General features: G+C 40.1%; 1 protein-coding gene across 1 annotated transcript; it reads right to left on the bottom strand.

Moving 5' to 3' along the window:
- Positions 1-30,437: 30,437 nt before the first annotated feature.
- On the bottom strand, positions 30,438-63,286 carry LOC127571857 (retinol-binding protein 2-like). The gene is given in 6 exon segments (XM_052018603.1): positions 30,438-30,510; positions 32,198-32,259; positions 33,918-33,986; positions 33,988-34,035; positions 38,656-38,834; positions 63,214-63,286. Coding segments are annotated over 6 exon segments (504 nt in total).
- Positions 63,287-69,327: the final 6,041 nt, after the last annotated feature.

The following is a 69,327-nucleotide window of genomic DNA, read 5'->3' as shown; positions in this document are numbered from 1 at the left end:
TTTTCCCCAGTGCAACAATGGCTAACATGAGGGGACATAATTTTAAGGTGATTGGAGGGAGGTATGGGGGGTGATGTCAGTGATAGGATTTTTTTTACACAGAGAGTGGTGGGTGCGTGGAACACTCTGCCTGCAGAGGTTGTGGGGGCAGATACATTAGGGACATTTAAGAGACTCTTAGGTAGACACATGAATGACAGAAAAATAGGGGGCTACATGGGAGGGAAGAGTTAGATAGATCTTACAGCAGGATAAAATGTCAGTACAACATTGTGGGCCGAAGGGCCTATACTATGCCATAGTGTTTTATGTTCTGTGTTCTATGTTTTCATCATCGATCGTCTTCCCTGACCCTCAATGTGGTCACCAACTACCATGATCTCCACTGTCTGGAATGGCAGGAGATGGCTGAGGAAAGGCACATCTCCTCACCTGTAGATTCAACCCACTGCACACAACACTTTGGACCTCTTGCACAACTGAGTCCAGAGTTTCAAAGAAAACTGGCACAGATCCTGAGTGCAGCACCATTTTTACACATGTTTTCAGGCACATTACAATTTCTATTCTGGTGTCTTTGCATAAGGTAAATTGAGGTTCTTCTCCACCTTTTCACTTGGATGAACTGGGCACTTCACTTGGGCAGGCACAGTAGTGTAGCGGTTAGCGTAACGCTATTACAGCGCCAGCGACCCGGGTTCAATTCCCGTCGCTGTAAGGAGTTTGTACGTTCTCCCCGCGACTGCGTGGGTTTCCTCCGAATGCTCCAGTTTCCTCCCACATTCCAAAGATGTATGGGTTTGGAAGTTGTGGCCATGCTATGTTGGCACCAGAAGCGTGGCGACACTTGTGGGCTGCCCCCAGAACATTCTATGCAGAAGATGTATTTCACTGTGTGCTTTGATGTACATGTGACTAATAAAGATATCTATGTTTGAGGTTCTAAGTTACTCTATAAAAAAGAGACTATTTATCCCTCAACCCTCAAGCAGATTTTCTGGCCATTATTACCTTGCTACTTGTGGGAATTTTCTGTGCACAGTTTTGATGTTACTTCTTCCTCTCTCCGACAGTGACAGCATATCAAAAAGCAAGTAATTAGCTGTAAGTCACTTCGGGACAAGGTGTTTTGGTGCTATGTAAATGCAAACCTATCCTTAAAAAAAACTAAACTGTATAAAAAATACACGTATACCTCCATGATATTTCTCCTAGGCTGCTTATTAAAATTAACACTGGGCAATATTTAATTCAGAGAGATCTGATGACAATCCTTTAACAATGGAAACCCTCATTTTACAGTTCCTGGAAATATTAGATTTAATCTACCTTGCAAACATCTTTGGGGCTTTGTTACACCTACCCCAAAGAAGATCACCCTTAGCAGATGAAGCATGGTGGCTGAAATTTCCTTCTCTGCAGCCCTTAGACTGGGTGTCCTACCAGTTGCCTGGAAGATTTTCAAATCTTGTCAAGATTTGGTGTGGACTTCAGAACATTTGTCAACATGAAGGCTTTGGTCCCTTCTTAAAGGTGACTGAGTCCTCCCCATTTTGTTTCCTTGACCCTAGTTAGTGACAATGGTACCTCTTCAAGAAGGATTCCAGTGGTCACTTCCTCCTCAAATGTGCTAAATTGTGAAGTGCCCACTGTGGTAAAGACATCTACAAGAAATATTTAAATCAGGAAACTTCCCCAAGATCTGATATATCCTGGTGATGTTAGTAATTGAGATTCCTGCCAAGAGTAACTGGAACTTATGGATGAATCATAAAACTGTCCAAAATCTGATATCATATTACTTTGAAGAATAGGATTTAACACTCTCTCTGAATTTAACAAATGCTTTTGCTCAAATAAATGCCCTTGACATACCTTCTCACTTGAGAAAATTAGTTTCTGTAAAACAGGCTGTGACATCTCCTTCATAATTGAAATATATGCGATTACTTTTGTGGACTCACAGTGTCCAGAAAACACTGCAGGTTTACCAATAAGAGTTGCTCCATATCTGCTAAGTAATGTACTACTGCTGTAAACCAGGAGGGGGATCTGTCTTCCAACACATTCTGAATTATGTGCCTGCAGTCCACTAAAGCACTGCAGATAAACAAAAACAGAAAGTTACTGCAGCTTATCAAATAGAAGTGACAGTTCTTTCTATGTTGCATTTTATTCTCACGTAATTTTATCTTTGCAGAATTATCATGATATCTGATTGTTTGCTTTAAAATATACACAACTGGTAAACAAATTCTCCTGTTATATTTGAATCAGTTAACAGTTCAAATTTACTTAAGGTCTTTTTTGTTTGCTCATTTTAAATTCAAATTAACCAATGCCTGTGATCAAGTCTTTGAGCTCTTCTTATAATTGTATTCTGCCTTCAAAATTATGTCCATGGACGTCTACAGATCTCAATTTTGGAAACATGCATGCATATTTAATGCATACAACTAAGGATTAAATTCTATACTGTCTTAAATTTGTCTTCAACATTTAATGAAAGATCTAACTGACCTCCTTAACATGTGAACAGGCAGAACTGACTGGAGATTCAAACATCCATTGTCTCACCAGAGATGTAAATTGCACAGTGATTCTAACAGTATTGTAGTTAAAAAACAAAAATGTTCAATTTATAATCTGGGGGTAACCTGAATATGTATCCCCAGAGAAACATGATTTAGATTTAAGTTGCACTCTATACATTTTCTGTTTCCTGATATTATAGAGAATCATTTCTATTAATTGGTTGTACCTATACTCTCCATCCACTACAGTCTAAAATGTTTCATCTCTACTCCAGGGTTTCCAGGAATTGACTCTAACGAATCTATGACTTGAACTGAAATTTGAGATCCCTTTTATCTGGTTTCCAGATTATGGCCTCTTCAGTCCCTTTGGTTGAATGCTGATTATTCCAGCAATCGTTTACTTCTGTTAGCACACTTCCACATGCGATTTATCCAACTGTTTCTTTCCATTTAATTAGCAAAGAGCCCAAGTGAGACAACAATTTAAACTTATGTCCTTGAGTTATTTTTATGGTGGCATGTGTATATGTAGCTATATGTGCTAAGAAAGAACATTTTAAGTCTGTCTTGAACAGTCAGATGAAAATAGAATAGATGGATTAGGATTCAGACAAGCAGCTTCTGAATGCCAAAGGATTCCAGAAAACCTGTGGGAGAGCAGAGCTAAGGAGGAGAAAGTCAAAAGGGAAGTTGTAGAACAATAAATTGATTGAAACAAAAACTGCGTTTCTTTCTCCATAAGTTGCTGCATGCCCTGCTGAGTATTTCCAGCACCTTCTGTTTTTATTTCAGACTTCCAGGATCTGCAATTTCTTTAATATTCAATGAAGACACCAGTACTGGATTTAATGAAAAGTTCCTTGTTGCTATCCCTTGATGAAACATTTATTATGCACAAGAGTAAAGCTGAATTTCTTACAGAAGAAAATTGTGAATAATCCGCATAAAACAGATATGTTTAAGTACATTTAGCTAGGAATTTAACACAGAACAAAGTCTTAAGTTCAAGAAAACAATTTTACCTATTCAGTTTGTGCTGATGTTCATAATCCAAACAGGCCTCCTCCCACACTAATTTTCAACATATTTTTCTATTCTTTCTTTTCTTATGCGCTGAAGTAGCTTCCTTTTGAATCCATCTATTTCCCCGTGGCATTGAGTTTTACATTCTAACCACTCTGGTTAAAAAAAAATAGGTTTATAAATATTTAATATCAGTTTCCTTATCTATGGATTCTCTCACATGAAAATGTTCTCCCCACACCTTCCCAATCCAACCAATACTTAATTTTAAAGAAGTCTATCAGGTCACCTCTCTTTTCTAAAAATAAAAAGCTCAAACCATTTAAATTTCCTCAGTAGCTGCAACCTCTCAGTTCTGACCCAATACTGTGTATCAGCCTTGTACTCTCTCCAGTTCTTCGACACCCCTTTTTACTGTATGGGTGATCACAGATATGCACAGTAATCTATGTACAGCCTAACCTTGATCCTTTGTAAATTTAGCATAACAAGTTTAATAGCTGCTAACTTCAGTTTAACACAGCCAAGATTAATGTATTCTTTAGTAGTCCTCACAGCTACTGAGTGCTTTCCTATTGAGATCTTAATAGATCTCAACAGCAATGTCAAGCATTCACTTGTTGATGAGTATGCTGCTTTGTTTTATGGTCCATGTTGAGATACCGTTCATGACCCATGTGCATTGTTTTAGTCAAAGTCTAACGCTCATTCATTGCCAACAAAGTAATCTTAATGAGACAAGAGCAGTTTTGCTGTAGACAAAATATTTTAGTCATCACATTAACTGAAATTTTATCAATCACTCATTATGATCTTTGTCATCAAGATACTTGAGATAAAATGCTTTGATGATCATGGTTCAGTTGATACCAGCCTCATCACCAAGACAGATGGTTATTGGTTCTATTTCAGAGTCTTATTCAAGATTGACTCTCCATTAGGTGATGCTGAAGATGGGGGTGTTGCCTTCTGGATGGTATCATAAACCATACCCAAAGACAACATTTTGAAGAAGAGCAAGCTGCTTATCCCTGGTGACCTGGCCAACACTGACCCTCAATCAGCTTCAATGAAAAAAAATGATGGCCTGAACTCTTGGCTGAAAAGCTGTCAGTTCAGTACATAAACTGGTAGCATTTTCCTCTGTGTGGAGATTCAGGATTAGCCAAGCAGAATGGCATGTGAAAAAGGAGACACAAGAGAAACTGCAGGTGCTGGAAATCTGGAGCAACACACATGAAATGCTGAAGGAACTTAGCAGGTCAGGCAGCATGTATAGAGGGAAATGAACATTCAATCTTTCAGGCCAAGACCCTTCATCAGGACTGGTGAAAGGTCTCGGCCCGAAACGTCAGCTGTTCATTTCCCTCCAATAGATGCTGCTTGACCTACTGAGTTCCTCCAGCATTTCATGTGTGTTGTGGCACGTGAAAATATCAGAACTTGAATCTATTGCTAGCTTGTATATACTGATTCCTACACACCTGCATTAGTGGTGGAGGAAGGAAGATAGTCCTGAAAATTTCTCTGTGATTACGATGCACATTTTTCCCATGCCCATTCTTTTAATGCAAACAGCACTCCCAACTTGTGCTGTCTGCATAAGCCATGAATTACACTGTTCGTTGTTCATTCAGCAGTGTCACAACATCAGAAGTGACCAGTACAAGTTAAAACTAGACTTCGACACATAAAGGCAACCTGCACCTCTTTATGGGAAGGTGCGGAGTGAGACATTCGAGAATGGTACAACATTACGGAACATAGGTTCCAACATTGCACTCAAAGTACAGTATGGAGAGAGAAGAAGAAGTGTAGTGTTTCTTCCTGGAACCAGCAAGCCTCCAGACGCACACTCAGAAGTAGTGAGAGAAGATATGTGTAGAGCTCATTACAAGGAGTCAAGGCTCATACACAAAATGAGTAAGAAATACAATGACCTTACCTGCATGCTCAATGTCAGTGAATGCATTTTCAGATGCCATAACCTCACCCCAAATACCACTCTTCAGAGTACCTGCAAAAGTTGCACTGTGATGTCCCAATAACAGCAAGTGACAAGAGTAACACCAAGAAGTCAGGAGAACATTTTAGCCTTTCATCAATCTGAGAGCACGAGAAAGGTTTTTTTTAACAGCTCTGCTGAAAGACAAACTCCAGCAATGCAATATTCTGTATTGACATTGACCTCAGGTCTCTGGAGATGGTTTTCAATCCAGTTTTCTTATTCAAAGGCCAAGCTGCTTCTACTGAACAAATGCCATATGGGTCATAGACCATGGTCCATCATTTGTCTCATTGCCCAATATTCTGAAATATTCATGCAGTAACCCACATAGTGAGTTTGTGTCACACACACACACACACACACACACACACACACACACACACACACACACACACAGAGGTAAAAGTAATGACTGGCAAATAAGAAACAGAAGAAGAAACTTATGTCAGTGCCTTGGCTAAGTCAAGTTCATACAATGCAGACTGAGAAATTTGGAGGCAACTTTTATATTCTAGTTCAAGTTCAAGTTACTTAATTGTCATTCATCCATGCTATAAAAACACATGGCGGAACGAATTGTCGTTTCCCCCAGACTCACACAACAGAGGACATACATAGAACAGAAGACATACAATAAACACAAACAAAAATCAAAAAATCAAAAGCAAAATAGTGCAAGTACAAGTAGTGGAAAAAAATGGTATATACAAAATACAAAATTAGGGCAGAGTTAGTGCAAAACCAAGTTGGACAAGAGAAATACAAGCTCAGTGTGTTGTACTCATTGTATAAACATGTTCAGCAGCAGCCAAAGTTCTCATACACCGTTGTGCAAACCAGAGCTTTTGATGCGGTATTTGTCTACCAGGGTATTCAGGAGCCTGACAGCCTGGGGGAGAAAACTGTTGAGCAATCTAGCAGTTCTGGCCCGGATGCTCTGGTACCGTTTGCCAGACGGCAGTGGGACAAATAGGTCATGGGAAGGATGAGAAGGGTCGTCTATAATTCTGTAAACCTTACGTGTGCTTTGTGTATTGTAAATATCCGAGATGGAGGGAAGAGGTACTCCAATGATCTTTCTCGCTGTACTCGCAATTCTCTGCAAAGACTTTTGGTCAGAGATGTTACCGTTACTGTACCAGGCAGAGATGCAGTTAGTCAGGACACTCTCAATGGTACCCCTGTAGAATATAGTGAGGGTGGGAGAGGGCATGTTTGCCTTTTACAGCCGCCGTAAAAAGTGGAGACGCTGCTCTGTCTTCTTGGCGCAGGAAGAGATGTTAGTTGACCAGGACAGGTCGTCTACTATATGTATTCCCAAGAACTTATAACAGCTGAGTCTCTGTACAATGATGCCATTGACACACAGGGGTAAGTGGTCAGCCTGAGCCTTTCTAAAATCCACAATCATCTCTCTTGTTTTGTCCACGTTCAAGGGGAGGTTGTTGACTGAACACCAATCCGCCCATTCTATGTCTCCGATGTGAAGATTTTGGAGAAAATGTGTAAAGATGTGGAGATTTTGAATAGGAAATCCTTTCCACCCATGACCCACACTCTTAAACCACCCTGCCTCAGCTCTTCTGTATGGTAGTGAAAGAAGGAAAATTGTACTGGGAAAGTTACCAAAGGATCCCCTCAATTTGTTCATACAAACATACAAATTAGGAGAAGGAGTGGGTCATTCAGCCCCTCAGGCCTGTTCTGCCATTTCATAAAATCATGGGCGATCTAATTATAACCTCATTTGCACACCCCATCGACCTGCAGTACCTTTCACCCCTACCCCTTGCTTATCAGACATCCATCTACCTCTGCCTTAAAAATATTCAAAGGTTTTGCTTTCTCTGTTCTCTGAGGCAGAGAGTTCCAAAGTTTCACAACCCTCAGAGAGAGAGAAAAAAATCACTTCACTTAAATGGGCAACCTTGCATTTTTAAACAGTGGCCTCGAGTTCTAAACTCTTCCACAAGAAGAAACTCTCTCCACGTTCACCGTGTCAAGGCCCCCAGGATCTCATACGTTTCAATGGGCCTCTGTCATTCTTCTAAACTCCACAGACACAAATCTAACTTGTCCAACCTTTCAGCATAAGTCAACCTGCCCTTACTAGTTATTAATTTAGTAAACCTTCTCTGAACTGCTTCCAAACTGTTAACATCCTTCCTTAAATGAGATGCTGTATACAGTATTCCAGACATGGTCTCACCAATACTTTCTATAACTGAAGCATAACCTCCTTATTTGTACATTCAATTCTCCTAACAGTAAACAACAACATCTGTTATAATTCCCAATCATTTGCTGTACGTGCACACCAGATTTTTGTGTATCATGAACCAAGAAACCAAGATCCCTCTGCATCTCAGAGCTCCATAATCTCTCACCATTTGAGTAATATGTTTCATGATTTTATTTTTCTTGCCAAAAAGGAAAAATTTACACCTTACCATATTACATTCCATTTTCCAGCTCTTTGTCCATTCTACATTCCTCCTTATCTCCTCCTCACAACTGATTTTCCTTCCTATCTCTATGTCATCAGTAAATATTGCATCCATACATTTAATTCTTCCATCCAAGTCACTTATATGAGTTGTAACAAGTTGATGTCCAGTGCTGATCCCTGTCGCACACCACTTGTTATCTTGCCAATCAGTAAAAGACCCATTCTGCCTGCTCTCTGTTTTCTATTGACCAACCAATCTTCTAACCAAATCATGGCCATTTATTTTATGCAATAATCTTTGATATGGCACCTTTTCAAATACCTCCTGTTTCTAAATATCCACAAATATACAAATTCACTGATGCTAATGCTACACCATGGAAGAATAAATCATGACTTTTTATAATAATGACCTTTTTGCATTCAGATGAATCACAACCACCAATTCCGCTTCATCTACAACATATATTCTTTCTTCAAGGAACTCAGATAAATTGGTCAAACATAATTTCCCATTCACAAAACCATGTTGAATTTGCATGATTACCATGACTTCTTCCAGGTGCTCTGCTATATTGTCTTTAACAATAGTTTTTAACATTTAGAAACAGATGTAAAGCTAACTCTCCTGCAGTTTCTTGCTGTCTGTCTCCATACCTTTATGGGTAAAGCAATTACATATGCTTCTTTCCAACGTAATGGAAACTTCCCTGAACTTAAGGAATCTTGGAAAATACAATAACTATCTCACTGGCCACTTCTTTTAAGGCTCGAAGGTGTAATCCATAAGGATCTGTAGATTTGTTAGTCCATGGCTTCAAACTTTCACTCTGTGCAACTTTTCTGGGGATTATAATTTTCCTGTACTCTTCCTTTTCCTTCAATTCCTGATGTTACTTGTATCCTTTATAGTGAAGACTTATGCAAAATACCTGCTTAATTCGTCTGCTATATCCTTGTTTTCCAGTATTAATTCCCCAGTGTCACTTTCTATAAAACCAATTCCCACTTTGTTAACTCTTTGTTTAAATATATGTAAAAACTCTTATTATGCATTTTAACATTCCTGATTAGCTTTACTTCTAATTCATACTTCCTAAGCAGGAACCTAAGTGTTTTCCATTAGAAGAACATTTATGGGCATGGAAAAAGAATCAGGCACAGGACAGATGGCATCCTGAGCTATTATAAGATTTTTCCTGATATTTGAAGGCCAGATGGACATAGTGATTGCTTGAAGTCAACCCATTAATAGTCCAGAGGATGGAAAGAGCAGAAAATGTTGGAAATACTGAAAGATTCAGGCATCAGGTGTAGAAAGAGGAACAGAGTTAATACTTCAGGATGATGAATTTTCATCAGAATAGCACAGCATTAGAAATAAACAATTATAAATAAGTACAGAGCAGGAGAGAAAGAACAGAAGGAATAAGTTGCAACAAGGTGGCAAGGAGGCAAATTACAAAAATAATGATGGTGTGAAGGTAAAATAGGTGTATTGGGATAAGTAAAGTGACAAATCCTTTCCAGTCTCATCCAAGTTTTTAGAGGAAGATGTTTAACCAGGTTCTTCCTCAAAAGGACAAACCGCCCGGCAGTAATTCAGTGTATATCCAGGCAATCTTTCCCAAAATGGAACTGATGCAGCCCTGGAACAAGTTTCCTGATGATTTTTAATTATCATGGAGAAACAAGGGGAAAAAACTTAATGCAATAAAGGTACCCAATCATCAGAAACCTCTTCAGGAATTTAAATATGACGGCTTTTAGAGAGATACTTTAAACATATGCCCATGTGCCAATAAACACATTCTAAGTGTGGTTAATTATTACTGAGGAGGGGGCAGGCCCCTGCTACTTTCCTCACCCCCTCCACATACCCCTAAAGCCACCAACATTACCCTGAGATTGATGGAGCAAAAAGAAGAAAAAAATATTAATGCATTCGTAGTTAATGTTTTTACTGCAAACAAATCAAATTTACTGAATGAAAGAAAAAAGTTGCAGACATCTGCTGTTAATGGTTTAGTAATTTAAGTGATGTTAGGTTGAAAAAAGCATTTCAAAAATTAGAAGCTCCCTCTATTTGCTGTATTATGGTTTCTCTGCAGCAATGCTTCTATGGTGCAATGAATAAAATGTCTGCTTCATATGCTATACTTCAACAGTGGGATTTTACCTGAAAGCCGTTTCTCTTATTCTGAGGCTTCTAACAAGAAAAATCTGAGATGTTTCTTAGATTGTGAAATTTAGGATCAATTTCCTCCACAGCCAAGAGCTTCTTGCCATTCTTTTCATTCCATTAACTGTCGAAATATGTTTCACTGTCAAAGAGCTTGAAAAGAAAAACAATGTAGGATTTAAAAGTGAGCCTGGTGATTGTTGAAATGAAAAGTAATATCTTTTATGCACCTCATGCTTCTAGTTTCCAATATATATGAATGGACTAATGGTTTAGGTTTTGAATTACTCCCCTTGCTTTGTACCTGTTTTCAAGGATCCATGAATGAATGCATTAGTTCAATGCTACATCATGGAAGAATAAATTGTGACTTTTTATAATAATGACCTTTATTGAATTCAGGTGAGCCACAGGCATTTTTGAGATGTATCAGTAGTGGTACTTAATTATTTGATCCTTATATTCATTACCTTTCATAATGAACAATTGACATCATTATTGAAAGAATAAAAATTCATAGTAAAAGAAGAAATGTATGGTTTCTGTAATAATAACCTGAAATTTTGAGATACTTATATTGTTAATAAGTCTTTAAAGACATCAGGAGGTCCAACAATCCATCACAAAATGTACAATTTCCTAAAATTGTTCAGATGTTAATACAGAGCAAGTTAACTAGAGAAAGGCTTAAGTAAAGGCATTATTGTTCAGAGGATTATATATGGCCATCAAATATGCATTTTTAATCTCAAAACATTCAATCATTTCATATCCTGCTCCTCCAATCCCCTCCAAGCCTACACACTAATGCATACCTCAAATTTTAGATCTTCCCTCATTGTCCAGCACATCAGCCTCAACACACTCTCTGTCCACCCGGTCTATTACTTGATATTAATTCTTCTGCTGCTGCAACTTAAACTCTAAATTCTTCTCTTAACCATTCAAATTTAAACAAACTGCCACATTTTTGGAAGTTTTCACAAAACTTTGAAACACAATTTTACCTGCCATTTATAACCACCCTGTATTGCAAGGGCATTCATGGAAATTACAAAACAGAACAGGCTGCTTGGCACGAGCAGTCTGCAGTGGGGTTGAAGCTCTACAGGAGTTCAGTTTCAATATGTCTGCTCTGATTCTTCATTGCTTTGGCTTCCTTTTCTTCATTCATCACATTCTCAATTGCTGACCATCATTTTGGAGCTATTTTGTAAATGTGTGGTTCAAATCAGCATTGATCATTAACTCCACTCCTGTAGTCCTACGACCTTTTGCTCTGCTTCTTGTCTTAAATAGCACAAATTTAAACTTCCCTCTATACTCTTGTCCAAGACCTTTAAGCAATGGCAATAATGGAGAGAATTTTAACCTGTTCTTAGTTCCACATATCATTATATAATAATATACTGGTCAGTATGCCATTTCAGTTAATTAAAGTGTTTCCTTCAGTGGATCCACAAATATGGTACAATGCTCCTCCTATTGACCTGAGCCGTCCAGCTGCTATTTCTTTTGGCATCAATTGGTTTATTTAGACCATTACCCAAGGCTTTAAAGTTTGTTTTTAAATTTCTTAACAGACCACTGTCATACTTTACTTTCCTTTTCCTTATCAATGTCTTGGTCCTCCATTCCTGAATTCTGAAATTCTTCCAGTCCTCAAGTTAACTGCATTTTTCAGCTATATTATGAGCCTTTTCCTTTAATTCAATACTACTTCTAATTTTGTTTTGTAGCTACAGATGGATCCCTTTTTCTGTTCGGTTTGCATGAATATATATTTGTTGCACATTGTGTATTACTTCTTTAAATATTAGCCGTTGCTTGTCCGCTATCATACCTTTCAATATAGTTTACAAATCTACCATCGCTAATTTATACCTCATACCTTTGTAGTTTGCTTTGATTAAATATAAGAGCCTAGTTTCAGACTGACATAAATTACTTTTAATCCTAATATAATATTCTATCACATTATCATGTTATTTAAAGTTATCTCAAAGCTGGAGGAGTGAGATTTATACTGAGGCATGGACACCATTCACAGATCTTATGAATACCTGTACTAAAGGGGAGGCTAAAGTAATCGGCCACGCAATAACTCAAGGCTGTTCAAATTTCATTGTCTGCTTCTCTATTGAACTTCTGTAGACTATGCATTAATAAGATTTATGTATTAACACAATGGTTACCACTGTCTGAAATTGCCCTCACAGCATGAGAAAATATAAACATCAGAGTCATGACACAGATAAAGCTCATTCACCAACCTTATACAATACTAATAAATTCACACATTTTCCCAACTGAAGCTCCTTTATTCTGTTAATGGTCAAGCATCAAACATGGGATATTTCCTTGAGGTGACAATGGACCAATTCAGCTAATTAATGGATTTATTACAAAACAGAGAGGTTTAAGGTGGGTCAATCAATGGTGCAAGGTTGCCTAGCTTTAAATGCCTTGTGAACAAGTCTACATCACTTTCCTTCTCTTTTCATTCCCCTCTCTGCCTCCATTTTTCTACATGTGCTCTTTTATTTTTGATTCAATTCCCTCTGTCTCCCCAGAGATCAATAGATATTGGGTAACCAAGAAGAATAAAGAGATATAGGATCAATGGGGGAAGATATCATTGAGATATACAGTAGAGGAATAGGCCTTTCAGCCCACTATCTCTATTCTGACCATCTAGCACCTATCTATATCATTTACCAGCACTTGGTCTGTAGCGTGCTATACCTTGGCGATTCAAGTGCTCACCCAGGTACTCCCTAACTTTTTTGAAAATATCTGCCTTCGTAATCTTCTTAGGCAGTGTGTTCCAGAGTTCAACCACTCTCAGGGTGAAAACATTCCTCCTTAGATCCCCTCTAACTCTTCACTTAAGCCTATGCCCTCTTGTCTTGACTGTCATGGGAAAATGTTTCCTACTATGTCCCGTATTATTGCTTCTCCTAATTTTGTATACCTCTGTCAGATCCCCCTCAGCCTCCTCTGCTTCATGGAAGACAAACTCAGGCTATCCAGTCTCTCCAGGCAACATTCTGGTGAATCACCTCTGCACCCTCTCCAGTGCAATCACTTCCTTCCTATCGTGTGGCAACTAGAACTGCATGCAATATTCCAGCTGTGGCCTAACTAATGTTTTATAAAATTATAGCAAGGCCTCCCTGCTCTTCTATTGTATGCCTGGCTAATGAAGGCAAGCATCTTCTTCATACCTTCTTCATCACCCTGCCTACCTGTTCCCCTACCTTCAGGGATCTATGGACTTGTACACTAAGGTCCCTTTGTTCTTCAATACTCCCTTGGGCCTTACACTTTATGGTGTATGTCCAACCATTATTTGACCCCCTCAAAATGCATCACGTCACACTTGTCAGGATTGAAAATGATGTAGAAGTAAAAGAGTAGCCATGCTCTTTTTAAATAGCAGAGCTGAATAGCTTACTTCTTACATTTTATATTATCACATTAGTGAAAAACTTTGTTTTGCATGTCATCTATACAAATCATTTCATTACATCAGTACATTGAGCTAGTACAAGGGAAAAATAATAACAATGCAAAATAAAGTGTTACAGCTACAGAGAAAGTGCAGTGCAGGCAGACAATAAGGTGCAAGGCTATCTTGAGGTAGATTGTGAGGTCAAGAGACAATCTTATTGTTGTAGGGGGCCATTTAATAATCTTATAGAAGCTGTTCTTGAGCCTGGTGATACGTGCTTTCAGGCTTTTGTATCTTCTGCCCAATGGGAACGGGGAGGAAGAGAGAATGTCTGCGGTGGGAGGGGTCCTTGATTGTGTTGGCTGCTTCACCAAGGCAGCAAGAAGTGTAGACAAAGCCTATGGAGGGAAAAGCCTGGCTGCAATTATATCCTGGGATAATCACGAAGACAGAATTGGAGGATTGGAAACATCTTCAAGGGTTACAAGGTTGGAGGAGATTAGAGTTAAGATGAAAAATGTAAGTAAAATGGGCAACAACTTATTTCCTGAATATAGCACCTATACAAGTGAACCAAGTATAACGTTTTGAAGTCTCATGATGTGAAATTGAATGGGATTATGAGTTGTGAAGAGGGAGCAAAGAAGTTTAAAGGTGATTTAGACAAGTTGAGTAAGATGGCAAATATATGACAGATGCAGATTAACATGGAGAAATCCAAAATTATTCACTTTGTTAGGAAAAATGGAAGAACAGTATTATTTAAATTGTGATAGAATGCAAAATTGGATCTGGTTGTCCTTGTGCATCAGTCACCAAAAGAACACATGAAGGTCCAGCAAGCTGTTAAGAAGGCAAATGATACGTTGGCCTTCCTTGCAAAGTGAAAGGCATAAACAACTAATTCATGGTTAGATGCACATCATGTGATATCATTCCCTGAAAGCTTTGCCAGGGAATTAGTCCACGTGGTTCCAGGATAGATTATTTATTAACAACTTAGATGAGAGGGTGGAAGGCTGGGTTAGCAAGTTTGCAGATGACACAAAGGTTGGTGGTGTTGTGGATAGTGTGGAGGTCTGTCAAAGCTTGAAGTGGGATATTGATAGGATGCAGAGCTGGGCTGACAAGTGGCAGATGGAGTTCAATCCAGAGAAATGTGAGGTAGTACACTTTGGAAGGACAAACTCCAAGGCAGAGTACAAGGTAAATGGCAGGATTCTGGGCAGTGTGGAGGAGCAGGGGGATCTGGGGGTTCATATCCACAGATCACTGAAAGTTGCCTCACAGGTAGATAGGGTAGTTAAGAAAGCTTATGGGATGTTAGCTCTCATAAGTTGGGGGATCGAGTTTAAGAGCTGCGAAGTGATGATGCAGCTTTACAAAACTCTGGTTAGGCCACACTTACTGTGTCCATTTCTGGTCACCTCATTATAGGAAGGACGTAGAGGCGTTGGAAAGGGTGCAGAGGAGATTTACCAGGATGCTGCCTGGATTAGAGAGTATGGATTATGAGGAGAAACTAAAGGATCTAGGGCTGTTCTTATTGGAGAGAAGGAGGATGAGGGGAGACATGATAGAGGTATACAAGATATTGAGAGGAATAGATAGAGTGGACAGCCAGCACCTCTTTCCCAGGACACCAATGCTCAGAACAAGAGGACATGGCTTTAAGGTAATGGGTGGGAAGTTCAAGGGAGATGTCAGAGGGAGGTTTTTCACCCAGAGAGTGGTTGGTGCACGGAATGCACTGCCTGGGGTGGTGGTGGAGGCTGATACATTGGACAAGTTCAAGAGATTGTTAGTTAAGCATATGGAGGAATTTAAGAGGGTTATGTAGGAGGAAGGGGTTAGATAGTCTTAGGTGTGGTTTGAAGGGCGGCACAACATGGTGGGCCGAAGGGCCTGTATTATGCCGTATTGTTCTATGGTTCTATGGTTCTATTACTCCCTCCTTCCCAACGTTTCACATTCCTTGTGACTTTAATATTTGTAGTCTGTTCTGGCCTCAATGAATTGCCTGAAGATATTTTGTTACATTAAAGGCAGTGTATGAGTTGTCTGCTAAGTGGTAATGTATTATTTTGCAAGATATCAACATTTCTAAATGAATATATTGAAAATCATAATGATGCACATTACTGCAGTTTGAAAATTGATAAGTAGCTTTGTGGATTTATATAAAAGTACCTTTTGGGCTCTTTCAATGGAATAAGTAAACTCAATTCCATTTGAAGTCCCATACAGCTGATCAACAACTGTTACCATCCCTATCTGAAACACAGCGAGATATGTTAAGAAAAGAGTTTGCAAAGGCTTTGATAAGAAAACATACAGCCCTGTACACTAAGGTTGACATCGAAAGCATAATGACTACAGAAGCAAAGACTCTTGGCACTGACATAGATTCATTAGGTGTGGGCAATCGGACTTCAGTGGTCCCTATAGCTTCCCAGTTGACTAATCAGTTATCCATTAGCACTGCTCCCCTAATAGTAAGGCTCAATTACAGTCAAAACAGAGACATTTAATGACATTCAAATAATAAAAGAAGAGACAATATATGAACATCTTATCATTGCATAACTTAATAAAGTAATTACCTTTTAATATACCCAGCAGTTTTCTACAAGTGCAAAAGAGGATGTTTTTGTTCACTAAAAGCTAGTTAAAGTGAGTACTGGCTGGAATATCCATTTTCGGCATCTGGAAGCTCTCTGTAGATTTCTTAAGAATATTTGACAAATCTCAGTGACAAGTTTCTTAATAAGTCTCAGATAACTTGGTTGCTGTATCTCTACTATGTGCTGGTTGCTGACAGAACTATTCCAGGGGACAAGAAGATGAAAATTCTGGGATTCCATTGGAAGATTCTGAATTGGGAATCATGGAAGATATATTAGTATTCTGCCTTGCTTGAGCTCCACCTGTATTGAATCATCCTGTTCGTGCAAGAAGGAGCCATGCAAATGAGTTTTTGACAGGATTACTTCATGTCATCAATTCCATTAGTTTCGCCCTAAGATATCACCCTATAAACTACAGTATCTTAGAATATTAACTAAGTTAAAAAAAATTACTGTTATATAACATAAAATCATAAGTGTGATGTGGTGATACTGAAAATGTTTTGGGTCATTATATTTTTGATGCTTCAATCTTTCTTTAGAAGTCTCCTCACCTCTGTTAGGACTGGTCTCTCCTTGATTGGGAAACACTCTATGTTTATTTTCTTTTTGATACGTTTGTTAGAGGAGAAAGATGAATGAGAAGAGTGGGCAATCTGAGAAGCCAGAATTATAAGACAGCAATACGAATCCTTTTACAGATATCCAACCACTAAGTACTTAAATTGGAGGAATGGAGTTTTGTCCTATCACCATCCCAGCTATCTGCTGCACATCACCAGAGAAACTTTGCCGTGCTTTCATATGATTCCATATTCTCTGCACTCATTTTCCTTTTCCTTGAAATCTTTTCCTCACTATCAACAGTCTACCTTTTTGTAGTTTGCTCAGCTGAATCAGTCTTCAACTCCTGTGACGTCCTAGGGAGTGCGTGTGTTGATTATAACCTTCTGCAGTCGACTTTATACTCCAGACTTTACACAGGTAAAGCTGATATGAAGATTGCAATGTTTTTATGGACTCTGACAATTTATTGATAGTGGAGTGAAACAAACATGAAATAGCTTATCTAAGATAACAGGCATTATTAAATTTCCTATGAACTTTTCTAGATTATCAAGACTTAGAAAATACAAAAACAGTAATGAAATTTTATCATCTTACCAATAATCTCTAAAACCATAAACAAATGATTGAGATTAATGACATGAATTGTCCTCACCAAGTACATGGATGGTCTGGTCTCCATATTTCAATAAAGAAATCAAGGCATTGGAGAAGGTAAACAAAAAGACTTGCAAGGATAATAGCAGAACCAAAAGATTGCAACTATCAGAAAAGATGGGGCATTCCAGGACTTGTTACTTTAAGGAACAGAAGGCTGAGAGGAGACATTACAAAGATGGGATATTTGTGGAGAAAGTATTTCTGCTTGCTGAGTAATTCAAATCTAAGGGTCGGCAATTAAGAAGTATCTAGTAGCTAAAAGCTAGTAGTATATATAATAGAGTTCAAAGGAAATATTTTATTCAGAAACTGATCGTAATCCGTTCTTTTTATTTATTCGTTTTTCAGGATCAGGGTGTCAATAACAAGCCCAGCACTAATGCACGTCCCAAATTTCCCTTGAGATAGTGAACTACCTTCTTGAACTGCTTCAATCTTTCTGATGAACATGGTAGAGGAAGGAATTGTGGGATTTGGTCAGGAGAGTAGGTGACTTGGATGGAAATCTGCAGGGGTGATTTTCCCATAGGCCTGTTGCCTCTGTCCTTAGTGGGAGAAGTCACAGTTTTGGGAAGTGCTCTCTGAGAGCCTCAATGTGTAACTGCAGTGGATTTTGTAAATGGTGCACACTGCAATTACTGACAGCCAGTGGTGGAGGGAATGAATGTTCAGAGTAGTGGGCAAGGTTCAGTCAAGTGGGCTACTTTGTTCTGGATGGTGTCAAGCTTCTTGAATGTTGTTGGATCTGCATTCATTTTGCTTTGTGGATGGTGGAAAGACTTTGGAGTGTGAAACTTAAATATGCTACCACATGGAATAGCTGGGGCAATAGTATGGATGCATTTAAGGTAAAGCTAGATAAGTACATTTGGTTTAAAGGAGGAGAAGGACATGCTGAGTGGTTAAAAATAAGTAGGTTAGAAAAAGGCTCATGGGGAACACATGATCAGTCAGCCAAATTGGATCAAATGAGCCAAATATCCTGTTTCTATGCCATTTCATGAAATTACTAAATATGCTAGTATTTATTGACATGTAAAACTGAAGTCAGGAGAAATCATGAGCAAATGCTCCTTTGGCTGAGAAAGCTCCGGAAGTGTACCAAAGGGAACAGAACATTTTCACACCTGGACCTTCTACTATTCAACATTTTAACTGTACAAATCTCTCTCATACAAACTAGCTGACCCCTTGGCACTTCCTGAGGAACATGCATAGATTCTAATCCAATCACTGTCAACCATGATATGCTTAGGCTGCTCTGCAGATTAGAGTGCCACAAGGTTGTGAATCTGATAATGTAAATCTACACACACACTGTCAGCTAGATTCACATTGATGGGGAGTGTTCAGAATTTATCAGCATCAGGATAGGCTTGAGGCAGGGTTGCGCCATCGCTTTTAGCTGGCCCCTTACTCCAACAGAGTGGATTCTACAATGCACGGTTCACAAATGTCTGTTGAGAGCAAATCCAGGCAACAAGCTGTTCACCAACCCAAACTATGCCAATGATGTTAACCTGTTGGACATGTTGCTTGGAGAGATAATGCAAAATGAAAATCTCCCATTTGGCCTGTACGTAAACTCGGCTAAAGCCAAAATGGAGCCACATAGAAGAACAGCCTGACAACTTAACTGAAGAACAGATACAGAGCAACAATGTCAAAGTGGTAAAATCATCCATCTCCCTTGGCTGCAACCTGTAGCACACTGGCAGTAGTAAGGCAGAATTTTTTTAAAATGAATAACGATTGCTTGTAGCTGCATTAAACAGTTCCATCAATACAGCTGGTGCACCAGTTTCACCACAGCAACAAAGATCTGCATCTACAACATGAACATCCTCCTGGTTTTGTTGTTCAGAGGCCAGGTCAGTGGTAGTGCCTCTGAGCAGAAATCTGTACACCTTCAACAAATGGTGTCTGTGACAAATATAACAGATTCACTTCAAAGAGAAGAAGTTCATTAGCAAATAGTGTGCCTGGCAGTATCTTGAACAGCCAGGGATTTGGACACAATGTCAGAGTGGACACCTCTGGTGATCAACCCAGAGCCCTGCACAGCATCCCTATAAGTCTGCCATAAGATTGGAGCTATCCACAGGGCAGAACATGGTTGACATGGACACTTACAATTGAAGCTGCCTCAACAACACCATATTGGGAAGATAGAGTTACCCCACTCTCTGTTGGGGCCACTATGTCCTGGTTAGTAGCAATGATCAGGCTAACAGCTGGAATCATACTTAGCAGAAAAGAAGATGAGACTAGCCATTGTTCTTCCTTTGTTTAAGAAGGACAATAAGGACAAACCAGGAAATTATAGGCCGATAAGCCTCACATCAGTGTTAAGGAAATCATTGGAGAAGATTCTGAGGTATAGAATTTTCTCGCAGCTGGAAAAGCATGGATTTATTAGTGATAGTCAGCATTCAGGGGAGGTCATGTCTTATAAATTGATTGAGTTTTTTGAGGAGGTAACAAAGATGATTGATGAGGATAGGACAGTGACTCATGGACTTTAGTAAAACATTCAACAAGGTTCTTCATGGCAGTTTGATCCAGAAGATTGAGGCACATATGATTGATGGAACCTTGGTAGATTGTATTCAAAAGTGGCTTGTCCATAGAAGACAGAGGGGAGTGGTGGATGGGTATTATTCTGACTGGAGGTCTGTGACCAGTGGCATTCTGCAGGGATCAGTGCTAGGACCTCTTTTGTTTGTGATAAATATAAATGATTTGGATGAAAATGCATGTGAGTTGATCAGTAAGTTTGCTGACAACAGAAAAATTGGTGGATTTAGGCATAGTGAGGAAGGTTGTCAAAGGATACAGCAGGATATTGACCAGTTGGAAATATGGGCAGAGAAATGGCAGATGGAGTTTAACATTCCATGCTCTATAACTCTATGACTCCATTACTCTATGGACAAGTTGAGGTGTTTTACTTTGAGAGGTCAAATGTAAGAGGAAAGTATATAGTCAATGGCAGGACCTTTGGAGCATTGATATACAGAGGGATTGTAAGGTGCAAGGCCATAACTCCTTGAAAGCAGCAACGCAAGTAGTTAGGGTGGTAAAGAAGCTGTATAGCATACTTGCCTTTATTGGTCGAGGCATTGAGTGTAAAAGTAGGCAAGTCACGTTACAGCTGTGTAAAACGTTAGTTAGGCTGCATTTGGAGTATTATGTGCTGTTCAGGCCACCACATTATATGAGGAATGTGGAAGCTTTGGAGAAGATACAGAAAAGGTTCACTAGGATGTTCCCTGGATTGGAGGGTATTATCTATAAGATGAGGTTGGACAAGCTTGGATTGTTTTCTCTGGAACTTCGGATAGAGGTATATAACATTATGGGAGGCATAGATGGGACAGATAGTCAGAGTCTTTTTCCCACTGTAGAAATGTCAAATACTAGAGGGCGTTGCTTTAAGGTGAGAGGGGGAAAGTTCAAGGGAGATATGCGAGGCAAGTTTTTTACACAGAGTGACAGGTTCCTGGAAACAGATAGAATAGCAACATTTTAGAGGCATTTAGACAGGCACATGGACAGGCAAGGAATGAACATCTATAGAGATGTGCCGGCAGATGGGCTTAGTTTAAATTGGCATGATGGTCGGCACAGACATCGTGGGCCAAAGGGCCTGTTCCTGTGCTGTACTGTTCCATGTTCTATGAGTGTGGCAGTTGGAAGATATTCATATCAGCTCTAGGATATCTGTCGGAGTACCTCAAGGCACTATCCTAACCAAGGAACTGTTCCTTTATCGTGGAATATTGCACAAGCCAGTCCACAATTTAAGAAAGTCAAGAGAGGGAAACCAACCACTCGTACCTACTTGGCACCTATGACATAGGAACATGTCCCAAGGCATTTCACAAGAGCTTTATAAATAAAATTTGACTCCAACTTACATAAGGAGATATTAGGGCAGATGACAAAAATTTTGGATGGAGAGGTAGGCCATTAGGACAGTTGTAGAGGAAGACTGTTTCAAAGATTTGGGATGAGAATTTCAGTGCTTAGACACTTGGCATTGAAAGCCACCAGAGGTGGAGGCCATAAGGATGGCCAAGGGGTCAGATCTGGAGGAGTGCAGATATCTGAGAGAATTCTATGTCTGGAGCAGATTACAGATACAGGGAAAGGTAAAACCATAGAAAATAGTTGAAATCAGTATGAGTAATCTAAAATTAGAAGCATTGCTTAACTGTGACCTAATGTAAATTATCAAGCAAAGAGCTGATTGTTAAACAGGATGATACAAGTTAAGACACAGGCAATAGAGATCAAGATGACCTGAAATTTATGGCAGATAGAATGAGGAAAGCTACTTAAAAGTTCATTGCAATAGTTCAACCTAGAGATATTTGAGGAGTAAATGACCTCAGGCAGGAGCAGAGCTGGGTCAAATAATAGAGGTGGTCTAAATGAAAGTGTAAATATCTGGCCAAGAACTGAGCAGCACTGAAGTTCACAGAGGGGTCAAAAGAGGTGGTGCTGAAGTGGACCTGGGTGTGGTGAGCATACACGTGGAAAGTGATGCTGTGTCAATGGATGATTTTGTTGCAAGACAGCATTTAGACAAAAATAGGATTTGGCCAAGGATAGATTCTTGAGGGACACTGTGGCCACATAAGTACAAGTGAATCTAAAGTTACAATTGGATAGTTAAAGAATTGGACCAATCTGGTGCTGTACCACACGGCAAGACAATGCAAGGCGTCATCATTTAAGTGAAATATATCAGCACCCATCAGACAAATTTCCATTGATCCGCAGGAATCATCCCTAATAAACTCATTTATCAGAGAACTATAGACCAGTGAGCCTCACATCTGTTGTTGGGAAATTCCTACTATTCATAATTAGGGAAAGAATGACTGAATAACTTGAACCTTTTCAGCTGCTCAGTGAGACCTAGCATGAAATTATAAGGGTAAGTGATGGCTGACAAACCTGATTGATTTTTTAAAAAAATATGTATGAAGGCCTTTGATTAAATTCCGCAGAAGAGATTGTCAGCTAAAATTGTTCATGAAACTGAAGGGAAATTTCTGACATGATTCAAAAATTGGCTGAGTGGCAGAAGAAAAAAATTAAAAATAACTGGCAGTTATTTTAATTATCAGGATGTGACTATTGACCTTCCAATGGAACTTGCAGTGTGGGCTCAATGTATCACCATATTTATTAATGACTTGGATGATGAGTTAAAAAAGCTATAAATAAGTTTGCTGATGACAAAGGATAGGCAATAGAAGCCGTGTAGATGGAAATATAAATATACAGGGTGATATCAATGTCTTTGTTCTACCTTCTCCATAATCATTTCCACCTCATATGTTGTCTCCCCTACCCTGTTTTCTGCTGAGATATTGATACCATCCACTTTGCTGGTAACAACTGATACAAAGTACTTCTGCCTTGCCTTTGCCTCTATGCATAAATTACTTTCTTGGTCCCTAATTGGCTCCTCTATTGCCTTACTTAATATTCACATGCCTATAGAAGGCTTCTGGCTTTCCTGTTTATGTTAACCATGCCTCTATTCACACATTCACTCTTTGCTCATCAATTTCCCTTTCACCTTTACCTCCAGCTGACGATAGTCATCCTGATTCTTACCTGAGTTATTCATATGACATGAGCTTTAACTATGCATTTCTTTGTTTCACTACATTCTCGACCAGCTTTTTCATCCAGGGAGCTCTGGCTTTGGTTTCCCACTTTACCCTGGGATTATCCGCAAGATTCAGCAAAGCTTCCTTACTTGTTGAGCTAAAAAATACTGATTAAGGAGGTTCTACTGAGCACTCTTCAGAAGTTCCTCCTCTTCATTTCTATTGAGCATAACAATATCTTATCAACACTGGGGTAATTGAAGTTCCAGCTTTGTGATTTTCCTGTAGATATGCTCCTCTATCTCTGTCTCAGTATTCTGTGGGCTCTAGGATACCCTTAGTTATGTGTTTCTAACTTCTTGCTTCTTGATGTCAGTAAATTTGATCTGTCCTTGTCCCTACCAAGGTTAGTTATGCACTATAATTTTATTAGTACTGCACCCTACCTCCTTTATTCTTTCTCTGTATTTTCTGAACACTACGTATTCAATCATATAAGTGGCCGCTTTTTGAACCATGTTACAGTTATTACTTGTTTTCGTGATAAAACTTTTCATTTATAGGATAATCAAAGGGATATAGATGTCCAGTACCCAGTCATACCTGCCATTGGTTCCCATGTGTGAGTTCCTGGCTACATGGAGTTAATGGTCAGCAGTTGAGGATCAAGAAGGGAAGAATTCACTGGATACTACTCTTTTTGAGATTTTCCTGTTATGTTTACAATGTCACTAACACACAGCAGAATCAATAATCCTCCTGATCCAGGGTTGAGTGCAGCATTGATGAATGAATCACTTTCAATGTCAGTGAGCAGTCAATAGATATAGGCAAGCTGCTAGATTTAAATGCATACTGGAGTGAATGGCTTGAATTGGAACAAGATGATTTCAATTTAGATTTAGAGAAATGCTACCTATTCACAATCTAATTATTAGTCATTAACCTAACAATAATGTACATTTTTTAAAATCATTGTAGGTTATCAAGTGGACAGGTTTGTCTCATTATAATCCCTCACGTTAGTAACAAAAAAGATTACTCATTAATTGTCCATGATTTAAATTCTATTATTTTCCAGTAACATTATTGCCCTTGTCTTTTCTTCAATAGGATGTGCTATTGAATTCTTACATGGGTCCATTGTGCTACTTTGTGAACAAATTATACAAATTACTTTACAGTAATTTAGTGCTGACTTTCATAGTTTCACCTTCATCATGTAAGGTAAAAGAATCATTCACACCAGGTTGCATTGCCAATGAAATTGTCTTTGTAAGTAGAGTTTTAAATCTGTGTTTCCAGATAGAATAAGAACTATTTGTCCTCTGCCATCATTGTGAAGAAGTTAAATCAATATGAGCCAGCTCAAAGCCATCATGTAGCCATTAAGGTTCCCATATTCTGCTATTGTAATTTGCTATGTTTTGTTCTTGACAGTTGACTTAATGTAAAAGAAACTAGTGCTATACAGTATGAGCTGCTAAGCAAATAAATCAAAACTTCTGATTTTATATCACTTTCCACTATTTGAGTAAAAGCCATCCATCATCAGATTATGAATGACAGATTTTGCTATCAGCTTGAAGAAGTGTACAACTTCACCCCATTAAGCAACTCCATTCATATTTGTTCAATTTGGCAGGCCCATATACTATCCTGCATGATGGTTAGATAATTCATTGAATCATCTAATCGTTACAACACAGAAAGAGGCCTTCATTTTGTAAGAGCAATCATGGTACAGTAAAACTCCAATAATCTGGCAACTCTAGATTTCAATGGTGCCAGACCAGCAGAATTTTCCGATAATTGAATATTACTCCTATTCATATTCCAACATACTTCTAGTTTACTTATTTTAGCCGTTACACAGTATTATAATACATTTTCTTGTGGATCTTGTTAATTTAAAGGGAGGGCAGGAACAGGACCCCAGTTGATTTTAAAAGGGGAAACTTGGCCTCAGTGAGACAGATGCTAAAACATTGGGATTTCCAAACAATCAAATAATGGATTATTGAAGCTTTACAGTAAACTCATTCTCTGGCTCTTTTCCCTTCCCCATGCATTTTTTTTCAAGTATTAATGATGTCTGATGTTGGAGGTGCGTGGAGCCTGTGTCCATACCCACTACCTTCCCCCCCCCCCCCCCACCCTGAACCTCCCAGTGCTCAAGGGAAAACACCCAGTTCAAGCAAACTTTCCTGATAAGAATTGATGCTTCAAAATTTCTGTCATGTGAGAGATTGCAAGGAAGAAGTCTTGCTTCCAACTTAACTTTGGACCTATTGTATGATTTGTGCACACAATACCCAGGACTGCACATTGCAATGACACCCCCTCACAGTCTCAGACAAAAGTATTGTAAATCCAGCAGGCAACACTACTTCAATGCATTATTTTTCAGATGTTAAAGACATTTTTGGCCTGTTTTTTGACATAAATTCAGTTTTATGATAATTTAGAGATTGTTTTGCACAAGCTTTCACAATCCAAAAGTCGGAACTTTTATTTATTCATAGAGGCGATAGTAATCAAAATACTGTTCTTTGTTACAACAAACGATCTGTTGAAGGAACTGAGCAGATCAAGTTTGTTGCTTCAGATTCCAGCATCTGCAGTCTCTTGTGTCTCATGGTTTTTGTTTTTGTTTTCTGCTCGTACCTGGGAAAATGCTGGCAGTTTTCTGCAAAATCTGGTCCAATGTAAGTAAAGAGAATGTTTACACTGACGAAGGCGACAAGAGTCCAAGGCTTCATATTTCACAAAAAAAAAGCAAAGGTGACATGAAGAAAAGCTATTTTACCCATCGGCAATTAGGATCTGAAGTACTTATGGAATCACATTGTCAGAGGCTTGAGAAAGTGACAGAAACTTTAACCCGGCTGAATACACAATTTTTCATCATTGGGATTATATTCATTAAAAATGCAAAGTTGACAAAAAGCCAGATCCTACACATCAAATTCTATTTAATTTGAGCACATTTTAAATTCCATCCTCAAATCTTACTGCCTCACTGTCTCTTTTTACTCTTTTACGGTGCTTCTTGTAATCTATCTCTGTGATCATATTTTGGTTGTCTGTCCCTCTGTTTTAAGTTGCTCAATGTAAAATTTTGTTTGATAATACTCCCATGAAGTGGTATTATCAAGGGAGTGGTAAATTATCTTTATTGCAGTACATGGCACCATCTCATGGAGAGTCACAAGACAATGTGGAGATGTGGGAGCAATTAATGGGGTAGTGTATCATGGGGAAGCCTGCAATTCTAACAAAAGGATGCACTCTTTCTGACAAGAGAAAAAAATGTTGTTTGTTCTCTTTGAATAGTGACCTATTTAACGCAGCAGTGGATAGCAAACTGTGGAATGTTGTAAATAGTTTCAGCTCTGGCCTCAATGGAGCCCAATGCATACAAATTATATTATAAAGGTCTTCTACAGAAACTTGATGAAGGGTTGTTCATCAGAAATGTTAACTGTGTTTTTCTCTCTCCACAGATGCTGCTTGAGCTTTTGAATATTTCTTGTAGTTTCTGGTTACATTTCCAATTTTTAGCATCCACATTTTGTTTGCTTTCACCGAGAGAGCCACTGGCATTGAGATTGTTGCCCTGATGTGAGGCTCAGCTTTGGCTCCTGCAGGCAGCAGACTTCAGTGAAGGTGCTATTAAAGAAGCACAAACATTGTGTTTCACTGAAGTTCATGATGGATAATTCTTCTCTGAATTCAGAAACTGGGCTCTTACTTTGAGCCATTTTCCCACTCCCCTTCCCTGTCACACTAATCCTCTGTCTTCCAGCTGCTCATCCTGTTTAGTCTCTCAGTACTTCTCCAAGGAAAAACATTACTAATGCACACAGGTCTGGGAGCAATTGATTTGTACAGATGCCTTGATGTTGACACAATTTCCTTCAGTATTTGACACAGTATTCCTCTTAGACTTGCAGCCTGAAACAACTGTAGCAAGCACTGAAGAATTATAGCCACAGTGGGAACAAAACAACCAGAATCTATCCAAAAGATAACATAAATCCCTTAAGTGGTGCTGGTGAACAGGTCCTTCCTGTTGCTGAATGTCGCCAGCCAGGTAAGGTTAGGAGAGTTTATTACTGGAGCATTGAGTTCCAAAATGGCAGTGACAGTGCCAGATCAGTGTTGCACTCTGAATAACATTGTGACCTCTCTATCAAGCATTCTTCCAGTGGACATAACATTGTAAGTGTGCACGTTAAAGCATTTACGTAAAGTGTCTTCTGGTGCTATTCCGCCACAAACGGGTTCACACAACAGGCACTAGTGTCACTAATTTCTTGTCACTAATCACCCATTGTTTTCCAGACAGAAGATACATAAAATCCTGTGGCTTCAATAAAAAGAAATTATTTCAATCTTCATGCATGTGGAAACTCCAATGGACCGTCAGATTTGATCATAGCTGTCGGAATATTTAATCAAGGAATTCAGAATGGGTTATTGCTTTCCAAAAGTCTTTGTCAATTGTGATACAATTGACTGCAGGCAAGAACATTGTTGATCCAATTCCAAGCTACCAAAACTATTCATTGTATTGACACTGAATTCCCTATTTCCTATTCAGACAGACTACCTATACATTTAATTACAAGCTATTTATAACATGCCAGGAGAAGAATCTCAGAGGTTAAATCCCCTTCATGGAAAAAACAAAATTGAAATAATGACTCTGTGCCTTTGTTCAATTTCTATGTCCTAAGTCATGATTGGGTGTTCACCATCTATTTTGGTCGATAATTAAACAGTATCAAAGGCAAAATATTTCGGATGCTGGTAATGTAGAAAATAAACAGAAGATGCCAGTAATGCTTTGCAGGACAGCCAGTATCTGTTGGGAGACTAACAGAATTATTCAGCTGACCTTGCCATTAAATGTCATCAGTTCTGCAGTGAATTGTATCCCAGTATGTGCAAATAAGTTCAAGATTGCAGTGCATGTGCATGCAAGTGTAGAGGTCCTATAGTTGTTGACAGATTTCAGCTGGTGAATCTGACAGCATGCCCCCTTGCTGGTCTCCACATGGAGGCCAATGTCAGAAAACAAACTCACTGAGATCCCCTAGCACTTAGTCGAATTCCTCAGGACTCCATGCCAGGTTAAACCTAGTGCAACATCCCTGAACCCATTCATTCCAATGGAGATTTTATATTGTGAGGAGGAAAGATAAGGATAAGATAAATTATGTTTTAATCATTTGTGTGTGCAGTAATGTTTTTTTAATTATTTAAAAGTGTTCTTAAAAGATTTTATATTGTTAATTTAATATTTTTAGAAAAGAGATGCCTTACTTCAATTTTAATAGATTTGATTGCCTCTGGCATTCCAAAACAACTCTGACAGATGGCAGAGATGGCAGTGGTGGGGAGGAGGGAGTGGGAGCATTGTCTTGCCATCTGCCTTAGACTTTCTCAGCAGTTTTGTGGGAAGGACATGTTCTGATGTATGGGTCCTTAAAAGCCCCTCCATTTTCCCTGACTTACCTCCTTGGCATATTTAAAAACATTTGATTGTTCTATTTAAGGGTGCTTATCAATCTTTTTCCAGTAACCTTTCTTTGCTCTTTTTCAATTCCCTCTTTTACTTTCTAAATTTTCCTGGTTATTACAAAATCTTGTTCCTAATGTTCACCATACTCTTCTCTCTGTTATACATGTATTTTCTTTGCGATGCACTAACTTTGGACCATTTGTCTTTTTTCTCTTAAAGGGATTTACTTAGTTTTCACCTGAACTATCTCTTCCCTGAAAGCCTTCTATTGCACTGTTACCAGTTTATCCTGCAATCACTATGTTCAGTCTACCCCTGCTTGGTCCTTCCATAAAGCTCTGAAATAAGGCTTGTTCTAATTGCCTATCTTTAACTTCAATATTTTCCGGCCAACAAAGGAACGTATAAATTAGGAGCAGGAGTAGGCCACCCAGTGGGTGGAAGTTGAGGACTGGGGAAGCTATTCTTGCTCTGTCCAGGAGGAGAGGAAGTGAGAGCAGAGGTGCGGGAAATAGATAAGATTAGATCAAGGGTTCCATCAATGATGTTGAGAGAAAGACAGAAAATGCTGGAAACACTCAGCAGGTCAGGCAAACAAAAGGAACAATAATAGGGTCAGATCATGGAAAACTGTTAAAAGGCCAAATTTAAAGGATCTATGTCAAAATGCAGCCAGAAAGTGCAACAACATAATGAAGAAGTGACACAGAGAGCCATAAATTGATACGTTCTACTTACCTTTATAGAAAAGTGACCACAGCTGGGAACAAAATATTCTAAAATTCAATGTTTAAGAAGTTCAGGCAAAAAACGATAAGGAGGTAAATGTACTGGAGACATTGTTACTAAGGAATAGTGTCAGAAAAATAGTTAGATAATATCTTGTATCGGCAGACCATGGTATAGAATTACAATTGATTTGATGGATCTAAGAGGCAGTAGGGAGCAGAGGACATTAGGAGGAGTTGTTTATAGGTCTCTTAACAGTAGTTATGATGCAGGGCATAGTATAAATAATCATGTAATGGGATACTCTAGTAATCCACAAATAAACTAGACAAATCAAATTTATTCTGATGATGCAGAGGATGAATTCTTGGAATGAACATGAGATGGAATTCTAGATCATTATATTGACGAATTGACGAGGGAAGAGGCTGTTTTAAATCTAATACCGTAGAACAAAAAAGGATTAATTAATTGGAAAGACTGACCATAATGTGATAAAACTTTACACTAAGTTTGAAAGTGGTTTTCATTAAACAAAGGAAGCAATGGAAGTATGGAGGCGGTTGGCTGTAGTAAACTGGGAACCTACATAATTCCATAAGAAGTAGGAAGAGACCATCCAGTCACTCAAGCCTTCTCCATCATTCAATAGGACCATGAATGGTCTTTCCTGTCTTCCCCACCTAACCCTTAATTTCCTTACGGATTGGAAATCTGTCTATCTCAGCCTTAAATATATCTGAGGATTCTGCCTCCATAGCTCTCCAAGACAAAGTGTTCCAACGACTCACAACCCTCTGAGGGAAGAAATTGTTCCTCATCTCAGTTTTAAATGTCTGCCTTCTTATTCTAAGACCATGCCCTCTGGTTCTGGACTCTCCCATAAGAAGAACCATTCTCTCAGAATTTAAAGGAAAACAACAAACTGAAGAGACTGGAAATCTGAAATGGAAACAGAAAATGCTGGAGTTACATCTACAGCCACAAAAGTGCCTGTCTGTCCCCTTAATTATTGAATTTTTGATACCTATTGCTCTCTCACTATTGTTTGTCTCCTACTGCTGAGACATTCATAGTGCCACATTCTTGAGTCTGGCTGCACTCCTCTGAGTACCTAAAAGGTTAAAAACTACTAATGAACAACATGGACTCTTTGACTACTTTCCTGCTGCTTCTAAGCACCTTTTCCCTCTCGATCTGCACACTCTTAAGCTGCAGCGTGTGCATCTTCCTAAGCATAAAGTCCTCAACCTCAAAAGTGTGTCACAGTGACTCCAGAGAGGCAGCGAGCTAGTCGATACTATGCGATGCTATACTATGGAATAAGTAAAGATGCCCGAGTAAGTAGATTTCCTGCCAAGTGACCTATGCGAGTAATGAAGACAGTGGAGAGAAAACTTTACTTTGTATATTGAGCTGAGAGTGCAAGATAAACCAACACAGATGGACATGGAGATAGCTCATTGGCCCCAAGAGTAGAAAATTGTACCACACCATAAAGCCCTCAAACGATACCCTGAAGAATGCATTAGATGCATTGCAAGCACATTGCAGCCCACCCAGAAATTAATCAGTTGACTGTTGCTTTCTTTCCCACAATCAGGAAGCAGTGAGAATTTTTTGATACTCCCTTAATGGAGCTGTTAGCAAAGACCTGCAGTTTTGTAGATTTGTGAGATTCACTTACTTGAGATCCGATTGTAGTATCGTGATAAACAAGCCTTCATTCCCCTCTCTCAGCTAGCACTGTCACCATTTGCTGCCTTGGTTTCTCCCTGTCACAGACATTCCCTCATTCTCTCCATTTCTCCTCACTTCTCTACAACCTGAGATATTTTTGATTTCTAACTGTTTCCATTTCTGATGAAAGGTTCATTGATCTGAAACCTTAACTCCATTTCTCTCTTTATGCATGCTGCCTGACGTGGTGGGTATTTTTCTATTTTTATTTCAGATTTCCAGTTCTGTTAGGTTTTTGATTTTCAAATGAGACCTTAACTCTGCTTTTCATTCCATACATATGCTGACTTCTTCCAGCTTTTTCTGTTTTAAAACAAAGATTTTTGATGAGAACTTTGTTCAGTAAAAGTGAAAATGATTTTCATGAGGTAAATTGGTGCTGGTAGGAATTCAAAGGCTGTTACAGCTTGCTGGGGCTCAATACACACAAAATGAGCTAACCTTGTTTTATTAAATGTGTTCCTGAGCCATATTTCTAGTTATGTTTCTGTTGATCAGAAAAAGCAATTGGTTGAATTCATTGCTTTTACTACTGTCATTGTAAATTATTACAATATCACACTACATTACCTGGTATTAAATGTTTAATAATAATACCACCTCAACATAAAACTAGAAATCCAGAAGTCCTAAAACATCTTTCCTTCCCAAGTTCTCTATGTAGTGTTAATCTCTCTTGCCTTAAACTACTAGCTTGAAATAAAGAAGATTTTTTCTGAGAGCTCTGATAGAACTTTTCTCTGAGGAAAAGCCAAAGAGAGAAGTGTTTGCCTAGGGCAAATAAGGATGAATCTGAGTCCTGGTGATGCATTATTGACAGCAAAACATTAAAGATAATATGCTGTCTCTCTGGAAACAACCACTGGGAGCTAAAGATTGAAGGTTTCCTAATGTAATGCTTTTATTCTACACGATGTGCAATACAAATAAATTTAGTGTAATTTAAGTCACTATTCATACGAATGGAAAAGCTCCTTTTATTGTGAAAGCACAGCACAACACGACATGGAAATGCTGCATACAGGAAGCATATAAGCCTACATTTAAACTGATTGACAAACATCTGCTTATTTATTTTTTTCTTGAAAACTTGATGGCAGACCTGGTCATCACATGTTAACTCCTGCAAGAAAAGAAAATACATTAAAATACAATTATTACATATGATTGAAATAGCTTATTCATAGGATCAGTCTTGGCTCTGATGATGTCACAGACAGCCTCTAATATTATATGAAAGATTTCCATCTGAGCAAAGTATTATATGACTTCTGGTGCTAACACAATTATGTTCCTTAAGGAGGGAACAGTTAGTAGAGGAAAATTCAAAGATATAACCTACAAAAGAAAATTTGCAGAGTGAATTTTAACATGCAGGTTGGGGACATTGGCTAAACAAGAAGGCGAGAAGTCTAGCTGAAGATTGGGTGCACAAAACTGTAGGGGTGGGGATGGGGTGAAGGGTCAAAAGGGCTCAGAAGGCTCTCATGTGTGGAAATTTCATGAACCCAAGCAGCAGAGGCAGAGACTTGCCTTGTGGGACCTAAAGAAGTGCCTCTACTTCTTTAAAAATGCAAGTTAACCGCTGACATTGTTGGACGTTTTCCATGTTTCACTGATGACCCTGCTCAGAGATTATCCCACTCAGTCAGTGGCCCTATCACAAGGATCCAATGTGTTTAAATGCACAGAAATCCTCTTGACTCAGAAAGCTAGTTTGGCCATGTGAAGAACTGGTGTAGGAGCAGGATTGAATATGCTCTGGGGAAGGAGTACAGTGAGAAATGAACCATTTATATTTTAAATCCCCTGCCTGATTTCTGATAGGAAGTGTTTTCATTTCCTTCTTTTTTTCCCTGCTGATGTACTTTCAAACTTTCCACTTCATTACCACGGACACTCTGGCCACTTCCATCTTGAAAGCCCATCTGATAAATACGCTAAAACCCACCATGCCACCTCAAAGTTAGAATCTACCTGTTAATAGCCAGACCATTTATTGGCACATAAGTCAGATGCAGAATAAAATGGCTACTGTGCTCCAGTTAAGTACTTTGACAAAACTCATTGATGTATTCTTCACTTAGCTTGTGTGTCTCGTTTCCTTCCCCCCATACAGCTCCAAAAGATATGCCAACTAATGCCACATTACAATGATCTCATACAATCTCTTTTGAGACATGTAGTAAAGAAAGGCTCCAAAAGACCACTTATGGCTGGATTGAAAAATAGTTCACCAATCTATTCCATTAATCTGGTCTTTTATTTTAACGTCGCCCTTAGAATCAGTTGGGGGTGGTGTTGAGAAGGTGGCATTAATGGCTGGTGGCAGAATCTGGGCTAATCTGGCAGGGTTGTTTTTTATTGCTCATCCCCCTAGTTGTTCTCAGAATACGGTTGCAGGCTTCCTGCTGAAACCATGTTTGCCAAGTGATGCACAGTTGATGTGAACGACACATCAGGGCTAAATGAAATTCATGGCGCCCACGAACACTTATTTAACTGGCGAGATACAGGCACTGCATCAAAAGAGTAGCAGAAAGCAGAACAGTGGTCTTGCATTCTTTACATTCACTGCAGGCAGCAACACATTGTGACACCCTGTTGTGTTTTATACTTGAACTAGAAATTGAGACATTAACAGGAAAGCAATTATTCATACAGATTCACAGAATACAATCAAATTATCAGTTTTGATTGGCAATTAGACCCCAGAGTTCACTTAACTAATAATTCATCACATACTAGCACAGCTTTAATGGGAGCACAGTGTGATCTTACTGCAAAATGTTCCTACAGGTGCAGTTCATCACCCTCAATCCAGTGCTTCCAGCCTCTGTTGGGCTTCTCCACCCTTCTGAACGCAGACCAGCTTGTCCCCATCCCACTGCACCAGTGTCTGCAGGCAAACAAACACATTTATTATTGACTATTGACCAGCAAGCTTTATTGCTTAGTGTAGCTGAGCAATCCAAACAGATGGGCCAAGGTTCAAAGTTGAACCAGCTGATCTCAGATGGCTTGCCACGATCAAACCCCTTCTTCCTGGGGATCATCAGGGTTCTACTCCTGTCTGGTAACTAGTGACCTTCAATGCAAGCACGCACCTGATCATTGGTGAGGATTTAAACAGAATCAGTTCTGATGTCCCAACATTCAAGTAGCCCTTGCCACTCACATAGCTCCCTCTGGTATTTTGGCCACTTGGATGGAGACACCAGAAGGTAGCTGGAACTCATAGGGCTGTACCTCATCATCCTGAGAGCAGTAGCCTAAGAAATTATTTTCCAAGATATTCTGATTTCTCAATTACACAAAACTAATCTAATTCACTCCATGACTAACTTGGCTCAGGATGTCAATTTACTGCAATACTGTTAAAAAGTGAAACAAATGTGTATTCAAAATAACTTTACTTGATCAATAAAACCCACTGATGTTTCTTGTCATTGATATCTAAAAATATTGATAATGATGCATCAAATTATTGAATATGTTAGGAATTTTTTCCTCTTCCCTCATAAAAGTAATTTGGCTTTGATACTGGGTGGTTGGATCACCTGTCATTTGGGTCCTCAATCGCAGTAGTTCTAACACATGCTCCTTCTTTTATGTACATGGCATTATCTGTATTGGAGAGCTTTTGGCAAGCACAGCAAAGGAATTTCAAAACAATGGGTTTTTTTTAACCATATTACTCTATCGAAGTTATATGTTTTTTGCATTGGGTTCATACATCCTAAAGGGAAAAGATTATAACTACTTACATAAATAGTTGGAGAAAATTAAAGAGTCAAAAAGGTAGAGGGTGATAGGAATTCTGCATTGAGTCATTGACAAACACTTGCAGAGTTTATGTCTTCTGGAGTTTAGTGTGCAGACGGTGAAGAGCAACTATAAATATGGCTGCTGTTCCTATTATGCCACTGGGATCCCAGGGCAGCATCCTGCCATTAACAGGCATGGGATGTATGGAAACCAACAATCCTAAACTGGGCTGAATTCCTGGGATAGTCTGGGAACATTCACATTTGATCAAACTGCTGTCAAGGGATAAGTAACTGTGCTCCCCTGGGTTGGGAATCTTACCTTAAATGGAGTGGAAGTCTGGAAAACTTTATCAAGTTATCAGTTGACATTTTTTGATTTCAATAATTATCTAAAATTGGTAAATTGGTTTATTATTGTCACATATACCAAGGTACAGTGAAAAACTTTGTTTTGCCTGCCATCCATACAGATCATTCCGTCACATCAGCATTGAGGTAGTACAAGAGAAAAGCACTAACAGAATGCAGAATATAATGTTACAGTTACAGATAAAGTGCAGTGCGGGCAGACAAACAAGGTGCAAGGCCATGATGAGGTAGATCGTGCGGTCAGGAGTCCATTCTTATCGTACTCTATTTGGGGGCATGATGGCCAAGCAACTTGCTCGCAGAACTTCAAAGAAATGCACAATTGAAAATAGGCTCAATCTGACAACTTTCTGGACCTCTGAACGGCCAGTGGGGAATTCAACCATTGACTGGTTGATGGCCAGATTCTAGCAGGATTTTCATCAGCTGTAGAAACTAGCAGAGTTTTTAAACCAACGCTGGTTCCCTTAATTGCACTGTTTTAAAGCACAGCCTTGAAGCTGCCACAAACCTTGACCTCACACCTGTGGTGGCATCTGTTAGTCTTGCGAAACCATGGATTTATGCATGGAGAGTCTTGCTTCAGTCGATAGTGGTAGAGCAGCGTCTTGTTGTGACTGTAGAGGCCTACACGGGAGTGACAGTCTCGGCTGCAGCGACTGCACTTGAAGGCGCTGTCCTCTTGTGTTGCTTTGGTGCTGTTTTTCCGGCGAGTGCGCTTTTCTTCAGCAGCTAGCCTCAGCTTCTCTTCTCCACGTTTCAGACCTCTGTGTAGTTCCAGCCTCCAGCAAGAGCGATCGCTTGCAATTTCTTCCCACATCTTGACGTTCATGTTCAGTGACCTCATATCTCTCTTACAGACATCTTTGAAGCGAAGATGGGGCTGTCCTTGCGCTCTCTTGCCGGAGGCCAACTCCCCATACAGCAGGTCTTTCGGGATCCTCCCATCTGGCATGCGATGTACGTGGCCCAGCCAGCGGAGATGACGTTGTTCAAGCAGGGTGAAGAGGCTGGGTATCTGAGCGCGGGTCAGGACCTCATTGTTGGTGACTCTGTCAGTCCACTTGATGTCCAGGATGCGTCTCAGGCTACGAAGGCGGAAGGCATTAAGACGTTGCTCCTGTCTGGAGTAGAGGCTCCAGGTCTCGCTGCCATAAAGCAGCGTGCTGAGGACGCAGGCCCTGTAGACTTCAACCTTGGTGCGTGTTGTCAGCTTTCTGTTCTCCCAGACTCGCTTTGCCAACCTGGCGAATGTTGAGGCTGCTTGTCTGATCCGTCTGTTGATCTCGGAGTCTAGGGAGAGACTGTCTGTGATGGTGGAACCAAGGTATGTGAACTCGTGGACCACCTCCAGCTCGTAGTTGTTGATGGTAATGGCAGGGGGGTGCTCAACACCTTGACCCAAAACGTTCGTCTTCTTCAGGCTGATGGTCAACCTAAAGTCCTGGCAGGCTCTTGAGGAGCTGTCCATGAGGCTTTGCAGTTGCTTTTCAGAGTGTGTTGCCAGTGCCGCGTCGTCTGCAAACAACACATCCCTGATGAGTACTTCACGAACCTTGGTTTTTGCCCTTAGCCAGGACAGACTAAACAGCCTCCCGTCCGATCTGGTGTGGAGGTAGACACCATCTGTTGATGTTCCAAAGGCGTGCTTCAGCATGACTTCGAAGAAGGTGCTGAACAGGGTGGGGGCAATCACACAGCCCTGCTTCACACCACTGCGGATGTTGAAGGCCTCCGAAGAAGAGCCATCAAACTGAACCACGTCTTTCATGTCTGTGTGGAATGACCGAACTATCCTGAGGAGCCTCGAGGGACAACCAATCCTGGTGAGGATTCTAAACAGGCCGTCTCTGCCTCACAAGGTCGAAGGCCTTCGTGAGGTCAAAGGAAGCAATGTAGGGCGGTTGTCTTTGCTCTCTGCCATTTCTCCTGTAGCTGTCGAAGGGAGAAGATCATGTCGATTGTAGAGCATTCTGACCTGAAGCCACACTGAGATTTCAGGATATACCTTTTTGGCGATTTTCTGCTGTCTGTTCAGGGCCACACAGGCAAAAACTTTCCCGATGATGCTCAGCAAAGAGATCCCCCTCTTACAGTCGCGTCTGTCCCCTTTGTTCTTATATAGGGTGACAATGTTGCAGTCTCTCATGTCCTGCAGCACTGCTCCCTCTTTCCAGCGCTGGCAGAGTAGTTCGTGCAGGTGGTTTAGTACAAATGTACAAATTTAGTGTGACATCCTCAAATACATGTGATGGGACTGCTTTGCCCACGTAGGTCAAAATTATGGTCACTCTTAGCTCCATAGCATCAGGATCACTCCAATTTGCTGCTGATCTCTGCCACATTTGACCAGTGCTCACTGCTGCTTTGAGGATGTCCAAGCTCCATACCCAAGCAGAGAAGAACACATCTACTGTTCCTTTATCCCAGGGAAATATGTAGAGCAGACACAGGGATTTCCTACCTAGTCTACTCAAAATTCAGGCATTCATTTACTGCATTCATACAGTATTACCCCTCTCCACAAAGCTCCCTGACAGCCCCCTCCCTGAAGCACATGGCTATAACTGGAGATCTCCATTGCCCCCTTCACAAACAATGTGTCTCATATGGGCACTGTTCTTCTCCAACAAAAAACAAAAAATGCCAGAAATACTTAGTAGGTCTGGCAGCAGTTGTGGAAAGAGAAACAGAGCTAACATTTTAAGTTTAAAACCTTTCATCAGAATGGTCTAAAACATTAACTTCAAACTGAAATGTTAACTCTGTCCTCTTTCCTGACTGCCTGACTCTTCGGAGTGTTTCCAGCATTTTTGGTTTTTGTTTCATATTTCCAGCATCTGCAAAATTTTTAAAAACATTCATTCAGTACCCTTCTCCAGCCAGGCAGTTTCCTTTGACATGCTGGGAACACATTCCCTTCTTACTTCTGTAACTGCAGCAACCATTCTTGAAACAGTACCATTTCCCAAAGTGCTCCTTGTATGTCGGAATATTTCCTTAGAGACTGGCTACCAGAGACACAGCTGCAGGTATAAGTGATGGCCCCAATGAGATCTTGCAAAGAATCATTTCGGTATGTGTGCTGAATGCAATACAGCAAAGTGTTACATAAGGATGCTGTTCTGGGAAACAACCAGTTGCAATGCTCATGGGACATTTAAAACAAATTGCAAAGAATTAATATGGACATTCCACTGTACAAACCGCTGATTGAAAGAGACATTAGTTTCAGCCTGGAAACTGGCTGCACAACCTTTCTTTCAGTTTCAAGGTGCTAGCCCAAGCAAATTAAGTGTAAAATGTGGCAAGAAAAATACAGAGGATGTAGAAATATCCAGAGAAATATCTTAGTAGAAAAGAAGTCTATTTGCACTTACCTTTACTACTCTATTATCTAAGCCTTTTGTGTGTTCCTCAAATTCTTCTCCAATTGTGTAATCCAGGCTGTAGTTTCTGAAGGTACTTAGAGTTTTAGTGAGAAACTTGTCTCCTTCCTGCTTGATTTCTTTTGTCTGACTGAGGTGATTTGCAATCTTTCTGGTGGCAAAATCTATGTCTGCATTGGGGAGAAGAGAGTCATTTCAGCATGAGAATTCTAAAGAGTTTTTGTTATGGTTTAATTTAAGCTCATTGTCTGCTTGAAATGTTGTTGCTTGTTATCAGGATGAAGCATTTATATCTGAGCTTTAAACCCAGTGACTTGACATTATATACACATAGGAATGACACTTCAGGCCTGCGGAGCTAAGCTTTTTCCCTGAGGGAAATGATTAAGATTGTATTTGGTGAGAACATTATTACACAGTTGAGGTCCCTTCAGCATAATGTGGGCCGTTACAGCTGGAAAATTGCAGTCAATATTTGTTTCATTTTATCTATGAGCAGGCTGACTTACTTTTTGAAAGGAAGCATCTTTGCCCAGCCTGACACTATGATCTGTTCCACGAATGCCTACACCATACAGTTTCCAATGGAGCAGTTGTGTTTTAGGCTGTAGTTGATATCACATTGATGATTGTCACCAGCAGATGTCAGACAATTGGCAATAATGAAAAACTACTGTCTTAAATGGTGAAGGTTATTATTCAATAATACTTAGTAGTCTAATTGAAGAGTATAATAATTGGGAATCTTGTGCCTCTGGGCTATTATAATGATTGTGTGCAACTGTCTGCTAATTAACCTACTGCTGTTGGTACAACAGAACTGGAAACATGCTGTGCTGATCGACATTTGAGCTGCAGTAACCAATAAACATAACAAAATTTAAATTGTTGTTATCTTGAACCCATGCAAGGAATTATGCCCAGTGGTCAGGATATTCTAACAGAAATGTCCCTGAAAATCAGTTGCTTCTGAAATCCATTTTCAAATGACTTGGTTTCAAAGAAGTTAAATACTCAAAAATATTTTTATTATATAAAATAAATAATACCAATAAATGAATACAAAGCAAAAATCCAATGAAGCTACAATAGATGTTCAATCTTAAGCATGAGCTAAATATATTTGGAAATGGAAAATCAAAGTTTTAAAGGACTTAATCATTGTTGTCCATAAATTGTTCTAAATCTGAGTTTCATTTTACATTGAGATTGTATTATGATTTAATCAATGCTTTATGTCACTTAATTACATTTTGGTATATGTGATGCTTTCAGGAATTAACAATTGAGTAAGAATGAAGAATCCTACCTCAACCTGTCATTTCTTATCAGGAAATTCTATAGCAAGTCTATCTCACAGCTGAATAAATCATGATCACTTCTGGTTCAGTTGTCAGTAAAATAAAAGAAACAAAAATCCATAGCCTAATTACTGAGCAAAGGCTCTCAAGACATTACCCTCTACGTCAATGCCATTGCTGTAATTTTTAATGCTTGTTTTGAGTGCTTTAAATACACAGAAAAATAGATTATCTCATGGTGTTTGCTCATACAAAATTGGTTGACTCCTTCATTTTATAGATTTAACTTAATCATGAATAGATTTACTCAGTAAATTAATGGGCAGAAACATAATTTCCTGGCTAGAAGCAGGAAGGCCTTCGGGTACAGGAGATCTGAAATTTGCTGTAATGTGTTTTTCAGAGTTAACCCAACCTCATCCATTAACATATAATTTCCAGGTTTCCCAACCAATTAGGCCAAGCAGCCAGCAGGACAATGCATGCAACACGATTTCAGCCCCACAATTTGATGTCTTGTTGCAAAGCATTATATTCAAAGGACTCTGACACTGGCTGCACCAGAGAGGAGGAGAGAGAACTAGACAGCAGATGAGTCAACTCTGTCCCATGATTCAGTGATCCATCTCTGGATATTGTCTTGCTATGAGATGTAAAAGCCCCAGGCAGTGATTCTTTTCTTTTGATGGAAGCCTGTCAGTGTCACCAAGTATGCATTTAGGAGATGGCCACAGAAGGCTGCTTTAGGAATGTGGTCCCTGCTTCTGAATTCAACACTGCAAGCCATTTATTAACCTTATCAGATTAAGAAAGGCAATCACAGCAACCAGTCACCTGCATCGACTGTGTGCATTATTCCTGTCCTCACATTCTGCCCTTTTTACTCTACTCCAGCACAAAGCTCCTCACACTAACTTGCTTTGCTAGTTGCTAATCAATATCATTGCACTTGGTCTCATCCTCAATTTCTCATTGAAATTTGACTTAATCACTTTGTGATATTTTGCTTCTGTCTTATAATCGTCATTAACAAATATCCTCCATTCACTCAGCACATGCACATCCTCACATACTAACAATTACATCTTCACTGGGATGACAGCCTGAGCCATTCAGTGCCACACTGTTAAGGAGCAAAATTCTGTTTACTGTTAGCAGAGAAGCATGGGAGAGCCATGAAACAATGATGATAGTGGAATTAGGACACTGATCAAATTTCCTTAGGGCCCTTCTCACTTGTTACTCCCTCCCCCTCAATTAGAATCCTACATCCTGTCAAGCACATTGAGGCCCTGCACAGCTGCATTTGGAGCAGGCATTGAAGGATCCATTAGGAGCTCTGAAGCTCAAAGGATATTAGATGTTGGTCAAGAGCTTCTGAGCCACTTGAGCAAGATTTGAACCTGTAAGGTGCATATTGAGAAACACTTCCAAATTGTCAAAGCACCTGAGAGCATTTTCGGCATTCCGATCATTTACATAACAACATTTTCTTGTGGTTAGAGCACCGTCCTCCTTCATTGCCTTTGGTTCCTCACTTGATCATCAGCAATGTTTTCAGAAGGTGCCTTTGTCTCTATTAACCACAGTTGCTTAGAGATTAAATGGATAATGAGGGTGGACTGCTGCAGAAAGTTCTCCTTGCGGTAAGAGACCATCTGACCATTAATGGAATGAAACCTCATCTGATTAATGGACAATCCTGGATAATCAGCAGAGGCCTTGAGAGCCACATGCATACATCTATGCTTGTGATAGGCCAGCCAGAGTCACAAACGTGAAGACCACTTCATTCCAGCTGGCCTTATTGGTGGTAAGGTTGATAGATATTTTCTGTCAGTTGTACTTGCTTGCTGCATCTATGAGCAACCAGCAATGAAAACCTACCCTATATTTCCAGCAGAGGCATTTAAAGTAAGGGCACTGATCACCTGGAGTATAGCATGCTCACCTGGTCATATAGGCGGCAGGTATTCTTCTAGGAGGCTGCAAAGACCTGGTACCCCCGCCACGATTCCAAAGCACACTGACATGCTATAAAAACTGAGTTTCCACCTGCAGATGCTGCACACAAATCTTGATCTCCTGCACTTTCCCCTTCTTCATACAACTGTGGGTTGATGAGGAGCTGTTCTTTCTGTGCTCTTATCTATTGTGGTCCTTCTCTGGGTTCAACAGTATTTCTGCATGTGCAGCACCCCTATCCAGAATGTGGAATTCACAAGGTGGGCTGATCCAAAGGTTTGAAACTGAACAAGTTCCCTAAATCTTGTGAAAAACTTGTTCAAGATCTCCAAAGAGAAAACAATACCACTGTGTGTAGAAAGCCTTTCACAGTTACTCAGTGAAGTAGCTATGAGGCTGCAATATGCATTGACAGATTTGCTTGTCAGCTCTTCAGTCCCTTGTTCAAAGTCACTGCAATGTTGTCATAGTTAGAATGGTGATTTCCCGAAAACTATGGAAGCCCGTGTACCCTGAAAGAAACTCTAAATTATTTTAAGATTGTTCAATGAGCGACTAGTGTAATGAAATTGCTGGGCTGCCTCTTCTGAGGGGTTTCCTGATCGCAGCCTGATGGGCTCAGGTTATGTCAGGGAAGTTTAGGAGGTTGTTTCAGGTTTTCAACATGCTGTCAGCTTTTGTGGATACAAAGCCCCACCTATTCCTGAAAATAACCACCCAGAGCCCTTAAATCCCCACCCCACCAGAGACAGTTCTTTCCAACCAGATATGCTGAGTAACCTTCAACTAAGATGCAGTGATAATTATCACTGCTTCACAGTCTTTTCATTTTAAAGCTTGAAACAGTGGCTTCCATTTGTCACCACTAGTGACCAGTTCTGTATACCAATAAATTTACTTCTGACCATGAGGTGCTGGGACAGTTCCTTAAATTGGTGGGGAAATGGTGATGATTCAGCACAGTGACGTTCTAATACATCTTGTCACGGTGCTGACTAAGGATTAATAACAAAAATGTGAAGAAAATGGGATCAAAGGCACTTCATGATTTAATCTTTTTCTCCCTACTCCCCTATGGCCATTGAATCCTTGTTGGTGTATGATTCCACACAGATACTAAAAGTTTTCTTTGTTTTATCTGTGTAGCTATTTTTCAATAACATATCATAAAAACATAAGAACTAAATGTAGGATTAGGCTATTCTGCCCCTTGTGCCTGATTTGCCATTCAGTGAAATCTTTTACCTCTGTGTTACTTTCACGCACTAACCCTATTTTCCTTGATTCCCTTAATATCCAATCTGTGAACCCAATTTTGGGATGGAGATAATCATTATGTCAGGTTAACCATTCATAGTAATTTGTTACTGAGCACATGTATCCTATTCTTCCTTTCTCTAACCTAGTAACTATGTATGGATTAAATACTAAACCTGGTCCTTCACTATTCTGTCAAGCACACTGGCACACAATGCTGTGCATCCCAGTGAGAGTTTCACAGATCCTGGCAGTAACAAACATAACAATATATGGCCATTCTTCTTAAGAACAATCTTGCTATCCTACATAAGAAAAGGTCAATAATAAGAAGAATCTGATCTTTAAGACAGTGATAACTTGTGAACTGCACTTTGCTGGAGTAAGTTGTTACAGTATGGTCTGTATTCTCTGCTGAGAATTCACTGCCCTTCAACAGATGAGAAAATTGATTAGCATTCAGCTTCCTGCTGTTGTTAAGTGTTTTATCTGGCCCACATTAATATAAGGAATTGTACACTTAAAAATCTGAGCCAGCACTGAGAAAGGCAGAGGAGAGCAAAGCAAAATAAACAGAGGAGAAGGTGAAGCAAAATTACTGGAGTAAGGAACTTCAAGTTTTTATAAATCAATCTTCTATAATTTACAAACAGAACAAAATATACAGTGAAAGGAAAACAAATCTTCTCTGGCCTTTTATATCACAATAATGCCCACAAGGTGAATTTTCCTTGTGAGGATATGAGAGGTTTGAACAGAGTTTGGTAATTTTCCATTATTACTGGAATTCTTGAATTTTCAGAGAAAACACAATAATAAATTTAAAATAAAAAGATTCCAGAATAATCATAGATCCAGCAATTTCAGCATTTTTATTGATTTCTCCTAATTGCTTCAGTTTGCAGGAGAAGTGAACAACCATGGCTAAAAAGATGAAGTTATCCATCATTTCTGCCTGACTCCTTCTGTAATTGAATGAAACTCTGTATTACCAAAGGAAGTCACAGCTTGTGCTTTACAGCTACTGCTTTACACTCTCCTCACATTGTCTCTGATATCATTATCTTCAAAAAGGCAAAGGTTCACATATCCATACTTATCTGAACATTATTTACTTCATTTCTGAGAAAACTGAATCACTACACTTGATCTATTCAACTTCCTAATCTTGAATTACTTGAATCCAGGATGTAGCATAATCTTAAAGGAAAATATAACAAAACATTGCAATTCCTGAGGGACATCTGAATCAATTACGATAACTTTGAAAGAAAATAGTGTGGTTGGGTGAAATGCAGCTGCAATGCTTATGCAACATAAGCAATAGAAAGCTGGGCACTTCTTATACAGGTGGGCTGTTACGAGCCAGGTTGCTACTTGGTGAATGTCCCTTTAAGGCACCCGGACAGTAGTGTAGTAGTGTGTGTGGTGGTATCTAAGGACTGCAAGACTATGACTGAAGCATACTGACTGTTGCAGAGACAGACAGACAGACAGACAGACAGAGAGAGCGCAATCTGCAGAGTCCACCTTGTCGTTAACCTGTACTGGAAAGCAGGTATTTCTGTGGGTGGCCACGTATCGAATGCCCTTGGTGTGGCAGATACTTTGGAACAAAGCAATGGAGATCTTCGGTGATTGAGGTGTCGTATGGGTTCCATCGTGGAACATGTGGATTTTGTAAATTCTCTCTCTACATTCTGTACATTTTCTCTCCGGTCTACTGTGGTCTCTGCAAAAGCCCTTGCCCATCGTCCTACCTTAGGACTTGCTGAACTGAACTTTGAGAATTATTCCTAGACTTGGGGTTTGGGAATTTGCCACACCCACACTTCAAGTTTATTTTTGGGGTCAACGTTTAATATCTAACATTTTTACTTCTCTTATTATTACAAGTAGTTATTAATAAATAGATTCTAACACTTATACATGGCTCTTTGTGTTTCTATTGTTGCTGGCACGTAACAAAATTGGGGGCTCTTCCGGGATCTGAACCCAGGACCTCTTGCACCCCAAGTGAGAATCATACCCCTACCCCTATTGTTGCTGGTACATAACAGGACAAAAACAAAATGCCAGGATCTCTCAGTGGCTAGCCACTTCAATTCCAGATCCCACTTCCATACCGACATGTCTATCCACAGTCTTCTTGTTGAAGCCAGATGCAGGTTGGAGGAACAACACCTCATATTCCACCTTGGCAATCTCCAACCTGACGCCCTCAACATCGATTTCCCTAACTACCAGTAACCCCTCCCCCTTCCCTTCTTTTCTTTCCCCCTCCTTGTTTTCCCTCATTCCTGTGGCCTCCTCACCCCTTCTCTTTCCCCTCCCCTGCCCTTATGACCTGCCCATCTATTCCCCATCTCCTTCCCTTTATTCCATAGTCTACTCTCCTACCATATTCCTTCTTCTTCAGCCCTTTGCCTCCTCCACCTATTATCTCTCAGCTTCTTACATCTCTCCCTTTCATCCCCCATCCCCCACCCCCACCCACCTACCTACATTCCCCTTATCACCTGGTCTCACCCATCACTTACCAGCTTGTGTTCCTCCCTCTCCCCTGACCTTCTTATTCTGGCTTCTGCCCTCTTCCTTTCTAGTCCTGATGAAGGGTCTTGACCTGAAATGTCAACTGTTTATTTCCTTCCATAGATGCTGCCTGACTGCTGAGCTCCTCCAGCATTTTGTGTGTGTTGGACAAAATCGTAAGTATGGGTGCTCAAAGGTCATTCATTTTGTATTGCTTTCAGGTGTTGAATTTCACTCCTATATATTTTCTTGTGCTTTATTTTCTACCAGGGTCAATGGCTGCAAATCTTGGCTCCAAGAGACATATCTTCTGGATGTAATGGGTGCTGAATTGGTTCCATATATAACCTATTGTACACATGACATCATTTGAGTCCTATATCACACTGGCTGCTAAACTGGTGAGAAAAATTACCTCATTTAACTAAAGCCCACCAAGTAAGCAGATTGGATGGTCAACATGTATCACTAGTTAGAGCCCACAGCTGCTAAACTGTAGCTCAATGTTCCAATTAGTACCTTCTTTTAATCTTTCATAGCTGAATATAGTTTAGCAGTAGGAAGAACATGACTCCGTCCTTCTCCCCTCCAGCACTATTTAAAGTGATTTTCAATGTAGTTGCAAGTTATTTGCCTGTCAATCTCCACTGTCTTTTGTTACAATTTGACAAGAATACTTTAGACTGCTTTTGTAAAGTTACATAAGGGGCTGATGTTGAAGAATTGGTCTTGACTTCAAGGATCTTGCTCAAACCAGGACGTGCATGCATTAGTAGGTATTTCATTGCTCTTGTAAACTGCGAGACTTGGCAGAATGCATGTAGGGGAAGACAATATGTGGAGTAGCAACAGGAGGGAGGAGACAGAAGAGCAAATACGCTGGCATTTTTCTAAAATGTCAAAAACAATAGAGCAATAATTGTACAGGATCTCAGCTAGCTTAATATTTACTGGTGAAAGGTTCTGATGAAAGTTAATAGATCTGAAATATTAACTCTTTTACTCTCTCTCCACATATGTTGCCTGACCTGCAAAGTATTTCTAACATTGTATGATCTTATTTAATATTAACTGGGATAGAAACTGTGAAAATGGTAGAGTAGGTGATGAATTCTTAAAATGCATTTATTGAACTTTTTCTCACCAGTCTATAACAAGTCCAATGAGGGAAGTTCCTGAAGCTGGATAATGGGAAAAAAATATCAGTAGGAAAAAGCATTAGAGGTGGTGATCATAATTCAATTAGATTTACCGTTGCTATGGAAAAATACAAAGGTAGGCCAAGAAAAAAGTTTCTAAAACGTGGTAAGCCCATTCCACTAGGCTAAGATATAACTTTGCCAAAGTGGATAACTTATTGAATGTCAATAAGTTTCTTGACATTGGGAGACTTTCAAGGAGAAGGTAGTGAGTACTCAGAGTGGAACTCCTTAATCTGGACCCACTTGATGTCATGGGACATACAGTGTAAGACAATATAACAATAAAGGAATACCGAAAGCTCACAGAAAGCCGAGAACAGTAAAGAAACTGTTGGGGTGAAATTAAAAAGGAAATTAAGAAGGCAAGGAGAATAAATGAAGAATATTTGTTAGTGAAATGCCAAAGATATTTAAATGCATAAAATGCAAATGCTTGTCAAAGAAAGAGTGGGGACTATTAGCGACCAAGAAGGAAATCTTTGCGACAGAAAACAGGGATATCCTCAAAAGATACAAAAGATACAGGCATTGCACTTATGGAATATATGTAAAATACAGGTATGATAAAATTAAAGGGATGAAGTATTAAGCAGTTCTACAAATTTAAATGTTGTTTGTTCTTTTTGTTCACTTATTTTTCAGGATGCAAATACCAATGGCAAAACCAATATTTATTCCCCATCCCTAACTACACTTAAGACAACTTTTTAAATTATTCTGGTCCATGAACACAACAGTTATGATTCAACAAAACAGCTTTCCAGGCCATCTCAGAGGGGAGTTAAAAATCAACTCCATTGCTGTGCACCCGAGGTCACATATAACCAAGATTAGTTAAGGACAGCTCGCTTAAATAAGGGCATTCATGAAACAAATGTTTTTTTTAAGAGAGATAAAGGACTGTAGATGCTGGAATCTACATGAAAAATACGACGATGCTGAAGAAACTCAGCAGGCCAGGCAGCATCCATGGAGAAAAGCAGGCAGTCAATGCTTTGGGTCAGGACCCTTCCTCAGGACTGAAGATAGGAAAAGGGGAAGCCCAATATATAGGAGGGAAAAGCAGAGCAGTGATAGGTGGACAAAAGAGGGGAGGTGGGGTGGGCACAAGGTGGTGATAGGTCGATGCAGGTAAGAGATAGTGATAGACAGGTGTGAGGGATGGGAGAGAGCAGATCCACCTGGGATAGGTCAAAGGTAAGGAGAGAAAAAAAAGATTAGAAAAAAAGAGAGCTAGGCTAGGAAAGGGAAGAAAAGAAGAGGCATGGTTGTCGGGAGGGGGGGTGGAGGGGGTGTGAGGATTACTTAAAGTGGGACTTCAATGTTCATGCCATGAGTCTGCAAGGTTCCAAGACTGAAAATGAGGTGCTATTCCTCCAGTTTGCGCTTGGAATTCTCCTGGCAGTGGAGGAGGTCAAGGACTGTCATATCTGTGATAGCGTGGGAGGGGGAGTTGAAGTGACTGGCAACGGGGAGATACAGATCGCAGTTACCGACCGAGGGCAGGTGTTCTGCGAAACGGTCACCTAGTCTGCATTTGGTCTCACCAATGGAGAGGAGGCCACACTTGGAGCACCGAATGCAGTAGATGATATTAAGGGAGGTGCAGGTGAATCTCTATCTCACCTGAACAGAACTGTTTGGGTCTCTGGATGGAGGTGATGGAGGTGGTGTAGGGGCAGGTGTTGCACCTATGGCGGGGACAGTGGAAAGTTCCTAGGTTGGGAGTGGGATGGGCAGTGGAGTGGGGGGGAGTCGCACAGAGAGCGGTCCTTGCAAATGACAGAAAGGGGTGGGGAGGGGAAGATATGTTTGGTAGTGGGTTCCCATTGGAGATGGCAGAAGTGGCAGAGAATGATGTGTTGTCCCGTCGGAGATGGTGAAAGTAGTGGAGAATGTCCCATTGGAGATGGCAGAAGTGGCGGAGAATGATCCGTTGGAGATGGCGGATTTTTAAAAATCTCAATCCAGTAATTCATAGTCACTAGCTAGCTGTTGCTTCTATTTAAAATAAAAGCTCCCACTCATTTTTAACTGAGTTAAATTCCATTGCTGCCAGGGTGGGATTTGAGCCTTCAGCTCTGGATTGTTAGTCCAGGCCTCTGAGTTAGAAATCCAGTAATTTAATCACCTCACGTAATTTGTGGATGAGAGGTTAAGAGAAATAAAAACATGGCAGAGAATCTGGTCATCATTCCAGGGGATTGACACAAGTCTGGAATGTGTAGAAATACTCTCCACTTGCCTAAATGGATGCAGCATAAACAAGATTCAAGGAGCTTGACAAAATCCAAGACAAAAGCAGCTCACTTGATTGGCACCCCATCCACCACCCTCAACATTCATTCCCCTCACCACTGGTACGCAGTGAGTCAGTGTGTACCATCTATAAATCTACTGCATTTGTTTTTCTAGTCTACTCCAGCAGAAGCTCCCAAACCTGTGACCTGTACCAGCAGGAAGGACAAGGCAGCAGCCCTTTGGGAACACCATCGCTTACAAATTCCCCTCCAAGTCACATGCCTTTCATATGGATGTGAGACTTGCACTATTGTTAAGTGTGTGAGCTTTTAGTGGTCCTGCATTCAGGTCCTCAGGCTTGACTCCTGCCATGAACAGCTGTGTTTTATTCTCCCATTGCCTTTGCATTACCTACCTGGTGTGCCTTCTGGTTTCCTGTGGATAAAGGACAGTTCACCTTGCTACATCTTCTTCACCAAAGCGCTAATTTAAAACCATGAACCCCTCTCTCTCTCCCAAGCTGTGCCCTTCTTTGATGGTTCCCAGGTCAGAACGATTTCCAGAACACCCCACATCACATATCCCCCCTTCAGGATATACAGGTTGACTTTCAGTGCTGCTAGCCACTCAGAATAAGGCTGAACCAATTAACAGCTGTTTAGTACATAATATTAATGTAAACAAGCAGCCAGCATGAAGCTATGATGCTGCCCCCTTTGCAATCAATGGGCAGGAGTTAAGTGCATCACTATCTCCATTTTCAGGGGTGACACCTCATGGCTCATAAGGTAAAGGCAAGATGGAACTGACCCAGATGGAAAAAGATTTACATGGCAGTTGAGGTGCTACAATTGTCCTCTGTGATCTGGCCTGGAGAGACAAAAAAGAACCAAGGTTTCCATTTCAGGGGCTCTTGCTAAAAAATGAGTGATTGAAGACTTCCCATAATCAAGTCACCCAAACTGTGAAAAATGTAGAGGCAGAGAAGGTAGCTGGTACCCATAGGACCACACTCCAAGAGGGGTTAGTTCTTCTAGCTAATCTGAAGGGAATAAATTGGCAAGAAAATACCTCTTTGATTGGAATACAAATCACCATCTTTGAAGGCTGTACAGATTAAATTTTAAAAATAAGACATAATTAATGCACTTTCTCAGGCATGAGCAAATCACTCTTAATCCAGTAAATAAAATGCTGAGATAATCAATGATAGCAGTTATCCTATTGCTTTGATTTTCCTGTGGACTAACTTCAAAATAAATTGCCTCTTGGACCTCCAAGATGAAATACAATACATTCAAACTAAACTGATGCCAATTTCAACCACACATGCCTTGTGGAATAGGTTTGAAACAGCATTAATTCAGATGGATTTCACTCCCCTTTGGCTGTAAAGGATGACAAATCCTCTCTCAAAATCATGTTCATGTTTTTCGGAGTGAATTCCCATGGCTTTAATTAAAAAAGTTAAGTTGTAATATTTCAACTATATGCAAATCAAGGAAACACAACTACCTCAGCTTCTCTGCAGCTGAAACCTTGATCAATGATGTTATTACTATTAATATTGATGTCTGATCATCCTCCCATCTGACACACTCCATAAACTCAAAATCATCCAAATCTCTGCTGACACTTTCCAAAATCGCACCAAATTTCTCTTATCATTCAATCCTGTGCTCACTGACGTACAGTGATGTCTCAATTTTAAAATTCACATCCATGTTTGCAAATCTTTTTGCAGCCTCTCCTCTCTCTCTGTAATTTTCAACAGCCTTGCAAGCCTTCAAGATCTCCGTACTTCTCCAGTTCTTGCATATCCTTGATATTATTCGCTCCATCATTGGCACTTACCAAAGCTCCAAGTTCTACAATCCCCTTGTTGGAGCTTTTATCCTCTCTACCTTCCTCTCCTCCTTCAAAACTTACCTCTTTGGCCACTTTTGGTCACATCTTACTGTGCTCAGTATCAAATTTTATCTGATAATACCATTGTGAAGCAGTTTGAGCTGTTTTCCTGCATTAAAAGTAAAAAATAAATCCAAGTTGTTATTGTTTTGTTATAAATATATAAATGGTACCTGTCTCATTTTAAGTAAAGAATCAACAGTAGTTGGTGACAAGACAGATCAAATGGATTATTTTTATTCTTAGATCAACACTGACTCTCTGATTTAAATTGCTAAGAGCTACATTGATGTAAATACCATAATTTATTGAGGGCTAAACAAGATAATACTGTGTTAGCTGTGGAAAAATCCAAATCCAAATGATTTCCCGGTTAACCCAAATGTATTTTACTGCCTTGTCATTTTGTGAATTTTGTTCCGCTTAAAAGCTCTATCTTTTTGACTGTACATGACATGTGTATCTAAATTGTATTATTGTTAAATTTCCCAGGAACTTCAAACAAATAAAGTGCTTAAATATTGGTGCTGAAAAATGTGCTGCAGTTAACAAAATATCCATTGATTCTGCAGAAGTATAGTTGACTTTCAACTCGATATTTGTGAGAGATTTTTTTTCAGTTTGCACAATGCCAATATTGCAAGTAGTCCAATGGTGCACCAACATCATGCCATGATTCTCTGATCTTGAGGATCTACGCAGGTAACTGAAAATATGGTAGTTATAATCTGCATTTTTCCTCGGTTATTAATAATGGTTCAACCACATCTAAAAGGTTAACTTATATGAGTGTCTTTGATCTTTCATTGATGCAAATAATGCATTGGTGAAGCTTGCACCTAAAGGGCATTCCTATAGAAGTGAATAGAGTTCCTATTTTGTGTGCAATCAGCCACAGCGGTGAAAACTTCCTCAAAGTTTACACTTAAATTCTTCTACATGTCATCAAATGTAGTATCTGCTAGGAGCCAGCATAATTAAGTGGTTTTTTAGAATGACTTTTTTTCTTTTTACTTTGAAAAATACTCCTTAAGGTACTTGAGATAGCTTGGTACTGTTTAATTAATATGGCTGAAAATGGGTGTAGTGCAAAAATAATTGTATTGGCGTTCTTTAGATTTTACCCACTTAAATGTGTGATGTAGTTAATCCAAATGGCCAATTGTGAAGCCCAAAAATTGGTGAAATTTACCTTTAAAAATTGCTTATATAGCTTTCACCATTTCGGTGAGTGAAAATGTAGCCTATACGATTCCACTGGGAGCTGGCTGCGGAGATTGCAATAGCCATATTGATCCTATGAGACACTGTGGGCAGTAGGCCCAACCTTAAGGTACACTCTCCATGGAAGCCCTATCAACTATACAAAAGGCTGCTCTGGAGAGAGGGAACAAAATGGAGCGAGGTGGAGGATGTGGGTCTATGCTGCTTTTTTCTTAAAACTTCAGTTTGTTCATAAAATTTGGAAATACAATAAAACAGTAATAGTCCATCACTCTCAGGACTTTAGTGGTGCCAGACTGGCAGATGTTCCAGACTATTGGATATCATCCTACTTCTGCACAAGCGCACTTTTAATTTACTTTTATTTTGATGTTCCTCAGTAGGCAGGCACGGTAGTGTAGGGCAGTCACGGTAGTGTAGAAGTTAGTGTAATGCTATTACAGTGCCAGCGACCCGGGTTCAATTCCGACCTCTGTCTGTAAAGAGTTTGTACGTTCTCCTTGTGTCTGCGCGGGTTTCCTCCGGGTGCTCCGGTTTCCTCCCACATTCCAAAGACTAATGGGTTAGGAGTTGTGGGCATGCTATGTTGGCACCGGAAACGTGGCGACGCTTCCGGGCTGCCCTGCAGAACACTCTACGCAAAAGATGCATTTCACTGTGTGTTTCGATGTACATGTGACTAATAAAGATATTTAAAATCTAAAATCTAAATCTAAATTTTCCAGTGAAGCAGATGTGTTTAAAGGAAATGTGATAATGAAGCCCAGTGAGTTTCAGAGGAATGTGAGAATGGGGCACCATTGTGTTTAAAAGGAACAAAGGAACCATGGCTATAAGAGCATGGGAAACAGAAATAAGTGAGCCAGATGTTAAACCATAAGGATTTCCAAACAATAGGATGATGTATTATCAGAATGTTTAATGCATATCACATAGCACTTCCATATATCTTCATTCTCAGTATAAGCCATATCATTCCACTAACTTATAATACATCAGCATGGCATTCATTTTTCTTTTACATACAGCATGTTTCAGTGTGTTCCTTAGCATGTGGTCTTGGAATTTGGAATGTCTTAGTCTGAAACAGTTTGACATGGACTGATGCTTGCACTGGAAGACCAGCAAGTTTCAGGCAGTCCAGAGGGTGTCTTGAGCTGATAACATTCCTGTTTGCCTCAGCATGTGGTCTGGTGTTACAAAACTCTGCAGGATGAACCTCAACCAAGAACACTGTATCATATTCCAGATGGATGTTCCAGCAGGGTATAGGTGGCTGTCTCATTCCCACCAGAGCTCCTTTGAGGGCAGCTGTAGTAGCAATGAGACTGGCAGTGCATGAAAGATCTGACGAGGAAGGCCCATCTCATTATCAGCCAAACAAGGTCTTAGTGTTAGGTTATAAGTTCCTTCATTGATGTATTCTACCAAATGACTTTGACAATCTGGAGAATCAGCCAACAGGATCTACCATCTCCTTTTCACACAGGGCCTCAAAGGCATCCTGTGCAAAGTGCTGCCTGATTTACATGTGGTAAAAGGTGTGTTTCTGCACAAGGGGCAGGTGGAACAGCATGACCAACTGAAAGGAACATTCTGTGGCAATGTTGCCAGACCCATCCTTCACTGCACCTCAACACATCTTGGTGCTGTGAACCCAAGTTCTAAGCACAGCTTGAAGCAACCACACACATAGACAGCCAGCAGGACAAGGGCCACAGTGTGTGCATTTCTCCCCCCCCCATTTTCTGTAGATGTGCACATCATATCCTAGGCGACATGATCCATTTTTCATCCCCAGCTGAAATGGATGACAGATCGGACAGCAGCAACAGCAGGTGCAGGGTGTGGGGTGCACAGGCTTTACATCAGCAAAGCTGAGGGCACCTCACATCTGAGGACTAGATCCCTTCTCGCAATTAAGATGAACCATCACTTCCACAATCCCCAGATCTGCTTCACCCTGCACCCTGCTCCACCTAATTATTTGTGCATGTCCTGGCTCCTCTGAACCATATTCCCAGCATCGTCAGGTAATACAGTTTGATGGTGAAGGGAACAAAGGACATTTATCAAAGAACACATAGGTGATTGTATCCCTGAGAAAGAAGATAAGAAATAGGAGTGGGATTAGGCCATTCAGACCCTCGATCCTGCTTCACGATTCAATAAGATCATGACTGATCTCTCCCTCAAAAACATTTTACTGCATGTTCTACATATCCCTTGATTCTTCTAATATCCAGAAATCCATCAGTCTTGATGTTGATTGCAATCAATGACTGATTCTCTGCACCTCCCTAAGGTCAAGTTTTGAAAGGACTTACCACCTTATGATTGAAGGCATTTCTCCTCATCAGCTTACCATGTATATCCAGACAGCTCACCAAACACAGTCATGTTGTTCGTGTTCTCTCAACCAATGAGAATGCATTGACCAATGAGAGTGTAGTATGTAATGACCTCTTTTAGAACTGATTCAATTAGCACTCTTGTTCTTCAGAAATATACCAAGGAGATGATACAGCCTTACGTGATACCAGCTGACAAAGGTGATGCACCAATTGCAATTTCAGTGTTTTTGTTTTCGGTTCTTATCTCTATTTGATTCTGAATAATTTATTGACACAAAATTGCATAGAATTCCCAGCAAAGTAGCAGGCTACTTGGTGAATTTTATACTCAGTTTTCTTTAAATTCATCCCATGTCAGTTTTGTTTTAGTAGCAACTGCACATTCTCTTATGCTTCCTAAGGTTGGTTATGTTGACCTTGGTATACAGTATACTGTAGCTTTGTTATATATGGCAAGTGCTGCTATACAACAAGTTTAGCACGACTGTATCAGGCTGAATTGCAAGGTGCATTTTCTTAGTCTGCATTATCTAACCATGCTAACATTGACCTTTTATTCCTTTCTTTCTCCTGCACTCTAATTACTGTATAGGTTGATTGTAGTCTGTCCATCCTGATGGTTCAAAGTATAAAAGGCCTGCGCCTAATTCAGTAAAAAAAAATCCAAGATGAAGATAATCCCTAAGGTCAAGCAAATTTGCAAGTCAGAATGCACCAATATTATATTGCATAGTTTAGGCCATTAAGGAGAGCTGCATTGAATTAGTCTAAGAAAGAATAATTAAATAAATGAAAGTATATACAGAAACATTTCTTAAGGGTTTACTGTTAATCTGCCTCAATGATAATATTTACCAGTGAATGCTACAACTTCAATACTCTTCTACTGCATATTCTTTATAAAGTACAACACTTGTTATTTGTACAATTGCCATTTGAAATGCACAATTATCCTGGGAGAGCGAAACTCACAAGTCTTATTAAATGACTAAATTGCTCGGTTTGCCGTATTAGTCTTGAAAGAACAGGTTTCTGGAAAACCACAGAGAACTACAGGGCAGAATTGTGTTGACATTGTCAGTTGGAGACACGCATTGGAGCAGTCAGAAATAGATGACTGATTATAAATTCTCATTTAAATTAACGTCGTCCTGCTTTGAAGTTTGACATTTTTTCTGGAGCACGTACTTCAGAGCAGTGGGAATCATACAGCCAGCAGCAACCCCAGAATAATTTATCAGACTTGCTAACACTGTCTGCTGGGGAGACATTTATTTCATTTAATAGGCTTGCTGGTCAGCCTTAGCAAATCCAGCAATTTATTCTTCTCTTAAGGTACAATAGCCCAAAAATCTCACCAAGAGTATTGTCCTAAGTCTTTCCCTTTGCTAAGATCTTCATTGACTAAGGTGAATTTCTTACTTATCCAAGAAGGACAACGAAAGCTCATCAGACTAAATGCCATTCATTATTTTACTAAATCCGTAGGTGAGCTTTGACGGTTACTGGGATGGAAGTGAGGAGTTATGGACAGAAAGTTTCCTTGAACATCAAAGAGGTTTTAAACAGACCCCCACCTAGAAGCTATGGTAATTCTGTGGCATAAGGCCATAATGTGTAAGTTTAATGACTGGGTAGCATCGGTGGAAAGATAAACAGAACTAACATTCCTGCTGTTGTTGCCTGACTTGCTGAGTGCTTCTGAAATTTTCTGCTTTTGTTTCAGATTTTTCACATCTGCAGTTTTTCTGAAGATTTTCATTTTTGCATTTAGAGATTGTTTGAAAGTGGGTAGTGTAACTTCAAAAGTTATGGAGTGACTAAAGGAGTTATGGAGTGAGGGGAAATTGGTGGGCGTGGAGCTGTCATGATGTGGGGATTGTAATATTGGAGGCAATGACCCTGGGTTACAGGTTAACGTTTCGAGGCAGAGGTAACTAACTGCTCCTCTAGGCCTACGACTAAGACCATAAGGCCATTATCTTAGGAGCAGAATTAGGCCATTCAGCCCAAAGAGTCTGCTCTGCCATTCAATCATGGCTGATTTTCTTCTACTCAACCCCATTCTCCTGCCTTCTCCCCTTAATGCTAGCTCCAGCCAGAGATATAACTGAGGATGCACCAGGTTACTCTGCATATATTCATCATCTTTGAGTTTATGTGTAACCCACGCACCTACTATTCCACAATTGGATTGATGTCACCATAACTAGGGTCAAGGCACTGAGATTGCCTCTCTAACTTCCTTTTCTACACTAACTTCATTGTTTATATTCTCCTTATAACTCGTCTCTTCGGTATGCTTTAGGATACTCTTTCTAATATTTCTTTCTTTGTCTTAATATCAATTTTTATCTCATTATGTCTATGTGGATAATCCCAGGACATTTTGTCTGCATGAAGTGAGAGGCTTTTGTAGAGGCCAAGTTATAAATGACGGGTTAGCGTGGTGGGTTACACTTAATCCTCAACAACACAGCTTGCATATAAAATTGGATACTGGCTCACTCATATTATTTAGACTTTTGATTGAAAGATAGCCACATTAAGGTTGCTATAACCACGCATTCGTAATGCTGAATACTTAACATCCAGTTCAATTACAGTTGGAGGCAGGGCTTCTGATCTAGTTGGGGAGACACACCGATATTGATATGGAATATTGCTGTGCTTAGCCACAGGAATTTCTTGCAAGCTGAACACTTGGCAATTTCTCTTCTTGCTCATCTTTGGCCTATGCAGGGTCTTTAAACAATGACACAGGCCTGGGTCTCCCAAAAGTATTTTCATCTCTGTAAACCTCAGATGGTAGGATATTTGAACATGTGCCTATTCAGTCAGCTCAAATACCAGAAGATGTTTTCCTCATTTCTATTCACTTAATGTATTCCTGCCATGTACATGTGGGCTTTCTCAGTGTTGGCAATGGGTAGAACCCACAACTGGCAATGACTATACTTGAGGAAATATCCAATTGTGCCTGGTCTAGATGCACCAGGATGTAAATGAGTGAATAATATGGGTTACTTTGCTTACGTTCCATTCCTACAATGCCCTCATTATCGTTGTATACTGGATGCATTGCTCTTTCATATATTTTCCATAATACTATGAATTAATTTCCCCCCTTATTTGCATGATTATTATTAATGTAGTTTGATATGAAATTTCCTTCTTACTATTAAATGGATAATGATTGCATAAAATTGTGACTTGCTACCGATTGTTCAAATTTGCCCTTTAATCAACGATTTAGGCACAGCTCATTTTAGTCTGTGCTAGTCTTCCCTGGATGGAAAAATTCTCATTAAACAAGTTTTTTGTAGGTGAAGTAAAATTGCCTGCTTTTACCTTTGATCAGATTCCCTCGACTACCATTCATTGTGCTACATTTCAAAATGCATCTTATATAATGTTAATTTTCATGTTAATACAGCTTATACAATGTTAATTTTCATATTAGTGAGAAGATAGAATAATTATTTTATGAGGAATAAGGGGGAATGGCATTAGTGGAGAAAAAGTTAAACATATTCTTAATATTTGCTCCCAGAAGGCCCCTTCAACCTTGCAGCTATAAAATCAGCTTCAACATAATGTGGCTGATGAAGGAAGTCAATCCATTATTCCAATATTTGTTAGCCTCCACAGGTGACAATAGTAAAGAATTAGGCTTCAAGGCCATACCTTATTTTGACAACTCTGTAATGGGATATTCAACTTGTAGTCATCATATAAATGAGACTGGAATCGGAAAACACTCATGCCCACCTTATTCCCATGCCTCCTACAGGCCCCAGCCAACTGGAATTACATGTTAAGTTACGCAGCAGCCCAACCCCAAAAATCTTCTGGAAATACCAGGGCAACTTCAAGCAATGCAAAGCAATAAAAGAGCTGCAGATGCTGGAAAGCTGAAATGAAAGCAAAGATTGCTGGAAACACTCAGCAAGTTGGGCTGGATTGGGGGAAAGAGATACAGAGTTAATGCTTCATGTCAAAAAAGTTCATCCGAAGTTATGAAAGATCTTCATTGTTTCCTACTTGTGACAAGGCACTTTCAACCTGAAATGTTAACTCTGTTTCTCTTTCCATTGGTGCTGCCTAACCTGCTGAATGGCTCAAACTGGGTAACTGTGCATACAAAAGCTCAGAAAACTGTCTTTAAACCACTTGCATAGAGTTAGATAAAATTGCTACTACATTACATGATATAAATGATATTGCAAACTTTCCAGTCTATACAATTATAGTCCAGTCAATTATAGTCAATACGCTGAGATAATGAGTCTACATATCAAATGAGAAAATAGCAGGTTATGAAATCATAAAAATGAAATTCATTGATTAATCATGAATGGACCTTGACAATCATGGGCTCATCTGTCAAAGTGTATAACAGTTGATTAAATAAAGACAGAATTGTTGTCATGTTATCTCTTTGTAGGCTCTCAGAGGGAACACATTTGGCTACTAAAACATTACAGAAAATGGATTATTCATGTAGTTTCAATCCTTATAAGTCAAAATCAGGTTCATAACTCCTTTTCTAAACTAGCCGCTTGTCACAGTGGACACAAATTATCACACCTCCCCATACTTACGGTCTTCACAGTCCACTTCTCCTGTGAAATAAGCCTGCTACCAGTACAGCTTCTAACATGCTTAACTTGCTCAACACATAATGTATATTACAGCAGGGGAGAAATGAGCATGGAGAAAAGGAGCTCAACATGTCCCTTTTCAAAAGATGATCTGAAGGGCATGTTGATCCCACTTCTGCTCAGTGTTCATTGCAGACAAAAGATGAAACAGTGCCATTGATTTACTTATAAATATAGATTTGATTAAGCAATTTATCATCATTAGAGAACGTTTAGCAGATGAAGCAGTAGTCTGTGAATACCTTTTGTACTGTAACTGTAATGCTGTGTATCAATACAGCTTGACTCCCTGTTTGAAATCAGTTATTCAGGAGAGATGATCAATGCGAAATAGGACATTTTAGTCAATAGAAGCATTTTGTGTATTTGGAAAGGATACTCATCTCAAATGAGAACAGGCTAACACTTTTAATTTACCTGAAAACCATAGAACCATAGAACCATACAGCACAAAACAGGCCCTTTGGCCCACCGTGTCGTGCCGTCCATCAGACCACCCTCACACTACCTAACCCCTTCCTCCCGCATATCCCTCTATCTCACGTTCCTCCATATGCCTATCCAACAAGCTCTTGAACCTGTTCAATGTATCTGCCTCCACACCACCCCAGGCAGTGCATTCCATGCACCAACCACTCTTTGGGTGAAAAACCTCCCTCTGACATCTCCCCTGAACCTCCCACCCATAACCTTAAAGCCATGACCTCTCGTCTTGAGCATTGGTGCCCTGGGAAAGAGGCGCTGACTGTCTACTCTATCTATTCCTCTCAATATTTTATATACCTCTATCATGTCTCCTCTCATCCTCCTCCTTTCCAGTGAATAAAGCCCTAGCACCTTAAGCCTCTCCTCATATTCAATACCCTCCAATCCAGGCAGCATCCTGGTAAATCTCCTCTGCACCCTCTCCAATGCCTCCACATCCTTCCTATAATGAGGCGACCAGAACTGAACACAGTACTCTAAATGTGGCCTAACTAGAGTTTTGTAAAGCTGCATCATAACCTCGCGGCTCTTAAACTCAATCCCGCGACTTATGAAAGCCAACATCCCATTGGCCTTCTTAACTGCTCTTTCCACCTGTGAGGCAACTTTCAACGAACTGTGAATATGAACCCCCAGATCCCTCTGCTCCTCCACACTGCCAAGTACCTTGCCGTTTACCCTGTACTCTGCCCTGGAGTTTGTCCTTCCAAAGTGTACCACCTCACACTTCTCCGGATTGAACTCCATCTGCCACTTGTCAGCCCAGCTCTGCATCCTATCAATATCCCTCTGTAAGCTCCGACAGCCCTCCACACTATCCACAACACCGCCTATCTTAGTGTCGTCCGCAAACTTACTAACCCAGCCCTCCACCCCCTCATCTAAGTCATCTATAAATATCACAAAAAGTAGAGGTCCCAGAACCGATCCCTGCGGGACACCACTAGTCACTGCCTCCCAATCCGAGGGCACTCCTTCCACCACAACCCTCTGCTTTCTACATGCAAGCCAATTCCTAATCCACACAGCCAAGCTTCCTTGGATCCCTCGGCCTCTGACCTTCTGAAGAAGCCTACCATGAGGAACCTTATCAAATGCATTACTAAAATCCATGTAAACCACATCCACCACACTGCCCTCATCAATCTTCCTGGTCACCTCCTCAAAGAACTCTATCAGGCTTGTGAGGCAAGATCTTCCCTTCACAAAGCCATGCTGGCTGTCCCTAATCAGTCCATGATTCTCTAGGTGTTCATAAATCCTATCCCTTAGAATCCTTTCTAACAGTTTACCCACCACAGACGTGAGACTCACCGGTCTATAATTCCCTGGCCTATCCCTATTACCTTTTTTGAACAAGGGGACCACATTCGCAATCCTCCAATCCTCCGGCACCACCCCCGTAGACAACGAGGACTCAAAGATCCTTACCAGCGGTTCAGCAATCTCCTCCCTAGCCTCTCGAAGCAGCCTGGGGAAAATCCCGTCAGGCCCCGGAGATTTATCTGTCTTAATATTATTTAACAACTTCAACACATCCTCTCTCTTGATATCAACAACCTCAAGAACATTACCCTTACCAGCACTCCCTTCCACATCATCAAGACCCCAAAGCTACTTAAACAGAGCAAAATTAAAAGCAGTTTATTTTCCATTGTGGGAATGCACGGTATGCATGGCAGGCATGGTAGTGTAGGGCAGGAACGGTAGTGTAGCGGTTAGCGTAATGCTTTACAGCACCAGCGACCCGGGTTCAATTCCCGTCGCTGTCTGTAAGGAGTTTGTATGTTCTCCCCGTGTCTGTGTGGGTTTCCTCTGGGTGCTCCGGTTTCCTCCCACATTTCAAAAGACGTACAGGTTAGGAAGTTGTGGGCATGCTATGTTGGCGCCGGAAACGTGGCGACACTTGTGGGCTGCCCCCAGAACACTCTACGCAAAAAAAAGATGTATTTCGCTGTGTGTTTCGATGTACATGTGACTAATAAAGACATCTTATCTTATTAACTCATTGAACTATTCATGTTTGTATTCTGATTAGTTAGGATGGACATAGACCAGTTGATTTGGGCATGCGACAAGATTGACGTGGAAGTTGAATGGTTTAGGTCAAAAATCTGCAAAAACCTAACAGTTGTGCATTAACACAGACACGGCCCTGAACTGTTGACAGCTCAAGAATAGTGCTTCATCATGCAAAACGACAGAGTTACAGAGTAACAAACCAATACGTAACATCACTTCAATGAATAAGAGAAAACAGACCTTACTGAAAAATGGAATGAGGATCCAAATACTGGGGACATATAATTGATTTCAGGTTCCTCAGGTTACTCAAGCTAGGTGTCCCAGATCATTTTGTATTCCATCAATAACATAATAAATTCTTTTTGTTTTAAAAATGTTACCATGATATTTGTATCTTCAGCCGATTAAACAGACCATCACTTGCACAATACTTAGCTCAACATTAATTTTTCCTTATCCACCACACCCTGAAGCTAATTCATAGGTTTACACTTCAGCTCCAATTCTCAAAGATAATGTACCTTATCCACTTACTTACCTTGCCGCAGATCCAATTCTTAAAGATAATATATATCATCCAACTCCCCACCTTTATCGCAGGCACACTAACATCTTCTCTAACTTTTAAGTCTCCCAATTCAAATTAATAATCTTCCCTTTTTCCATCAGTTTGACCTGGTTTGCTTTCTTCTCCCTCAAGCAGAAATTACTTGTAGTGTCAACTCAAGCATCAGTGCAAAGGGGAGAATATTCCGGCTTTATAGAGGGATATGTGTGGTTCTGGACGCCAAACTGCTCAGGACTGACTTGTCTTAATTTCGTGTTGTGTTCTTGAAACATCTCAAATTGCTCCACAGCCAACTATGTACCTTTTTGTGAAGATCTGTTATTTTGTAGGCAAACATGGAAAGCACTGTACACCAGCACGTTTTCACAAACAGTCAATGAAATAAATAACATATAGACGTATCATCGTAAAAACCAATGACTTAAAACACTCGTAAATAGATTACAAAAACTGTTTGTGATACCCACCCATATAACATATCTGATAAAATATATATGTAATTGCTCATGCGTTACCTTACAAAATCATAAACTATTATCCATCTTTGTTATCCATCAGTTGTTCACCTGCATAGATCGCTTATCCCAATATCATGCATTTTTCTTCAGGCGTTGAAAGAACTAAGGGAACTTCTATTATAGACGTTAAATAAAGTTGGTGTCAGTCATCACTTACGGCCACATGCAGGTCCTGGGTTATACTGCTCTTACATTATGATAGCTTATAGCTTCCAGTTCCATTATACTGTGCATTTTTCTTATGCAAAGAATAAAAAAATAGAAGTCATTGCCAGTAAATGTTAATCGAGCAGTTAAAACTTACCCAGAGCTTTCATGTAACCATCAAAATTCTTATTTTCTATCATCTCCCATGTACCATTGTAATCTGCAGGCATTTTGTCAGTTTCCCAAAAAAAAATAAAGGAAAAGAAAATCTTCCCTGTCAGAGGATCTATTTGTTGACTATAGTACGTGCACTTGCTCTTATATTGTTCCTACTTCTATCACGAAAGTCCAGAGTTCAATAGATTAGATAATATTATCACATAAGAAAGCGACAAGACTTTTACCTATTGCACAAGCTCTTCTAGTCTTTGCTTAAATGGCAAATTCACTGACCAACCCAAGTTATAAAGACAGACCTGAAAATTAAATCTGAAGAACTTTGTTTTCAGCATTTGGAATCCCCAGTTGTGCACAGTAAAGTGCAGCTTGAGCAACCTGCAGCAGTATATTGTGTAGTTCTGTGGGTACCAGATGCATGTTTAAAGTATGCAACATACATGGCAATATTGTCAATCCTCTCGCATAGCTAACTTTACATCTGTGCTGCCATGTTGGGTTGTATAGATGCACCGGCTACCCAGTGTGCACGATGCACTGGAAACCATTTCTGCACTGCAGGTAAAGGCCCTGCCCCTGTTCTGTTTAAAAGGGACAATAAACTCATTAGGGGTTGAGTTGGAGGATACCACATTGTGGCCTACTGAACTGAAAAGTGGAATTGTAAGATTTTTCTTTGATTTAGAAGTAGCCCAGTTAGACCTCCTGCATGGCAAAGACTGGGGAAAGACAGGCAAAGGCAAAGTCTTTTTGCCAGAATGCAACAAAGAGGAGAAAATTAAAAAACACAGACTAGGAGAGACTATTCCCCTATGAGCCTTCTGGGATCAACACACCTTTATCCACATATGCAAGAAGTAACGTACACTTAGTTTTCCAAGTGAGTTGTCTCTGAGCTGCTTAAACTAAAATACTCTCCCCTTTTGCACTGTTGCATGAGTTGAGACTACAAGTAACTTCTGCTTGAGGGAGAAGAAAGCGAACTAGGCTCAAACCTGCCAGAGCCACACAGCTTTGCCTCACTACTCTGACTGCGAAGATGAAGATCACAATTATTCCGAACATCTCGGGGTCCAGATCATTTCAGATATTGGTAGATGTCACACCTCACACTTCACAACCCACTCTTCCAGTGCAGGGAGTTCTCCACAACTAAACGTTGCAGACTAAGCTAAGGGATGTACTGAAGGTTGGTGCAGCTCCTGTAAAGGTTCTATGAGGAAAGGCCACAGTTTAAGGCAGTCCTACCATTGCACACTGAGGGCCTGGAACCTGTATAAAAATCTCTCAGACATTGCTCATGGTATGTTGATGAAAGAAAAATTGATATTAGGCTGACATAATGTAAATCTTGTCAGCAAGTAGAATGAGATGTCTTCCACTGTGAATGGTGACATTTGAACCCACCTTATCATATATTTGCAAATTTTGTTATAAAAAAACTTTTCTGGGGAAAAAATTACAGCCCAGTGCTGAACTTACAACTTGGCAAAGACTCCCCACCTGATGACAGGAAAATTCTGCCCCTTTTCCTTGAGCAGCAGGCAGGAGGCAGCAGGCAACACATGAACTGGCCAAGATAACAAGCTTCTCTCGAGCTCAGGGAATTGAGGACAATGCATGAATCAAGATGAATGCCAAGAGGAAAAGCAGTCACATCAGAAACTTACGTAGCTCTTTCAGTTTGAGGCAGCCTGCTGCGTCTGCCATATTTCAGCTGCTGCATTGGACCAACGGGTGGCATTTGGAGGGGGGGATTTATCCACTGAATCCTGGGCTCTTCACTCCTGTAACTACTAGAGAGGGCAATTACAACAAGCAGTTGGGGCAGTGGAAACATTGTGGAGACAAACTTCAGTTTCCTCAAGAGAAGATTTCTTGCAGTACACAATAGAAAGCTTTATTGGGCTGGAGCCTCCATATCCTCACATTATGAGGGCCAGTACTTGACTGCTACATAGTAGCACTGGAGGAAGAAGAGCAAGGCAGGTAGCAATGTTAAAGGCGCTCTTGGAGGTGCTGTCACGACATGCCTGTGTTACACCCAGGGATCCACTCCACTGAACAACGGCCTAAAGAAACAATCACTGCCCAAGTCTGATAAGACTTTTCCAACATTTAGATTTGACGTCTTGCCACAAATCATCCAGGCTGCTCCAACAATTTCTTCTTTGACAATAAACAACATTACTATTGACCGGGTCCCCACCTTTAGCATCCTGGGTGCTAGCAATGAGCAGGAACTAACCTGAATCTGACAATAAAATATTTTGTCTGCTGTGTCACAGGACATGTTATGCTGATGAATGCTTTCTGCCTGCCTCTATGAGTGCAGCTTGGAACACATAGGATGAAGCATCGCATGTGAGGGACAACGGCATCCTCTGCCATCAGCACGCATTCCTTTTCAACGTGCACAGAATATGACAACAGAGTGTGACATCATCAAAGCCAGTGGCAGTATCGGAACAGCCTCCACTTCTACTGGTCGAAGTAAGGATTGTAACCACTCAGTATTTTACCACTTTGAGGAGAACCCCAAGCATACACCACCCTGGTTTGGAAATATATATTCCCATTCCTATGTGGTTGCTCAGTCACAGAGTTGGAGCTTATCACCATGGCAATCTGGGCCTTATCCTAAATACAAATTCCCTTTGTCCCTCACCCACCCTCTCTGCAACTTAAAACTGATTTGGTTTCTCTCCTTCCCAGGGCTGATGAAAGGTTTTCAACCTAAGATGTTAACTCTGTTTCTCTTTCCACAGATGCTGCCTAACCTGCTGAGTTTTTCCAACATTTTCTGCTTTTATTTCAGATTTTAATCATCTGCAGTGTTTTAGTTTTGCAATGTTGCACCTGTCCATGTAACACCACCATAGTGCCTCCCAGCAACTGATGCTCTCCATTTTTCATGAGAGAGTGAATAAAGAGAAACCTGAAATCCCATATTAATACAATTTTCTTCTTACCACCCCACTGTTAGAAGTCATCTATGTCCACTTGAGCACAAATCATGAGAGACAAGCACATCATACACTCAAACATATTTATATATTCAATTAAGACTTAACTCATTGACTGATCACCCTTGTCCAGATCGTCATTACCTTTGCCTCACCTACTAGTTCTATACAGTGGCCTCCCCTTGGTGACTACTGCTCCTTGAAGAGTACATGTACAGGTACATGGATAGGAGATGTTTAGAAGGCTATGGGCGAAATGCTGGCAAATAGACTAGCTTGGATGGGCATCTTGGTTGGCAATGGGCCAGTTGGGCCGAAGGGCCTGTTTCTGTGTCGTATGACCCTATAAATCTATGAGTAGAAGGCTCTAAATGACTGAGATAAGAGTTCAAGCAGTTCTGGGCCTAGCTGATCCAGTTTCAGACAATGCATCTTATCATCAGTGGCAGCAACCAGGGCTAACTGGCTGGTGGACAATAGAAAAGTACTGTTGAGGCAAAAGTGGTTGGGAGTAGGGGAGCATGATTGCAGTGAGGACAGAAGGTGCACCATTGGTAGTTAGATCTTTAACTGTTGAGCCAAGTCCTGAAATTCCTTCCCTAAGCCTTTCCACTGCTATATTTTGTTTTCTCACTTTGATACTCCTTAAAACATACACTTTTGACCAAGGTTATGATCATTTGCCTGATTGTCTCTGGATATTTTCAGACTTTGTTTGATAATGCTCCTGTGAATATCCTTGGATGGTTTTGCAATGCTGGTGGTGTGATATCAATGCAAGTAGATGTGCATGAATGTATGAAAGTTTCTGCTTGCTAATCCCTTGATGACATGGCCATGAAGGGAACCTGCCGCCCTCCCAATGCTTGTGAGTTGAAGTGAATTGGGGAAGAGATCTATTGGATTATTTTGACAAGGAGAGCAGTGTTAATCTGTCTAGTAGTGCACTGCAGACTTAGATCTACAGCAGGCACTCCTTGTGGAAGTTGCAGGAAGGGGTGAACACATTGACAATAACTGGCCCAACAGGTCTCATTGCAGAAGATTGCAAACGACTGCATCTTCCTGGAGATAAACTGACTCCTGGTTCTGCTTAGATAAATCTCGGTTTTGACCTTATGGGTTGAGTACACCCTCCCACAGCAGCTCTCACATATCCCTCCCCTCCCTCCACAGCTGCTGTTCTTCCTGGACGTTGAGACTAGTGCTGTTCCTTGTGCTTCACACTCTTGTCATCCAAACTAATGTGGCTATAGTAGCACCTGCAATAAGTTGTCGGTGCTTAGTCACGGTACATAAAGCAAAACATGCCAGAATGAACAATCTGGAAGCTGGAACCTCTCTCAGTAGACCAAACAGCAGAATTGCACACACACACACACACATAGTTCAGTAATCTGCCATTTGAGTGCCTCTTTAATTAATCCTCCCAGAGCCTCCGAAAGCAACATAAACTCAGTTTGATAAGCAGCAAGTGGACTGTTGTGATTTTGAATTCCTGTCACACTGCAGTCCTGATGGCAGCATTGCACTCAAAATTTGCATGTATTCCTGAGGGCTCTGCCTGGTTCTGTTGGGCATCCTGGTTGATTAAACAAAGATCCAAGCATAAAATGAAAGTCAGCAGGAACGCTGTGGGAACAAATACTAAGTACTCTGAAGCAATTTTAGTAGCAGATCCAGCTCCATGCCTGTTGCTTCGTCTGGGCAAACCTCACACCTTTAGAACTGTTTGTTTCAATATAAAAGGTGATAAGAACATTCATCTTGAGCATGTCAATTGATTTTTGTCTCTCACTGGGCACTATTGCTGTATGTACAATGACTCTGTCCTCTTTAATTGGATTTTTTCGTGAAGTATTGCTTGAAATACTGGTCTACAATCTTCTATGTTAACCAAAAAATTGTGCTAAAGTGTTTCCTTTGAACATATTTTCCAGGGATTTTTTTAATGCCTTGGAAAATTTTAAACTTTAAAAGTTATATCAGAAGCTGTTGGGAAAAATTGAAAACAGTCAAACTGGAGATTAAAATTGAGGTTCAATTTGCAACACAATGACAAAATCTTGATTCACCAGTTCCATAGAGACTATAGGACTATACAAGCATTCCATTTACTTAAGCATCAATTTTACTCATGAAACAACTTAGATATTTTGTCTCATTATAGGTACGACACACATGGAAGCTGTTGGTTTGTTATTCTCGATGCCTTCATATTTTGCTAATATAATAAATAAACCAATAGGCCATACAGTAGGTAATAGCCCATACATTTCCTTAAACCTTCTTCACCGTTAAATGCCATGATAACTCTTCTACATCAATCCACTTTTCTGCTGGATCACAATATCCTTTGATTCCCCCCAGTGCTCAATAACCAATCGATCTCAGCTTTGAATGTAGCCAATGACAAAACGTCAGCAACCCTCTCAGGTAGAGCTTTCCAAAGATTCACAAGACCCTGAGTGAACAAATTTCTCTTCATTTTGGTCCTAGTTCTGACTTAATTGGCTTATGGTGAGGCACACTCAGAGATCTTTAATGTCATTGGGTGAATATGTGCAGGTGCCCATGACCTCACCAGGATTTGTCTTCCCTTTCCCACAAATGCCAGCAATTTTCAGGTCAAGCCCTCAGAGAATTTAATGTTTTATTAAAGTTACTTCTCATTCTTCTAAATTCCATACGTACAAACGTATGAATTAGGAAAGAAGTAGGCCCTTCGAGCATGCTCCACCTTGCAATAACATTATGGCCAATTTAATTATAACCTCAACTTCACATTCCAAGAAAGGAAAACTTCACTCCATCCCTATTATGAAACAATTCCCCAATTCTAGATACTCCCACAAGAAGAAACATTCTGTCCACATCCACCACGTCAAGACCCTCAGAACATTATGTGTTTCAGTCAAGTAACCTTTCATTTTTCTAAACTCCAGCAGATGCAAGCCTAACCTGTCCAATCTTTCTTCATGACATAACCCATGAGTTCAGGTATTAGTCTAATAAACCTTCTCTGAGTTGTTTCCAACGTATTTATATCTTTGCTTAAGTAAAGGGACTAATCGCACGCACAGTATTCCAGTTGAGTTTTTACCAGTACCCTTTATAATTGAAACATT

The sequence above is a fragment of the Pristis pectinata genome, chromosome 6 (assembly GCF_009764475.1).
Source record: "Pristis pectinata isolate sPriPec2 chromosome 6, sPriPec2.1.pri, whole genome shotgun sequence".
In the NCBI taxonomy this organism is placed as follows: domain Eukaryota; kingdom Metazoa; phylum Chordata; class Chondrichthyes; order Rhinopristiformes; family Pristidae; genus Pristis; species Pristis pectinata.
This window is presented reverse-complemented; position numbering and strand designations above follow the sequence as displayed.